General features: G+C 33.3%; 3 protein-coding genes across 12 annotated transcripts in view; 2 read left to right on the plus strand and 1 right to left on the minus strand.

The window, feature by feature from the left end:
* Positions 1 to 254: 254 nt before the first annotated feature.
* LOC110100116 (aspartokinase 2, chloroplastic) lies at positions 255 to 19,522 on the minus strand. 6 transcript variants are annotated; one of them, XM_020827533.2, is made up of 14 exons: positions 19,038 to 19,522; positions 18,315 to 18,873; positions 18,146 to 18,228; positions 18,016 to 18,056; positions 4,460 to 4,614; positions 3,062 to 3,211; positions 2,877 to 2,972; positions 2,525 to 2,641; positions 2,085 to 2,204; positions 1,907 to 1,999; positions 1,579 to 1,695; positions 1,134 to 1,250; positions 852 to 914; positions 255 to 764 (listed from the first exon to the last, which is right to left on the minus strand). In XM_020827533.2, exons 2-14 carry the CDS (start codon positions 18,711 to 18,713, stop codon positions 606 to 608), a joined length of 1,710 nt encoding a protein of 569 aa, XP_020683192.1. In that variant the 5' UTR covers positions 18,714 to 18,873; positions 19,038 to 19,522; the 3' UTR covers positions 255 to 605. The 6 variants fall into 6 exon arrangements, with proteins under 6 accessions (XP_020683192.1, XP_028552548.1, XP_020683189.1 ...); XM_028696715.1 differs by having other exon boundaries at positions 18,315 to 18,876; XM_020827530.2 differs by having other exon boundaries at positions 18,315 to 18,885.
* A 4,764-nt stretch (positions 19,523 to 24,286) lies between these two features.
* On the plus strand, positions 24,287 to 34,290 carry LOC110100120 (mitochondrial phosphate carrier protein 3, mitochondrial). The gene is made up of 6 exons (XM_020827538.2): positions 24,287 to 24,641; positions 24,881 to 25,242; positions 25,329 to 25,372; positions 33,421 to 33,635; positions 33,727 to 33,851; positions 33,945 to 34,290. Exons 1-6 carry the CDS (start codon positions 24,333 to 24,335, stop codon positions 34,018 to 34,020), a joined length of 1,131 nt encoding a protein of 376 aa, XP_020683197.1. The 5' UTR covers positions 24,287 to 24,332; the 3' UTR covers positions 34,021 to 34,290.
* A 27,839-nt stretch (positions 34,291 to 62,129) lies between these two features.
* Positions 62,130 to 71,630, plus strand: part of LOC110100111 (protein bicaudal C homolog 1-A) — a 31,414-nt gene continuing 21,913 nt past the window's right edge. For 2 of the 5 annotated variants that reach the window (XR_003701431.1, XR_003701433.1), the window contains exon 1: positions 62,130 to 62,988. Coding sequence is in view for 2 of the 5 variants with exons in the window: in XM_020827515.2 (XP_020683174.1) it covers positions 62,279 to 62,944 (666 nt within the window). In the remaining 3 variants the exon portion in view is untranslated. Of the gene's footprint in view, positions 62,989 to 65,645; positions 65,693 to 71,630 lie in introns of all 5 variants that reach the window. The other 3 variants (XM_020827515.2, XM_020827514.2, XR_003701432.1) reach the window with 2 other exon arrangements.

A 71,630-nucleotide genomic window follows, 5' to 3' on the forward strand; every position in this document is an offset into this window, starting at 1 on the left:
ACTTTTTGTCTGGGCCATAATCAATTCATCATTGTAGCAGAGAACTCTGTATACAAATATTTAAATTTTATGAACTCTGTATTGCATTCATCTAGTGCAAATTAGTTCATAAGCTAGTAAGTCAAATTAAGGATGACTTAAACTTTAGTTCATTAGCTCATTAAATTTAAGAACTGTGCCTGACAAAATCTTCGAACAAAGGAAACCAACTGGTAATTCTACTGAAATATTCGTTTAAAAAAATGCATCAAAGATCATTTGTAACGGTCGGCCTGGATTGACTGAATAGGAATACAAAGGGCCTTTTTAATAACTTCAAAAGCCAAGTCATTTCTACAAATTCTTTATCAAGTCACCAGTCAGAGCAACAAAGAATTCCCTCAAGCTCTGCACTGCTGCTTCAATTAGATGACTAATCACTTGTAAAACAAGTAAAATAACGCCCTGCTGTAAAAATCTACAGCAGTTAAAAACTAGCTCTCGGTTTACAAACTTCCAAAATCTCAAAAGCCCAACAAAAAAAAATTGTTAGTAATTGCAACGGCGATAAATAGAACTGGATGCACTAACCCAGAAGGAAAAATGGGGTGAATAATCATATGGGTTTAATAACCATTATCACTAAATAATGCGGATTTTGCCAAACCATTCTGGTGAAGATCTTCTTTGGCTTCAGATATGAAGCCATTTTCAAAGAATGCTGAGTGAAGAGCTTTCACACACTGCTTTGCTTCACTATCGTTAACAACCAAGGAGATATTAACCTATATATATAAAACAAAGTGTTTATGCTATCTGAGGATTTCAACGGTCAAGTTTTAAGAAAAATGGCAATAACAGTTCCAGCTTACCTTGGATGCCCCTTGAGAGATCATCTGGACATTGACTCCATTCATGCGAAGAACATTGAACACCTGCATTCGAAGCAATTATGATTTAGGAACAAAGTTAGGAAAAAGCAAGTGAAAAAGATAGAAACTAAGGTTTTGTTTAGGACGGCTTTCTTCCTGCTTCTTAAAGCTGTTTTTTTAGTACTAAAATTAAAAATTTTTTTACTAGAAAGCTGATTGAAGAAGCAGTAAGAAAGCCATCCCAAACGAAGCCTAAGTCTCACACTACGGAGCGAATTAAACCTTTTCAAGTATTAAAGAAGATCTTTGCACATTCCCTATTAGTGATATTATGGATCTGTGCTGAAGAAGATGAACAACAGCGATTTTCTCTAGCTCTTCCACAACGTGATCAAGTTCCTGTTCATATGATCGTCAGCTATGAGTCCAGAACAATGGACAGAGTATGTAAAGAATGGGAATGTTATTGCTTGAAAACATTATTTATAATAGAACCGTTAGTATTCTGGAAAAGCTATTTGTAAAAATGGATAAAAATAGAATCTTGATATGTGACCGTTATTCAGCTTTTTAATGATGACAAACAGCATTATAAGTTGAAAAGGCGATGCATCCGCATCATTAAATTTCACAATTTTAATTAGAGCTCAAAGAAAATAAACAAGCCAACATAAATAAAGCATTGAATATTAAAAAGGTTAAAAAAAACTTGAGTTCATAGGCTTGCCTGTTGAATCAATTCTCTGCTCCACAGTTTTGATGGATCTAACGTCAGAGAAACACTAACTTCGCTAGTGGCCACACTATCTACGGAAATACCAAGGTCTTCAAATATAGAAAAAACCTGTACTTGTTAAGCATGCAAAAGCTTGAGATTGTTATCAGCTAAAACATATGGGGATATGATGGATTAAGGTTTCGTTTGGGACGGCTTTCTTACTGCATTTTAAAGTAGTTTACTTGTACAAAATTTAAAATTTTTATAATACAAAACTGTTTTAAGAAGCATTAAGAAAGTCATCCCAAACGAAACCTAAAATGAAAATTTCTGTTACCTTTGCTAAGAAACCATACTGCCCAAGCATTCGAGTGCTAACTATATCCAACATGGTGATGTTTGATTTCAAGACAATGCTTGTTAGAACAGCCTAAAAGGAAGGAAATTAGTGAATAGACTAAAGCTAATATTCTCTGGAAAATACTTCCAAGTAATGAAAACTTAGGCTTACAGACCTCACTCATATCTCTTTCCTTAGTAATGAGGGTGCCAGGAGCTTTAGGGTTGTATGAATTCTTGACTCTAACTGGAATATCACTTTCTCTGGCAGGTCTCATAGATTGGGGATGGAGAACCTACATTGATGAGCAAAATATTGAATGAATCCTACTTAATGACGAAATAAATCAGATTTATTAATACTATGTTTCATGTTGAATGTGATAAATGAATTCTCCATAACACAAAAAAAAGGAGCCACCATAATTTTAAGCAGCACACTTTTCCATTTACGGGGCTATATAAATAGAGCGCGCAAAGGGGACATAAAGATGATGAAAACCTTATGTGAATTAAACATCTTTGTATATGTTTATTTGGTGCCTCTCAACGCGTTTGCATATTCGATATCAAAACTTCACAGAAGCCTATTAGCTGGTGCAAAAATTTATTATACCTGTGCACCAAAGTATGCAAGCTCAGCTGCCTCTTCAAAGGTCAAAAATGGAACAGGTCTTGCATTTGAGTATATATTTGGATCACACGTAAGAACACCATCTACATCCTTCCAAACCTGCATGCGGTAGAAACCATATCATATCTCCAATTAGACAGCAAGGAGAGAGTTTGTAAAGCATTCACAATTTTCAAAATAGACTGCATTTCATATTACTGTTACAAATATTAATAGCTAGAGTAGCTATTTGCACAAGAACAATTAAAAGTTCACTTGAATAGCAAAGCTATTTCAAGGATATTATTAAGTGCATAATAATTCAAACAAAAAAGGGGCCTAATTCAAAATTTACCTGAATCTCTCGTAAGCCAAGGGCTTTACCAATTGTTGTGGCAGTCAGATCACTGCCACCCCTTCCTAGGGTGGTAACAGCACAGGATTTCCAACCCTGCAATTGCAAAGTTCTAATGATAATGCAAGTGGCAAACATAAAATGGTAGCTATGCCAACTGAAAATTAAAGAGAAGGAAACAAAACCTTTCCGAGAAATCCAGTAACAATAGGAATTGCAGGATCACTAATCCAATCACCATGAAGCCTCTTTGCTATAGCAGGAAAAGTTGCTTCTAAGATGTCAGCATTTGTAAAGTCGTCTGTGGTTATGAAACCAATATCAAAAGCATCATACTGCAAAACAAAATCAGTTTTTGCATTGTCCTATAAGACATATTTACCATGATTAGTAGATAAGAAACTAAATAAATCAGAGTGAATATGGACAAAAAAGGACCCAAGAGTTATTATATTTTATCAAAGGTAATAGGCGCCCTCAAAGCAATGTGGCTTCCCAATGCCTGAGAAGTACCAGCCAAGATGCTCACCGAAGAAAAGTAACACACTTAGAAAAATTGGCCATTTCATTTAACAGAACAAATATTTCTCCATAATTAACAAAACAAATATTTATCCATAATTAACAAAGAAAGAAGTAGGCACATTTGATTAGTTAATAAAGCCTATGGTGGCTGGTTTACCTTCACCTTAATTTTTAAGGCATCGCCTCCTAAAGGGCACCACCCACTAAAAAGCGTTTGATTTATCCCAAACAGCTGGTTTTCCAACCTGCTGTACATGATAAACCAAGTGGTGCAGAAAAGGTATTAGTTTTGTGGTTCTCAGAGAAGCCGCGACATTATCATAAAGCTACTAAGGCTCTACATGGTTGGGCTTTTACCAGCATTGTGGCAAAAAAGATAGGTGCCCTAGTTTGGAGAAAATTTGCCAAACTGCTTTTCAAGCACTTCACTTTTAAAAAGCTGATTTAGGCTTCATTTGGAATGGCTTTCTTATTGCTTCTTAAAACAACTTTCTAGTGCAAAAAATTTAATTTCTATATTAAAAAGCCGCTTTAAGAAGCAGGGAAAAAGCCGTCCCAAACGAAGCCTTAAAATGAAGTCCTAAAACTAAATAAAGCAGATTTCCGGAAACAGCTTTGTAATATTGTTTCATAAAAAGTAGACATCCAACCAAACGAACCATAAAAGGAATGGGAAGCAACAGTGCATACTTCAATCTATCTAAGAGAAACAGATAATATAAACTATACCAAGCATCTTTCAGCAATCATTGCTTGCCATGTCTAATAGAATCATTGCACGCACATAAAGTTGAGGAATAATAGGTTTTGACCAGCCAGAAATGAACGTTAAATTCCAAGGCTAACATAAATAAGATCCTACTCAAAATATCTGTATGCAAACAGCATAAAATGACGTTCAAATAATATGGATATTCATGCAGAACATAATAACGCAAACGAAGCTTATATGTTAATGCATCAAAGCAACATAATTATTATTATTTTTCATGAGAACCAGCAAACAGATATCTATTTTAATTGAGAAAATGGAAAGATTCTATCAATAACAAGCTTACCTGCCTTGCTTTAACCCCAATTTGGGTCAGATATTCTGCAAAGATTCTTGTCGACATGCATTCACCAAATGAAACAAGATAGTCTCTTGTTCGAGGTGTCAACTCTTTCATCATGGCAATCCCTTTCAGCAGTTGCTCCAGTTCATCCAGCAAAACTATAAAGTATGAGAAAAAGGTTCAGTACTAGTTATGTAATTGGAAATGGCAGCAGGCAAATGTGCCCTCGTCAAGGGGATCAGAATGTGGTTAAAGAAAAAGAACATAAAACATATAATGAAGAGCTAAAAAAAGTAGAAAACAGTCAATTATTGATGCATATTTATCACGTAAGTGTATTCCCTGATTAAAAGAAAAACTAGAAAGGCAAGGAACAGCCTTATGAATCCATATATCTTCAAATAAGTGAACTCAAATGCAAAGTACTTCTGATGTAAAACTGTCTGTTAACCTGTAATGTCAAGATTCTACTGCCATCCTAATATAAAAGATGAAGACTAAATTTGGATTTTTTGCAGCAAGCCATCAAAATACTGTTCCAGTTCCACCTTATTTGAGGATCAGTGACCTCATTTTCCAGTCCTATTATGACTCGTTCTTTGCATTTATGATAAGTACTTCTAAGTAAGAAGAAGATAAGGGTTTTGATGCAGATGACAAGTAAAAAAGGGGAATAGTATATTAAGAGAGAGAGAAAGAGATCAGAGATAGTATAAACAGAAGAAAAATTAAGAAGAAGTGAAGAAGATATCTGACAGCTAGGGTCAAAAGAAACTTAGGATTTCAATTAATGAATAGCAATCATAAAATCCCTATTTCATGATCTCCTTGTATACAGATGATTTAATACAGCAAGTCCATTACTAATTAGAAATCATAAATAAAGTTTGAAAATTAAATCAGACTTAAATAATGTTATTTCTGGGATCGAGATGCAGTATTCTTCCGAAAAAAGTAACTGTTCTTCATTTAACAAGGAACAAAGATGATATGTAATTCAGAATGGTATTTATGCGGAAGAAATATTATAGCATCATCCAGTGGTGGTAAATCAAAAGCCTTTGCTAGTTTAGTCTAGAGTCCCATCACTTAGAAGCCCCACGAACAGGTCCAATCCCTTCATCAGTAATGCCAAGAGAAGCACTTAAACAACATTAACAACAACAACATCAAGCCTTTGTCCCACTACATGGGGCCGGCTACATGAATCCTTTTTCACCATCGTGTCCTGTTAAAAGACAATTTCACATTTAAATCTAATAAAGAAAGATCATTTCTAATATTTTATAACCAAGACTTTTTAGTTCTACCTCTATCTTTCTTAACATAAGTCAAATCTAATACCTCAACTTTTCTAACCAGGTCATCGGAAAGCCTCCATTTAATGTGACCAAACCATCTAAGGCGACTCTCTCTAATCTTATCCTCCACTAGAGCTACTCCAACCTTTTCACATATATGTTTATTTCGTATCCTATCTCTAAGGGTAAAGCCACTCATCCACCTAAGCAAGAGCAACACTTAAAGCTCCAGAAAAAAGAAAAAAAAAAAAAAAAAAAAAAAAAGAGGAAGAAGCACAAAAGTAGAGCTTGAGTATTATCCTCATGAGCCTAGAGCGCAAATATGGTGTTTTGATGTTCACAAACATAATTTAGTTGACCTATTCTTTTTTTAGTACAAGTGTCCTAGTACTAACAACGTAAGTACTGAAAGAGAATTCAAAATATCAGGTATATTTCAGAAAACACATGCAAGATCGAGGATTGTCCTTAAGTCAAAATTAACAATGCATGCCAATAGCCAGAGTAGGAGCAAGCTACCAGAAAATCAAGTTGAAAAAGCTACATGAGTTATAAATTATATTTTTCTTTCTATTGAGTCCTTTTTATTGTATTCAAATGAAGATATTAGAAGACAATGCAATACACATGCACATAATAGTTAAAACTGAAAGAAAAAAATTAACAAAAAAGTAAGGTTGTGAAAACCGGACCAGACAACGAATCGGACGAAGGAGAGGTTCATGGTTCGACCGGTTCAACCAGTCGAACCGGATGACGTAATAAATAATAATATTATTATAAAAAATAATAAAATTAACATAATAATGAAATATAATAACCATATACTTTAATATAAATTATTGTTAATTTATATTACATATTTAGATATAAACTATAAATATAAATTATATAAAAAAACTCACAATAAAAATTAATTGTTTATAATATATAATTAAATATAAATTTTAAATAGAAAAAAATCAAAAATTATTAACTAAAAAAGTTTAAAAAAATTTGGACCGGCCGGTTTTAGAAAACCGGGACCGGTTCCCGGTTGAACCGGCGGTTCAAACTGGTTCTGGCCGGTTTGATGCACACCTGGTTTTTAAGGGTGAACCAGACTGGCCTTCAGACCGGTTCACGGTTGAACCGGTCGGACCAGCCGGTCCGGTTTTCAAAACGTGGCAAAAAAGTATATTAATACAAATTGATCAGAAATAATAATATTGTACAATATGAATTGTATCGTACAAGCTTCCTTCATTTTATTATTTCGGATAAATCCAATTTGTATTAATTTTGGGATATTAAAAATTGAACAAATCATACTATACAGTAATTCGTATCATATGACTATAGTTATTTTAAATAATTAAATGATCAAATCAATTACCATAATTAGATTAATTTATTTTTTAAACTGATTGTAATGGATGATGTAGATCACACATTATGAAAGGTTTCCTAAATTAATCAATTTACGAAGTTGGAATTACGAGCTAAGGAGATACGACTCAAGTAGACTAATTATGTTATAACTCAACTCTGTTTCATGGAATTATGGTTTTGACCTGGTAGCACTTCATATATACCTATTTTTTCAACCCTAAATCATGTGTGATAGTGAAAATACAGTGGAAATCAATGAGAGAGAAAAAAATAAAAAAATAAAAAAATAAAAAAACAGTGGAAATCAATGAGAGATGTGCGAGAGAAAAACATTTTTGAAGAAATCTTTCCCCCTTAGATTTGAAAAACACTTTGTGAATTTTTCCTTTAGCTTGTGCACTTGTTCTATCTTCTTCTTTCCCCTGCATCATATATCCACCGGACAAGTTGTTTTGGCTGTTGCTAGAACTTTGGATATATGCTTGTAAGGGATTCGTAAAATCTCAAAGACGCATGTATTGAGTTTTTTTAGTTAGTTGGTGGTCTAGCGTGATGTAGCTATAAAACTTTTATAGTGAATACAACTTAATTTATGTCCGCTTAAGATGGTGGTGGAAGGATAATGTAGGTGGTGGTGAAAAAGATATTAAATATTTGGACATATTTACTATTGAAACTTTTAGGAAATCTATTATAACAACAACAACAATAACAACAAGCCTTCATCCCACTATGTGGGGTCCGCTACAAGAATCTTTTTCCTCCATTGTGTTCTATTAAGAGTCAAATTTTCATTTAAATCTAATAAAAAAATGTCATTTCTAATATCTTCTAACCATGCCTTTTTAAGCTTTCCTCTACCTTTCTTAACATAGGTCGGATCTAATATATCTACTCTCCTAACTGGGTCATCGGAAGGCTGACATTTTAAGTGACCAAACATCTTAAGATGACTATCTCTAATCTTATGTGCCAATGAAGCTACTCCAACCTTTTCACGTATATACACATATCACATTCTATCTCTAAGTGCAAAAGCCGCTCATTCACCTGAGCATCCTCATCTTTGTCGCACTTATTTTTATGCTTCTTTTTAATGACAACTATTTGAGCCATAAAGCACTGAAAATTGTCCTTAAGTTTGAGCAGCAATTTCTATCACAGAGCAGGCCCGATTCATTATGTCGCTTCTAGGCTATCAAATGTCATGTTTCTATTTTGATGAAAAAGGTGAGAAATTCCATATCAACAATTTGGGATGTCAAGGAATTAATGTTGGTATTTTTTTATAAATTTAAGATCAGTGGTTAATGAGCTATGATATTTTGAATATGAGTGCTCAAGTAAAAAATTACCTCTCTATATTGTGTTTTGGGAAGTGTATCTTAGAGTTATTGGGGAGTTGAGGTTTTGGGAGGTCATGAGTGATCTAAGAGATTGTTTGGAAAAATTGAAGAGGTTGGATGTACTTTTCAAGTTTAGGGAAGCTAGGATTTAGGTTATAAAAAAGAGATGAGAATTGTGTTAGAAAAGAGAAAGGGTGAAAAAAGATACATAAGAATTCACCAAAACTTTAGACAATCAATCACTAAGCTTCACCGATTAGAGTAGCCATCAAGCCTTTCCAATAAAATTTATACGAACAAAACATAATTTTTATTCAAGGAATCCAAAAGTACAAGACAATACATTTATAAGCCTTTTCATTTGCTAAGACAACTTTAAAAAGCCTTAGGAGTTAATAAAATACAATTAATTGATTGATGATATATCCTAGAAAAACATTAAGAGAAATAAAATTCAGTTTTCAAAATTCAAAAATATGAAATTCAAATTGGCTAAACAAGGCAAGCAAAGTGATATTGAAATCAAGTAATTTTTGAAGATTTGTACTTCTTTGACGAGTATGGCCAACCTACCTGTTCTAAGACCTTAAAATAAACGTTTGAATTACTATTTAATATTTTTTGAGAGATTATATGGCGTTCATATGTTTGCATGGAGAGTTGTGCATGATGAATGATCTAAATCTAAATACAGTATCTTTTGAAACCTTCTAATCAGCCTTTGTCTTGATGTTGCATCAATAACACCCAACCTCAAAGAACTTCGTTAAGTAGAGTTAAAGTTTAAATAATTATTAAAAAAACCTAGAGGCAAGCTTATCCAAGTCTTCTTTAGTCATCCAAGGATCATCAAAAGAATATTAATTTTTTTTTCATTTGATCAAGAATCTAGGTGATGTACTTAATAGTGAGAAGAATTCTTATGAAATAATGTTATTAATTTTCAAAAAATGTGGGGTATGAGGAACATGTAAATTTTCACTTGTTCCTCTGATAACAAAATTTTTTTACAAATTTTGATCCTTAAAAATTCCTCAATAAGGCAGTATATTATCATTATTAAAAATAACACTAATATACATGTCAAAAGGCAATTCAACGATGAGATAAGCATTTAAGCCAAATTCCTTAAAAATTTTGAATGGGCACAAGTCTGAGCATGAACTTATTATTTGATGGGATAATGCTCAAAGTGAATTTGAATTAAAGGCAATTACTTAGTTATACTTCTTAACAGGGCGTTTAGAACTTACTGCATTTGCATATTTATTACTATTTAATTAATTTGTTGCTTTATTTCTTCATTCAAATCACAAGACTTTTGTTGCTTTACTTGTTCATGCAAAGATGAATGCAGCATCTCAAAATAAATAATAGCGAATATCTACCATGTCAATTGATTTCTTTAAGTTACAAGCACAACTTTAAAGGTGTTTTCTAAGTAGTTAAGGAAATAGTGCTAATATATATAAACTGACAAATGGCTAGATGCAAATTCCAAGTACCAATATTCTTATCTACTAAATATCTTAAAACGTTGCCTAAGGATCTGTTCACAACTTTCATCTAACCATCTTTTTCAGGCTGAAATGTAGATGAAAATTTTAATTGTCCCCAATCATTTTCATAGTTTTTTTTTTTTTTTAATGAAACAAATCTAGCATCCCTATCTCAAATTATTGTTAATGGTAACTCATGAAGTATAATAATTTCTTTGAAGAAAAAATTGGCAATATAAGATGCAACTTTAGTTTTTGAACAGGGTAAGATGTATAATTTTGAAGAACCTATCAAACAATCATAAAAATACTATCAAGTTTATGAGGGATCCTAAACAATCTTAAAATGAAACCCATTGAGAGGTCATCCTATGATGGATAAGGAGACCAAAAAAGCAATATACTTGTTAGTTTTTCTTAGTTATTTTGGCAAGTTTGCAAGTGAGACAAGGAAAATAACACGTACAAGATCTCCTTTTAGAAAAACTATAAAAATTGATTCCACTAGCTTAATAGTTTAATCATTTTCAAAATGTATTATCATACCCTCAAAATGAAGCTCAATAATCAGAAAATCTCAAAGAGATGGGCGAGAATAGCAACTTCTCACTTGGAGAAGGAGAAAGAGGTACAGGGTTTCTCTATTAACCATCAAGAAGAAGGCATCTTTGTCCAATCATGGCCAAAGGTGGGTGAGAATAGTGAAATCTTGAGTAGAACTCTAACCATGGATGTAGGTGTTACTGCTGAACTAAAATAAAATTAGTTTGCATTTCTTACCCTTATAGTTTGTTCTACATTGCTGCTTTAATTATTTACATGTTTTGTTGATTCCCTGTGCAATATGATGAACATGAATACTACTTATTCAATCTCTCATGTGATGAAATGGTTGGAATATTCAGTTATTTTGTGCATGATAGTATAGTCATGTTGTGATATTAACTAGTATGAATTAAAATTGCTTCTAGGTTGTACCAACATTCTAAAAATACTATATTGTGTTTAAATCTCTTATCCTTGTGAAAAAGAAAAATAAAATAAAATTTTTGTTCGCTGTTTTTATTTTCATAAAGGGGTTGTTTCGTTAGAAATTAAATGGGTGTAAAGTATTTCAAATGCAGAGGTCTTGAAAATATTGGTGTTTGGTCGGATGAAAAAGGAATGCAAAGTAAAATAAAGTAAATGTAGTGCAAACCATTGTAGCTCATTCTTGAGGTAAACTAAACTCGCCCTGTTTTGGGTGAGAACTGTCTACATTGCAAGCAAGCTCGCTTGATCGCCGCCGCCAGCCCCCACCAACCGCTGGCCACCACCGCTAGCCACACGTCGACCACCATTGTTGCTGACGACACCAGCCGCTGGCCACCACTGCACCATTCGCCATCGGCCACCACCGCCAGCCACCACCATCATCATCTTTAAACTTTACATTACATTCATTTTACTTCAAACAAAAATAAAAACATTCACCTGCATTTATTTTGCACGCATCCAAACAACTCCAAGGTATTCCTTTTACATTGCATTCCTTTTTTTAGCCAACCAAGTAGTCCCAAATCAATATATATATATATATATTCTAGTTCAAAATTCAACTTGCTCAAGTTCTAAATTACAAACCAACCAATCCCCTTCCCCCCTACCTCCCTCCCTCTCTTTTCCCTAGATGCATCGTACGCTCCATACTAAATATGAGTAAAACATAGGAAAAAAATTATTCTATATAAGAGTCAGATGGACTCAAAAAGAGGGAACCTTGATTCATACAATCATAAGAACCTTCTAAAAAATTCCTAAATTATTTACAAGCCTCCCAATAACTCTAGAATGTTTCAAAAAATAAAGAAATTATAAGAGACAACACTAAGGCAAAAAAAAAAAGAGTAGAGAGCAAACAGGAGAAGGAGAATTCAGCTGTGAAAAATGGAAGGATTTCCTAACAAAATTCTTACTTCACATTGATAATGCTATTGCCATTTGACTTATTATTCTAGTATTTGATCATTAAAATATTATTTGCTTACTACAAATCCTTTTTCTTACTAACTTTTTTAAAATCATACTTGATTGCCTCAAACCTTCTTTTCCAAAGCCTACAAGATTTATTTAATGGAATATCTAACAAATTTTAGCTAGCTTTATGAGATCTAATTTGCTTAGGATTGTTAGATTATGATGCATAATCCCTTGACCATAGTTAGTGGTAATCCCGTGACACACAGTTGTGCACTACAAACACCCAAGGACATCCTCTAGTCCACTAAGAAGGCTTTAGACACCAATCAAATTCATAGAGGTTCCAGAAAACTGACTTTGGATCACACATAAATCCAAAAAGAGCACTTTTTCAGGTCAATAAAGTCATCTTTCTATGGAAGTCAATTGAATTATATGAATGTTGGGTTAAATTATTTCAAATCAAGCTAGAAGTATTAATGCCCTCATTTTTCAAAAAAATTATAAGCTATATAATATACAAACTCACAAAAAAGCTAAAAGCCATCACATTTATCCTATATATCCGGAGTCAAAGAAGAAGGTAGCAACAAGGAAGCTCTTCATAAGCACTCTCTGGAGAACTTGGTGATGCTTGTTTGGAAAGCAAAAATGTGGCAATTCTATTGAAGCTCTTTGCATCTCCTTCACTCCTTGTAGCCATATTGAGCTTGAGAAGTGGGGCTATTAATAAATGGAGGTAGTAGCTTGGGAAAGCCGACAAAGTGGTTACCATTATTGCTAAGCTCGAGGCTGTGGTTGACTATGTGGACTAGACGTGGAAAGATATATAGCAATAGACCCTTCAGGTTTCACATCTTTTTTTTTTTCTTTAAATCTTCATAAAGTTAGAAATATGAGGAATTATGTTTTGAATGCCGACAAGAAGAATTGATATATTGACATGATGCTTATTTAAATTTGGTGCTTGGTTTCACAATTATATGTAATAACTATATGTGATTAGTTGTGGTCATTTTTGGTCTTTTAGCCTTTCACTGCATATATAAAGTGCTTCACCCACAAATAAGGTGAAATGAACTTATCCGTTATGCACAACAACCAAACTAAACAAAATCATGAACTCCATAAGCTTTCTTTTATATAGCATACTAAGATTTTCCCTATTTGAGATTCCTAAGTTCCTTTATGAAGCTAATCACCTTTTGAAAGACTGAGACCAATGGATTTTCTATAATGAATAGGGTTGTTCAGAACTGGATATCATCTTTTCTCATCAAAATCCACTAACATACCCTAAGGAATGCATGATGATGTTTAGCAAATAATATTTGAATAGGAAGCAAGAACTATGTCAATCAATGAAGCAATCTACATGTATTACTCCATTAAAATATGATTATTGGGATGGAGATTAAAAAGTAATAATGTAAAATCAATTGCTGAAAAAAAAAAACTACCATATCACATAGTACACAATCAAGTATACATAACACTTTGAGCATTTTCTACCTCATAATAATTTCTTTGACATTCTCATGAGTGTGATTTAAGGTGAATAAATAAAAAAAGTAAATTCTTATTCCAAAAAGGATAGAAGTATCACTAAAATCTTCTTTCCTATTCTTAAGACAAACATTAAACCACAAATTTAAAGCACAAATTTACTGGTCTGCACCTTATTATTGATGCCAGTCTTTTGCAAAGAGTGTTTTCCTTTTGAATGGTCCACGAGGTCCTTCTACATAATGAAAAGACATCTGATAGATTTCCTAAAATTAGGAGGCGAACTGGAAGGGGAAATGAACTGACCAAATGGAAATAATATACCATTTTCATTTTGTACAATTTTTTATACAATTTCAATGCGGCCATCAATATAAGGTCCTTTATATTGAATGTGCTTATTAGGCCAGACATATACATCAAACCTTTAGCCAATACTAATATCAAGTAATAAGATCTTATCATTCATTAGATAATTGGTTTCACCAAGAATTAATAATGCATGTTCAGACTTATAAAAAGATATTAAAATGGACCTTTACCAGTTTCTTCAAGCAGTGTGTTAAGGATTATGAATATGAAATGAAGCTAGCAGCAGAAATCAAAGCAACCTCACGATGACCAGAGAGCCAGGAGGCAGAGTCACATTATTAGATTTCTTCTCACGTTTAATTATTGGTGGTTACAAATAAGATAAATAAAATAATGCTCATGATGAAAATTATCTGTCAGCTGAAATATGAAATCATTCATACTTCTGATTCTAGTCTGAATTTTTTTCTTTTACAGATATGTTTATTTTAGCTAGTTCTTTAAAGAGCTTCTTAAAAAATGTAACGATAACTGATGTGAATGATACAAAGGGGGAGAAGTGGCTCGGGACTTGGGGAGGCAACGGTCTAGCGTTGGCGGGCTAGAGGAGTTCGGCCAAGGTGGGGGAGCCAATGATGGAGTGCAAAAATTCTGAGTAATTTCATATTTTAGGTGGCTTAATGGGGGTGATTTAATTTGAATTTCAATTAAATCACAAAGATGGAAGGTGCGGCCAAGAGAGGGGAATTGGGGGCTGATTTTGTGGAGTTAATAGGGGGATTAGGAGAGAGAGAGGGGCCTAATGAAGGGGCCGGCCAAAGAGAGAGAAGAGGGAAGAGGAGTTTTAAGCAAGTGGGGACCACACAATTGATTTCAGATTTTATCAAAAATCTGAAATTAAAATTTCAGTTTTAAAATAGAAAGAGGTTTCCTAAATCAAACAATTAATTGGATTGAATTTGATTTTGAATTTCAAATTCAATTTCAATTATTTTGATTGCTTAAATTAAGGAAACACTTTAGGAAGCATTAAATGATCAATAAAGCCCAAACGTTTCAGAATTTTGAAATCTGAATAGGAGGGAAATAGAGGTGGCGGCGGCAACGAGGGAGGGCCGGTGGGCTGGAGTGGCCGGCGGCTGCTGGGTGGGGGTTGGACGTAAATGCCCTCGGGGCTACATAAAAGAAGCAATGCCCTCAGGGGCAAACTAGGAAAAATAAAAGAAATAATCTAAAATGCAAATACATCAAAAATATAGACTCTGGATCGTGGCCGTCGATCTGCGCCTCCGGCGGTGGTACACGTGTCGAAATCTGATGTCCCCGTCAATAACTTCAAAAGCTCTATCAGTTATTCTACCATTTGAAACAATCTCAATGGACTAGATGGACAGAACTTCTCATTTCAATATGATAAGTGGAAAGTTGAGGCTCCATTCTTTATCCACTGAACAAACAGTATGAAGCATTTAACCATATAATAGGAATTATAAAAAAGGGTAGAGGCATCAAGAAAAGCAAATGAATTGTAATTTAATCAACATGAATAAAGAGAACTGGAGTATTACAAGGACCAAAAATGACTCACTCTCTCATACATTCCTCAGGAATTTTCTAGAAACCATAAAAATTCAATCCAACCACCTTTTAACATCACATTTCTGTTGCAACTCGGGCTCCCGAGTTTATGATTTTGATGATAGCAAATATTATCGATTATCTCTTTATTTCTCCTAGTATTTGTAGTGCATATATATTTGTATGTTGACTAATATTTCAGGTACAACATACACGGTTCTTTGAAGATTAGGGCTCAAGATTTGGCAGAATAGATTATGTTAAAAGAGCTTGTATATTTCATTTATTTATTTTTAATTTCTTGAGTCAAGTCTTGTAAGGATGTATGTTAGCCTGGTGACCGTGCACACACACATAAGAGGAGAAAAAGTGACTTTAAATATTTTAATTTCTTTGTACATCCTATTGTGCAATCTGTTGTCAAAGAAATTAATTAAAACATTTAATTTTTCTAAAAATTTTTTTAAAAATTTGAAATATAACTAATCATATAGTGCGAACATCACATTGTACTAAACAATCTGTTATAATTAGAAACCCCGCGTTCATTAAATTAGGCAAAATTTTGAATTTGAAAAGTTATTCTATTCATAGTGAACGAACTTAATCATACTATACGATGTTTAAAATATTATTTAATTTAATCCTGTGATTAATCAATCAAATTAGATTAATTTTGATATTTTTATCGTACTGTACGAACTAGATCATATTATACAATCAACAGAGACGATTTTGGTCGTCCCATGATTCGCCCTGGATGAACTGCATTTCGGTTGAACTAATTGTATTGTACGATTGTTAGGCGTGTCAATATTTGACCCGACCCGAAAATCCGACCTAAAAATTTTGGGTTCATGTTAGGGATTTCGCCCTTTGTAAAATCGGGTCGGATTCAGGTTGACCCAAAAACCCGAAATCAACCCGATTTGACCTGTTTTCAATTAATTTATGAGGGTTTTAAAAGATTATCATGTAAAACCCAAAAATGCCGTCTAAGACCTCGCACGCTTTTCGAAGCATCGCGACGAGGTTTAAGTGAAAAATTCGAGGTTGTCGGTTTACGACAGGAATAATTTTATAAATTTGAGCGTAAAATTCCGATCAATTTGGTATATAGGACTTGTATCTAATTTCGTTTAAATTAAGAGATATAATTTTTAGAAGCTCATTAATGCCCAAACTACCCCTAAAATAAATCTTATCTTAATTTAATTTAGATTTAAATAAATCGAATTAAATAAAAAAATAAATAAAATATACCCAAAGCAGGTCGGGTTCGGGTTGACCCGAACTCCAAGCGGGTCGAATTCGAGTTCGGAAAACTAACACGTTTGCAAAAATGGGTCGGGTTCAGGTCAGGTCAAATAATGTCAGGTCAGTTTCGAGTTGGACCCGAACCTGACCCATGACCCGATTTTAACAGCCCTGTTATTGGTTATTTGTATTGATGATCGTACAATATTAATAAGCAAATTGAATGGTTCGTATTGATGATCGTACAGTACTAACATGTCAAATTATGCACATCATACTGGACAATCCTGCAATTGTACTGTACGCTATTTGATGGATGAATTAAATTTTTAGGGTTTTTTTAAGCCCTCTATTTAAGCTTTCTCATAAGACTTTGTAAAAAACTTTGGCATGCATTGAGTCTTCGTTTTCTTCTGGAGAAAAATAGAAGAGAGCCTTAAAAAGGAGAGAGAAAATGGTGGAGTTTAAGAGGGAGAAGATCCTTGTGAGGTTCAAGGGAGTGTGGAGGAGGATTTCACATGGTTTCTCTGGCAAGCTTGTACCTTAGTCCATCACAGTCAATGTTTGTCTTGAGGGAAGTTTTGGGAAGAAGAAGATCTCTTTGGCGTCAAGGACCTGGCTACTCCACCGCACCGGGGAAGGTGAAAGTAACTCAAGGTTATCTGCCTCACCATGAGGGTGAAAAGGAGTTCAGGTTTTCTGCCTGTGAAAGGAGTACGGTCCTCTGCCGCATCAGGTTGGTGAAAGAGAGTTTGTAAAGACTTCTCCGGCTTATTGTGGGGGTAAAAGGAGAGTCACTATAGTGGTAGTGCAATACCCGGAGTGGAGGAATCCGGGGAGTGGACGTAGGTCATGATTTGACTGAACAACTATAAATCAGATGTGCTCATTCTAATTTTTACTTTGTGCAGTTTATTTTTCCGCATTATATTTTTGGCTATAACTGATTGATATTATGTTGTATTGATTATACTATCCTCACAATCTTTGTAACTTTTGATAAGTATATTAGCTTCCACATCAAGTGATAGTATTACTTCCGTATTAGTGTGTCTTAGGGCTAGTTCATTGAGGTCTAACAACCTCCACGAACCTTCAATTTCCATAGCAAGGATAGACATGTCCCTACCTACCCAGCTTTATAAGCAATCTAAACATATAAGCTAGTAACTTTATTGACAAAATATGAAATGCAATGATGTTGAAAGTAATTTTCCAAATAAGTATTAGTATAGAAATATTGCCAAGTATATTTCCTTCTCAGGAGCGTATAACTTTTACAAGCAAGCAGGTAAACTTATTGACAAAACATGAAATGCAACGAAGAAATTTTCCAAAATAAGTATCAGTGTAGAAATCATGACAATTATTTTCCATCCCAGGAGCATTTAACTTTTACAAGCAAGGCAACGCAGAAGAGTGTAACTCACCAGATATTGTGGACCCATCAATTCCCAGTTCATTGATTGTCCTGAAAAAGAAAAGCAGTACAAGCACTGAAAATCATGGCAGCAACAAAAATAACAAGAAGGTCAATTATTCAATAAGAATTCAACATACTTAAGATGAAGCTGTTTTACAAACTTCAACTCAGAAATGTCCGATGCATTAGAAACACCACAAGTGACAGCTTTTTCCCCAGCCTAAATTACAAAGATTAGCACTGATTTGATTGGAACAAGCAACGGAAAATAGTGACATTCATACATGAGAACTACTAAGAATTTACCAGCAGAAGATTGTTAGTCGTCTTCCCCATGGCTGAGAGGACAATCACCGGACTTTCCTCCGGAAAAGTTAGAATAAGCTCAGCAACCTCCCGTATCCTATCAGCAGTGGAAACCGAAGACCCACCAAATTTCATCACTATACTCAGCCCGGAAGCACTGCCATCGGCGTGTTGCCTGACCGTCTCATCCTTCACCACAATGCCAGAGACCGATTTGGAACAGCTCACCCGTAAAGCCCTCCTCCTCAAATATGCACTTTCTGCTTGCGCACGCAGAAACCTCAAAGCCGTCCCTGAACCTAGCTTAGTTCGCGATCCCGACGAAAAAGCAGTGCTCGGAAAATCCCTAGGGAGACCGGCGCGATGGCCTTGGACGCCGAAACGGATCATGGACGCCATTTCCTTAAACCAGAATCTGGCTGTCGCAAACTAAATAGCAGCAGAATAAAATCAACAAACAAACGGGCAAAAAAGTTGCAGTTGTTCTGTTATACAAATGCCTCCCACCGCAAAACCGAGATCGGGACAACCTCAAAATACCAATTTTAGAACAAATCACCTGCTGATACACCTGAATGAGAGTCAATTCAGGGAAAAAACAAATCAACGGTAGGAATGCATGGAAAAGGGGAAAAACAACACGGAGGGAAATTTGCAAACAGGGGTGAAATGATGGGTTTTAAAGCATAAAATGAACGCGGCAAGCGATTCGTACGCAGTAACCTCCGAATATAAGTTCGATAGATAGATGGTATTGGTCCTCCTTCAGCTTCCTCCTCTTATATCCTACGGAGCGCAAATCAAAAGAGAAAGAGAGGAGTTTCAGGAGCAGGGAAGATGCAACCGCTACCGCTTCGTTTTCTACAAGTGCCCGATCCGACTTAGGAGAAAACGCGGCGGCTGATGCTTGAGCAAGCGGTCGGTTTTGTCTCGTTGCCTTCCGTCGGTGGGGTGGGACTGATCGACGAGTTCGTTTTGGTCCTTGGACTGCCGTTGAGCACCCAATGTGCCTTTTTGCACGTGCGCAAAGATCCGTAAAAAAAATAAAAAAAATTTATAGAGATTTGCTATCAATAAACTTCGGTGGAAGATCTTTTTTCTTTTTTGGGGGGAAAATTCCGTGAAAGATCTTGTTTCTCTGCTCCTTCGGGCATTTCTGCCCAGCCATTCGGAGCAAGCAGGCTGAGACGAACAATGAACGACAATTTAGGAAGTGGGCCTAAATTGGTTGAAAATTTTGTGTATATATTTATATATATATTAAATTTTAATATTTTAAATTCTAAAATTAAATATTAATTTTTTTTAAGATAATTTATAAATAAAATATTTGATTTTGTCCTAATAATTTTGATAATTTTTTATTTTTCTTAAATCAATCACTAAGTATGAATCCTTTAACAATTAACTTTACTTCAAAATAAAAATCTTTAAAAGATTTTTTTTTATTCCAATAATAAAAATTATATTATTTATTTAAAATTTATCATAAGAAAATTCAAATCACATATGTAAAATATATCTCATATCTAACATAATTTATACAATATATGGGGATGTCAACATGAGTTGGTTGGATTCTGATTCAAAATTAATCCAATTCGAATATGTTTGATTTTAACTCGATCCATTTATCATACAATTAAAATATTTGACTCCATATTGTAATTTCGTTTATTTTATAAATTTCACAATCACTGTTCATCTCTACGTTTTATTGTTCACCCCCTACGCTTTTACTGTTCATAGTCACAAAACTAGACGGTTCTCTGTGTCCGGACTCCATAATCCACATGTAATAATCTCTCCATGCAAAGTGGAATATAAAATAAAAAGAAATTATAGTATGGAGAAATATAAGGAGAGTTTTTAGCTATCTTATATTAGAAGAGAGTTTGAGAGTTCTCCTAGGCATGCAAGTCTATTGGGTCATCCAACAGCCCTCAAATTGATCGATTTTTATAAGCATATGACCATCCTATACTTTTTAACAATTATGATGATTTTTCCCAAATTTTGAGGCTAATTATGATGATTCCAACAACTGTAAGCAGATTCTAATGCTAACAATCAGTCTAATTAGTTAGAAAAAGAATTATGCTGAGTTCACCTTTTTTTATGAGAAGATGATCCACCGAGAGAGTGAATAAAGTGAATTAGTTAGAAAAAGAAGTCACCGAGATGTGAGAGCAACACATGTTTGAACTAGACTTGGCGAAAGCAAAAGCTTTTTTGTTTGTAGAGGCAAAAGACTATGTTCAAGTAACAACTACTAATTATGTTGTGACTGTCAAGGCCAATGAATAGGATGAATTGATCGTTGTTGAGTTAATTAAAAAGTTTAATGAAGTGCTACTCATGGTGCATGGCAGATAATTTGAGCATGTATTGACTGATCATTATTTTAAGGGAATCACTAATTGTGTTAAGAAATTATTAAAAAGACGTGATCTTCATCCAAGGTTCATTTATCCTTCCTACTTCTTTAGAGAGTTTCATGAACATCATGGTGAGGAAGGTAGTGAGGGCATTAGTGTGGTTGATATATTTGGTGCATCAGGCTCATGTAATTTCTTTTAACATAAAGAAAGAAATGTAAAGAAAATTTTCTTTTTCCCTTATTTATACTAGAGCGACAATGTCTGTAATAGCCCATACTCTTAACTATCGAGATATTATTTGCTTTAGCATGAGGGCCTTATGGTTTTTCCCTGTGGGTGTAACTTCCTATGAGGTTGCCCATCATAAGATTTATTTAAGATGAGCACATTTAACTGTAAAGTTTCTTAATAAAATTCTAACCATTACACCAAAAGACACATCGATGTGTGAGAGTTTAACTTCTTTTCACTTAAGGAGTTTTATAATCTCTCTCACTTAAGTAACTAATATCATCATTAATATCTCTATCCCATAATCAACCACCATGAAAATAGGATTCTAGAGGTGGCCCTTACAAATTCAAGTGGTGACTCCGCCCACATAACATGCACTTTGTTCAATATAGAGTTCAATAGGTGGCTCCCATGACATAGCACTTTATCTTATATGACACTTAGTTCCCATCTTTCTAGCTAGTGTATTGCTTTGATACCATATATAATAGTCCAAACTCTTAATTATCTAGATATTGTCTGCCTTGACCTAAAGGCCTCACGATTTTATCATGTAGAATAACTAACCAGTAGGTCACTCATCATAGTAGGATTTCTTTGACATGAACACGCTTAACTACATAGTTTCTTAATGAAATTTCAACCATTATACCAAAAAATATCTTGATATTTAAGAGTTTAGCTTATTTACTTAAGGAATTTCATAATGACAATGTAAAGACTCGCATGCTATTGATGCATACCATTGTTTATAAGACGAATGCACTTTATTGATGCACACCATCACATATAAGGTCAATACATATCTTTAATGCATGCCATCACTTATAAGGTTGATGTATGCCACTTATACCAAGGTTGACGCATGTTATCTTCATCACATCTCATCACTCACAACATTGATGCATGTCATCGCCAATAAAACATTTGTACACTATTAACACTAACATTAGTTTAGCATTTAACAATAAGATTTTATTGAAATTATTGTTTTATGGTCTCCTTTATTCAAAGGAGAACAACCAAACAGATTATAAATGACATTTTAAAGATAAATACAATGGCTCAAGGATCCTTTAACTTCCAATATTGAATACATCTTATATAGTTCATTTCTAATATACTATATCAACATCTCCCTTAATTATGGGAAATCATTTCAATTAGGTCAAATCCCATGATTTTTTTTCCTTTTTTGAGTTTTGAACGTAAAAGTATTAATGTCTCTTGTAACCTTCATTTATATGTATACATGTTAGATCTTTGAACATAGTTGTGATATTAAACTCTCTCATTTTATTATCACAAAGTTTCTTGCACACAAGAGTGACATCGTCTACACACAATAATTATAATCTTGTAAAACCTTGAAAGGTCATTTATGTTAACATCTCAAGCACAATTATGATGGAACAAACCCTTTACCATCTACATGATTATTAATTTAAGAGAGCCAACTTAAAATTTGTGGTAGGGGCCATTTGTGGTGGTTGGGGCGCGACGAACTTAATTACAATTTTAAAAAGATGGCATTCTAGGCATGATAACCTATTAGTCATCCAGTATTTCATCTATTATATGGAAAGCAATTCAAGACTACATGTAAACTTAACTATAACATCTATAGGATGTTCATGTTAACATCTTAGACATGGTCATGATCCAATAAGTCCTGTTTCCAATATATTTCTATGCATCCAAAGGAACCCTGATGATAAATATCTTTCTTTAATCTTCTTGTAGATATGACAAGTTTTATAAAAAAATTTAAAGTGAATCTTTAACCTTACATACAATCCTTAAATGGACTTTTTCCCATTCGACAAAGTCATAACCATGACCTCAAAATGGTAGCAGTAGTAGTCTAAAGCAAACTAATTTTCATCTTTTAATTAATGATGTACTTGACATTCACCTCTTCCCAATCAAGATACAATCCATTTGGGGGGATTCTATTTGATCAATTCCATAATGATTAGTGTCATTAAGTAACACTTTAATAAATAACAACAAATATCTTAAAAATCTTTGATGAATTTCTTTCAACCTACTTTACAAATGGTAACATCGGTAAGTAACTCTGTGACAAACAACCTTGCTTAAGATAAAAATTCTTTGTGGATTTATCTTAATATCTTATGCTACTAGTTAATGTTTAGGACAAATTGATTATGAACTCGTGACTATTGTCACTTGACTATTATTTCTCATCCACTGTTATCTAATCATCATTGCCCAATGATGGTTCCGTAACTACCATTGCCAAATTACAATCTTCAGATCATTATTGCATGATTATGATCTCCTTACCACTTTTACTTGAATATAGTCTTCTATACATTATCACTTGACAACTATCACTAGATTACATCGATGCCTGTTGACTTTGTTGCTTATTATCGCCAAGAGTGTTAGAGTGCAATATCGTCTATAAGGCTGATACATGATGTTGATGCACACCATATCCTCTAAGGTTGATGCACATCATAACTTAAAAGACTATTGTATGCTGAAGTCAACTTCAAGGCCAATGCATGCTAACTTCATCACATATCATCACTCATAATATCAATGTGTAATATTGCCAATAAGGCCTCTACATGATATCTACTTCAACTCTAATATAGAATTCAACATTAAGATTATACTAAACATATTTTTTATTTATAGTCTCATATGCTCGAAGGAGAAAAATCCCTTCTGAAAATAACTCCAATGCCTTAAGAATCCTCTAACTTCCACCATATATCATCCACAATTCATGTTGTCTACATAATATCAAAACTTGCCTCACTTATGAAGAATGACATCATTGCAACATACAACTTATATTTATGGAATCATTTCAATTGTGCCATTTTTCACGTAAAAACATAAGTGCTTATTGTAATATTCTTTTATCTATGTATAAGTTGGATATTTATAAAAAAAGTTAAATTGTCTCATTTATATAAGAAATATTCTGATATAACTTTTTTAAATGTGCCTATATAGAATTATAGCAATTAAATCTCATCAATTAATAATAATAATAATAATAATAATATTGTTATAATTTAAAAATTAAAATATTTTATAAATAAATATCCAGCCCGCTTTGCAGAGGGACTCGGCTGGACTTGCCCGAACCAGCTCGATTCCCCGTTACCCTAGGAAACATGGTTGCTTTATTTGCGCTTCTTGCTATTATGTTCATAACAGCAAAAATATCAGATTGCCACGTGTCCTTCATTTATTTGTTGTTCTAACATTTGTGCAAATAACATTCTTCCACGTCGGATATAATAGCCATCCCCCTTCGGCGGTCAAACAGCGGATCAGCAATCTATTATATTACATTTTGTCACGCTATTAAACCGAACACGATCCCCCCATCGCACAAAGGAGAAGGTTCGCAGTCATAATGGCTTTCTCTGATGGTTCCCGCCGCGAAGCCTTCGTGCCCTCCTTTCTCTACTCGCCGGCGATTAGATCCTCCGGCCTCGAATGGATACTCTCGCGGAGCCAAAGCTCTCCAGTGGCGAAAGCAGCCCCCTCGAGCCGACCGCCCTCTCCCGCCGCTTTCCTCGCCGAAGCTCCGAGCGAGCCCGCAAAGAAAATCGAGATGTACAGCCCGGCCTTTTACGCCGCATGTACCGCTGGAGGCATCCTCAGCTGCGGTCTCACCCACACGGCCGTCACCCCTCTCGATCTTGTTAAGTGCAACATGCAGGTCAGCAACTCAGCTTCCCCTGCCATTGTTAGGAATACCTGCGCCTTGATCTTGTGCTATAGGTGGCCTTGCAACGATTTGATATCCTATATACGTTGCTTATTCCTCGGATCTGGACTTTTTGGACTCCTCTCTCACTTCGCTCGTTGAATATTAATTTTTAATCTATATATTTGTTTGGATATGAAGGATATATGTTTTTTGTCTACTTCTCTTACCAAATTGTGCTTGATCGGTAGATTGATCCAGCGAAATATAAGAGCATCACCTCTGGATTTGGAGTTCTGCTAAAGGAGCAAGGGGCCAGGGGGTTTTTCAGAGGTTGGGTACCGACCTTAATCGGTTACAGCGCTCAGGGAGCTTGCAAATTTGGCTTTTACGAATACTTCAAGAAATATTATGCGGACATTGCTGGGCCTGAGTATGCAGCCAAATATAAGACGTTGATTTATCTTGCTGGTTCTGCATCCGCCGAATTCATTGCCGATATAGCTCTCTGCCCGTTTGAGGCGGTTAAAGTGCGGGTCCAGACGCAACCGGGGTTTGCCCGTGGCATGAGTGATGGGTTCCCGAAGTTTGTCAAATCTGAAGGTGCCTTGGGGTATGTTCCTATAGCAATTCACATTCATGTTTTGATTTTTTTCTTCTGCGTTCTGTTGAAATTTTACTTGTGTATGTGCTTAACAGACTTTACAAAGGGCTTGTTCCGCTGTGGGGTCGTCAGATTCCATGTAAGATTCAAACGCTCGTTATCCTTCTCCCTAAACCTTGAACTACTAATATATATTATTGGATTATTATCTCCTTATGAAATCATGTTATTTTTTCATTTTTGTTGGTCTTCTACTGTATTACGGATTCAGCTTTTTTGGTTTGGTTGTTTTTTTAGAGATTTTTGTGTTTTTTCATGGTATTTACTGTATTTTTTGAACTTTTTGCTCTATGAATTTTAACGCTGGTAAACAACCTGAAGTAAATATTGACCCAATTGAGGACCTTGTTATTAGGTCATTAGCACAGGGTCTTGTTCAACGTATTCATTATATGGTCAATCATAACTTATTATTTATTCATTATCATCATCCTTATTCTTCACTTGGGATAATTTTTTGATTGTTTTTTTTGTCGTAGGAAAATCAACCCACAAGAAGTAGTTTTTGTTTGGATTAAAAAAACTATAAAGCTTTTTCTCAGCCCTTTCTAAAATTTGCTTAAGGGTCCGCTTGGTTGCAAGCATTTGTTGTGTAAAGTATAGAATACTGGGGATTTAAATTTTGGGTGAATGCCAAATTCATTAAAAATGTAAATTCGGGTGAATTCCTTATACACCGTAAATATGAAATTTCACTGGCTGCCGCTGTTGTCTTCTACTACCTCCGATTGGTGAAGTATTTTAAATATTGGTTTTACTTTGTAAGCAATCAAGCATAACAGATTAAACTCTTAAATTACTTTTACAAGCAACTAAACATTGGTAAAGTTTTTCAAATACATGATTTTATTTTAAATTATATTTTGTTACATTGGATTTCCAAATACATACAACCAAATGGCTTCTAAGATTTTTTTTTTTTGGGAAAGATAATATAATATGAGAATGATAAAGTAGATTTTAAAAGTTTTGACATTATAAATAGAAAGCCAAAAGCCGCCCCAAACAAAAGCCTGTCCTAGCTATTCTGTTTCATTTATAAATTCTCCCCCCTTTCTTTCATTCATGTGTAGTGCTAATGAGGTTTTAACTTTTAATTCTATCTAGTCCAACATTTTTTTATTCAACTTTTGGCCACATTACATTTAGCTACTTCTTTTTGTCCACATTAGTTCATTCCATTGGCTTTATTGGTTAATGTTTTGCATTGCATTTTACATGCTTAATCGAACAATGTTGATTTTCATTGCTTTATATCTATTAAGCGTTACTCTGCACTCTTAATTATTTGTTGCTCTTTTCTTTTTAGTTTTACCATTCATTCATTTTAATATTCTCTTTATCACCACACTTAGCTGGGCTTCTAGGGGATTTTTTGTTGTCCAACACTTGGATCCATATTGCATATTTAGTTTTATTACGCTTTTATAGAATTTATCTTCAGTGTTCATGATGCTTTCTTAACAAATACTAATCTTGATGCATTTCTTGTTTGGAGAGCGCCACTTTGTTTCAACTCTACAAGTTATGTATTGCCTATGTTAAGTTATTTTATATATAGATTTATTGTACATAAATCTATCACAAATAGGTTTATTGCTGTTCCAGCCATGTGATCTAATAGTGTTTAAATTCACATCACTTTATTTGCTTATTAAGTTTTTTTTTTTTGTTGTTTCGTTCTGACTTTTAAGGCCCTTATAATTTAGAAAGTTTCTTGGTTCCAGCTTTCACTGAAGAATAGGTCTTATATTGTATAATTATTTCATTTTCTAATAACATATAATAATGTGCCTCATTTTGGATATCTTTTGGAAATATCTCCACAAGTACTTCAAGAGATATATTTTCAACTTTGTTTATAATTTTGCTATGATTGAAAAATCTTTGATCACTCAAAATTTTAATGCAATCAATGATGCAAGCGTATCTTTATTATGAAATGAATTTCATCCATAATACCCTCCAAATTAATTCTATTGTATTTATCATATACCTTTATATGATCAATGACTGACTTATGAGTATTCTCTTCATTGCTCTTTATATTTTCTCATTAATTTTCAAATAGAAATAATTTTCTTAGTAGGTTTTCCTTGCATATAGTTTAATTAATATTTTTAGTTATTTTATTTATCACAATTAAATTCATCATCATCAACATTAATGTTATCCCAACTATCCAAGATTGTCTATATGAATGCTCATTTGTTCCAATTGAGCGTTATAAAATATTTTAATTTTTTTTTTACTCAGAAAAAATTATCTAGTTTAATTTTCATTTAACCTTTTTTTTTTCTTCGTAAGACTTTGGCATTAATTTATATCCTTGTTTGGGTGCCTTTTATCCTATATTCTATATTATATCCAAATCGCTTAATTTATTTTTTTCAATACTAAATCATCAATGTTATTATTATCCTTATAATATAATCATTTTGCAATCCATCCTTATGGTTTTACTTGACATCTATCGTAACGTTTTCATATGCCATGCTCAATTTGGTTAATGTTGATTTTTGTAAGCACTTAACACTTGGATCCAAAGAATATAGTCAACTTAATTGTACTTCATATTATTTATTTTAGTCTCCTTGATATTCTTCTAGTGTATAAATGTATAATACTTAAGAGATATTTCTCATTTTAACCACCTTGTCTTAATCTTAAAAATTATATCTTCATTTATATCCTGATTCTTATGCATGATAGATCCATGATACTTGAATCTATTTCTGTTAGATAACACTTCTCTTCTAGTAACATTGATCGTTAATTTTTAACATTATAGTCACTAAAATCTTATGTCGTCTAAACTTTTAATTCTATTAATCCCATAAATTTTTATTTCCAAATATTTTTATAGTTAAATTCTCCTATAGTTATCATTATACCTCAACATCTCATGTGTCAGTTTTAAGTACTTCTTTAGTCATCTGGCATATTCTTAAATTTTAGGATCTTACTAAAAAGTATTCTGTCTAAATTATTTCAATATCTCTTATAATACTCCAGACTCCATAGATATCTCATGAAGTTCGAATTACTTTACTTGCATCTTTATCAAAATTTGTTCAACTTCACATTTTTGAATCAATCTATCATGTGCTTCATTATTTATTCATATTTGCTTTTGTAAAATAATCTTTTATTTAAAATCCTCATTTAATGGTTTCTTAAAATAATATTTTCATCTTTCATTAGTATCATCTTCTTTAATTAATATATTCTTACCTTTACTACCTATTATATCAGTTTTGATTAAAAGTCTTGATCTCTTTTCTAATTCCTTAATTTCTCTCTCTCTCTCTCTCTCTCTCTCTCTATATATATATATATATATATATACTTTAATCCAATAATTATCTTACTGTACAAATTATTATATATATATTTTGGCTTTCCTTACCATCTCTGCCAAATTTCTCTCATCTATGTATCAGATGTTCTCACTGGAATTGTGCGAGGCCTCAAGGCGAGCCTCATATTGTACAATTTTAAACAATGATCTACATCGTTAGGCTGTTTTGATGATGTGGCGGGCTGTTTTGGATAGGATTTGAATAGATAAATGCTTTTTTATTGGTTTTTATATGAGATAGAAATAAGTGGAGAAACTTTGTTGAGATACTATGAAAAGTTGGGGTTAAAATTTCCAAACCTAATTTGAGGTGACAAGTTAATTATTATGGTTGGACAGTGTTCGTTGAAAGACGAACTGGTGATAGGGAAATTTCCTTTATATAAAGTAGAGACTCTTGGAGGATGGTGGGGAGTTGAAATTCATGATGGGAAGTGTGAGGAAATGAAGGAAATTTAAGAAGAACGAAGAAAACCTTAAAGTTTGATATAGCTTAATGATGGAGTTAGCAGCGAAGTTAAGGTTATCAGAACTTTTTGGTTTCTTCAAATTTGATGCAGGGGCTTATTGTTGATATTAATTTAAGTTAAACAATGCTGCTCTTACAATTTGATGATCGCTTTAAAGAGAGTTTTGATTGCTATTGAACAATTTTGGAATGTGAATAGAAAAGAGAATAGGATGAAAAGGCCTAAGGAAGGGTGGTGAAAAAAGTTTCCAACTTGGAGAGTGAGAAACATAGGACTGTCCAAAATCTATTTAAAAAATTCTTGATTCAATTTATGCTTTACTAATTACTGCTTATATTGCCACTATTGATGACGTCTTTTATGTTTAATAACTAAAAACTTCATAACAAATATGATAATGATAAATGTATCCAAACATCATGAAGAGACAATGGTTCAAAAAAGAAAAAAAAGGTACAAGGTATGTATGTATGTATATAGCTGTTTACACTACTTTTCTGAACGTTACTCCATATAATGAAAGTAGAAATATGTAAAGCATGAGGGTTTATTTTAGTGTTTCCTAAGTTTATTTTATTCCCATGTATAACATTAAATTTGCCGGTCAACAAAATTATGATCAGAACTTCATATTTTTCAAGTTGGCATTATATACTTGAGTTGTAGATCACAATGGAATCTTTTACTTGTTTTTGATGATGTTAAGGAAGAATTTCTAGATTCCTTGAGTAGAAGGGGATGCTGACAAGAGTTCTCATACACCATTTGAAGGAGGTGTCATTAGAGTATATGTTGACTTGACCAGTGTTTTTATTATTTTCTTTTTTTTTATTATTTTTATTCTTCTCTTTTGTGGAGAACTGAGAGTTGTCTAGAGGGAAACGCGGGGGGGGCGAGGTGGTGACTGAAGTACTGTTGTCATTCTTTTTAATTGGAAGGGTTTCTTTAGTTGCCATGATAGGAGAGAAGGAAGGTCATGCATTGGGTTCATATTGAATGAGATAATTAAAGTTTTGGGACATATAGAGAATGTGGAAAGGTGGAAAAGCATCTTAAATGGTTTTATATGACATTAAAAAAATTTGGTAAAGTTTATTGAGATATTGAGAATAGTTAAGATTAAAAATTTCAAACCTAATTTGATTTGGCATGTAGTTAATTTTTATGATTGGATGGCTTTAACTGAAAGATGAGATGTTAATATGAAATTTCATTTAGGTGAAGCTTAGGCTTGCTGTTGGGATGGTAGGGAGTTGAAATTCATGTTCAGGAGTGTGAGAATGTGAAGGAAAATTCTGGAGTAAGAAAACCAGAAAATTTGATATACCTTATTACCTTGACAAAGGATTTTAGGTTTCTTCATACTTTGATGCATGGCTTATTTTTGATTTATATGAAGAAAAAAAATGCTCTTCTCTTTACAATTTGATGATCACTTTAAAGAGAGATTTGATTGCAAATGAACAATTTTAGAAGGTAGATAGAAAAGAGAATAGTACTGCTAAATAGGCATTCAAAAGGGAGGTGAAAAGCTAAGATGGCAAGGAGAAAGAGGGGACTGCCTAAAATCTCTAGGCAAAAAAATGTAATTCAATTATGCTTAAGATGATAATTACATGTTTTATGCCAATATTGATGATATTGTCTCTTATGCTTAGTAACTAATAACTTTATAGCTAATATGATAATGATAAATTTATCCGAACATAGTAAGGACATAATGGTTCTAAAGAAATAATAAAATTATGAAGGATCATGAAGTCATTACTGTTGGTAATCATATTTGGCAATGGATTTTATTGTGGGTGGCCCTAATTGATCTATTGATAGTTTGGTAACATGAAATTCTAGGGACTGTTTGCCGTTGCATGATTTATTCAAAGGCACTCAAGTTTCATTCATATAAATATGAAACCTTGATCCCTAGCTTTTAAATGAGGTCCACCCAGTAGACGTAGAATAATGGTACTTGGTTGATCCAAGTTTATTTTATTTATGCTTTATAAAATTTTGGGGAAGTTCATTTGATATTTTTTGCCTGTATTTTTGATGAAATTCTCCTATAAAACACTCCTAACTAGGTTGTATTTTTTTTGCTCCTCATGAATAGCATGGAATTTTTGTACTTGATAAAAAGGAATTTGATGCTGCCTTAATGCCATGATCCTAAATCAATGCAAGATTTAGATGATATCCAACTCCGATGATCTCAATTATTTGTTCTTTGCATCTTTCATTGATCATATTAAAGCTCGTATCTGCATCATCAATTATAAATGTGCAATCATACTCTTAGCTTTCTATCTTTAAATTATTCCCATGGTTTGGTTTTTGACACCATTTAACTAATTGCCAAATGTGTTATTTCCTAAATTCAATCGAAGAGTATTATGAAAAGACTCAATAAACCTTCTTCCCTTTGTAGTTATTAAATTTTTTTTTGACTTGTTAAATTCTTCTAGCCCGTCATTCTTCTTCTTTTTGTTTTTCTTTAATTAATGTTTGAGAGAGTAAAATATGAAGTAGCAAAATGTATTATGCTATACCTTTAGGTGGTGCTTTTTCCCATTTTACTTCTCTCAATTCATTGTAATATTATACTGTGAAAGGGTTTCTTTGATCTTTTGGATAATTTCCTTCGATTTCTCTCAGATTGTTTTTCTATTTCAAGTTTTCAACTTTCCTGTATTGCACACTCTCATTATTGCACATTTTTTTTAATTGAAATGTGATTATTGAGATTTCATATGTGCATATATTAACTTGTCCTCTATGCTTGAGTTTTCTACCTTCGAATATGGATTTGCTTTCTAATGAAGTGCGCTACAAGATAATGCTATGTTGTTTCTTCTTTGATTAATAATAATTAAAATTTAAAGACTATCTTTTGATTTTTTTGAATTGTTTGCATCGACTAGTGTGATGAATGTATGTTATGGTCTAGGATTTCCTAACATAAATCTGTGATGGTATGCTTTCATAAATCCTTAATTTAGAAAACTATTTGCTTCTTTAGATGAACTTGAAAATTGGAAGATTTTGAGACATGATAATTTTGTGATTATCTATAAAAAATAACATAATTTAAAGCATTAAAGCCATGTGTTTGATTGTAAATCAAGTCACAATCTAAAATCTACTTTTTTCCACTAAAATCGACAAATTCAAACACAGACGCAAATCAATAAATAGAAATTAGAGATTAAAAAAGAAAGAGTTATCATGAAATAGTGGAGTTAGGTCTCACGCTAAAGGAGATAACTTCTTTTAGTATTTACAATTCCCACTCACACTAGGAGAAAGCTAGAAAGAATTATACAAAATAAAAAAATTAGTTTGAATCAAAGTAGATGTGACCAGTTAAAGAATGAGGGATGGAAGCAATGTGAAGTGAGAGATAGTATGAGTATGAGGCATCAAAAAGCATTTTCGAGAAGCTACTAGCACTAATAATAAAAACCTGTCAAAATCTTATAAGAAATAGTGGGGTAGTGAGCTTGAAGAGAAGAACTATCAAGAAGCAACTAGCTCTAGCGAAGAGAATGGAGAATCAATGAGCAATGACTTAATCATTAGGTGACACAACAAGGAGTAAATGATCGTGTCTAGTTATTATGACACATGTTGAACCAAACTTTGAAATCTAAAGTTGGATTTCGCTCTGAGCAAGATCAGAGCGCTTAGAGCTACAACATGACAAGAAAAGCGGTGCAACACGTGTGTTTTGTGTCAATAATATTTTAACCCATTTTTTCTTCAACTGAATTATGAAATTGTGTTCTTGAACCATGTTCTGATATTTGTTTTGGTAATAAATTCTGGAACGCATTTAAGAACAGCTCGGGTTTTGGAATTGAAATGGCATACTGTTTTTACTAATGCGCTTTTCCAAACTGTTCTTGCTGGCTTACGCTTTCTTTTGTAATACTATCAGCTGATCTGCTTTTAAAAATCACTACGTGCATTAAAAAACTTTGCTTATTGATTATGCTTGCTGTTTAAAGACTTTCTGACCTGACTACACTCTTCAAACTTATTTTTTTCTGCGAGAGTGATTTTATATTTTATAGCTTAGCTCAGTAATGGTAAAATTATGAAAAGGAATCATATGTGCCCCTAATATTAATGAAAAGAAAATTATCTTTGAATTTTCTGCATTTTGGCTTTTTAAATTTTTTTTGCTGCATTTCATGAAATTCCATGCCCGATATCCCACATTTTTATTTCAGATGGTGGGATTAGAGGTAATTGCCTTGGAATATGCTAACTGATGTGGATTGTTGAATAAATTTTCAGACACAATGATGAAATTTGCTTCATTTGAGACCATAGTGGAGTTGCTATACAAGAATGTTATTCCCACTCCAAAGGATCAATGCAGCAAGCCCTTTCAGCTTGGTGTGAGCTTTGCAGGTGGCTACATTGCTGGGGTCTTCTGTGCTATCGTATCTCACCCAGCTGACAATCTCGTCTCTTTCCTCAACAATGCAAAGGGAGCTACAGTTGGTGATGTAAGTTTATCTATGATTCTTTTCTATCAAACTCTCTTTATTTCCCTGAACTCTTTAACTGATTGTTGATTCTCACTTTGATTTGTCTTAGGCTGTGAGTAAACTTGGATTGTGGGGCCTTTTCACCCGTGGACTTCCGCTTAGGATTGTCATGATCGGTACATTGACTGGTGCACAATGGGGAATCTACGATGCCTTCAAAGTTTTTGTCGGCCTGTATGGATTTGTTCAGCGAACGGCTATTAAATTTTCAATGTATTTTCTTTTATTTTATAGCCCGCTCTTATGCGTATTGTTTGTTATTTTCAGGCCAACAACCGGTGGAGTTGCTCCTGCTCCTGCTCCTGTTGCTACACCTGAACTCGCCAAGTTGAGCAGCAGCTGAGCTGCTAATTGGTTTGATTCTTTTGCGGTATTTCATTATGAGACTTCTATGGATGAGATGACAAAAGCCCTTTTTGATATTGGGGTTTATAACATATTAAACTTACCTTTTCGGGCTTAGTTCTTTCTGTATTATTGTTTTGAAGGGTGTTTTTGCTTTCATCCTTCTAATAAAGCGCAGAAACAATTCCATCTATATCAGCTGGAAGTATAAATGCCATATGCTGCCTCTGATATTATTTGCTTCATAACCGACCCCCTATGTTGTTTTTGCAGAAACACCTATAATTTGCTTTCTACCACTAATACTTGATTGTCTTTTTTTAAATTTCAAACCTCTGACCTGTCTAAAGTAATATCTTGCTGTTAGTGGCAATGCCGTTGTGAGCTTTGGCTCCCACTATAAGATTATGGATCCCATGCCTAATATACATGACTTTGGAATATGACTTTTATCATATTAATAAGATTTTTATACCCTTGTATGCCATTAATCCTGTAGCGCTCGAGCCTCAGTTCAAATCTATCAATATGGGATCAAAGGTCAAGCTCATGTTACATAGTTTTGGTACTTAAGCTCATTTAGTGAAATCTCAGAGTTTCTTACCCTGTAATTTCCCCTTTTTTTTCTTCTAACAATACTTTTAGTTAGATGTAATATAATTCAAGGATAATTTTAGATTCAATAATTTTCAGAGGTGCGATGAGTGTCGAGCATGTAACAAATTAGAAGAGTATTTCTCGAAGCAGATTTGTAGAATAGGGAGGACTTAGTGAATATGGAGAATCACTAGCAATTTATCACTAAATGATAACTTGTAAAGTTTGAAGAAAGAATAACTTGAATAATCCAAGGAGTGGTAGAACGAATGTCGAGTTTGACTCCTTGAGTATGATTGCTAACATGATCTTTTGATTATGTGGTAAGAAGAAGATGACTTGTTAAAGTTAGAGCATTTCCATCAACATCGATCATAGATGAAACCTTTTGTTCAATAATGATGATTCGACTTCCTCTTATTTTTGAGAAATGAAGAGGGTTGAGAAGATAAGGCCGTAGTTGATACATGTTTTTTGCAAAGAAATTACAAAAGTGAAGTCCTTCAACAAATGCTACAGTCATTCTAAAGAATGATTCGGATTTTGGTAAGGGTAAAGAGGTGATCTTCGAAGCTAAAGTTCTATCTTATAAAACGAATTTTGTTGAAAGCGTAGAACAACGAAATAATAATTTTGAGGTATCATCTTCTTATGGTACTAAACTAGAAGTTAATGGATTCTCTAAATCTGTTGATTTTAATGAGCATTATAGAGTTGGAGGAATTTCAGCTTCTTATGCGCAGATTGTTCTAAATTCAATTTCATGTATAAAAGATGATTGCAAGCCTGATTCCTTTGAAAAGGGAATAATTAATCATGATTCTTCGGATAAGGAGAATGTTTTGTTATCATTTACGAAGTCGGATTCGTTAAATGTTGGTGAGAAGGTTCCTGAAGATTTGAATGAAATTGATGCTAGTAAGGCAAATGGATAACATAATGCTTGGAGGAAAGCCCCGAACATCAAGATAGTTAATCCGGAAACAATTATTGAAATGTCAGAAGATGGTGTCTGTTAAATTGCATTTTGAGAATGTAAAATCAAATATTCATAAACTTCAAAATTCGGTAGTTATCAAGGTGTTTGGAAACATCATTCCTATTTCAATGAATAGTTTTGAATTGCGATAGCAGTGGAGTCAATTTGGTTCTTTTCACATTATGAATTTAGGAATGGAATGGTTGCTTTGTTCATTTCATTCAGCTAAAGTTAAAGATGTTGTTCTTAGCAGAGGACCTTGGTTTGTGGTTGGACATATAATTGGTAAGTAAAGTTGGAGTCTAGATTTTTCACCTCTATCCATAAAGAATTTATTTTCGCCTGTGGATCTGATTGCCTCATTTCTCGTTGTTCTGTTGGAATGAAACTAATCTTGCGAGAATAGCTTCTAAGGTTGAAACACTTATTTATTTGGATGGCAATATGTTTAACTGGGGTAGAAAAGAATTCACAAGAGTATGTGTTTGTATTAATCTTGAAGATTGACTTCCACGAGGAGTTTGGGTTGAACAAAATTCTGGATTTTTTTTTCAAAAAATACAATATGAGAAAATTTCTTCACTTTGCTATAATTGTGGTCGGATGGGACACAATCAACAAAATTGCAATAAATATGATAATTTTCAGAATGAGTCTTCTTTATCTAATGGAAAATTGGATAAAGTTGTTACTGCTGATCGTGTAACTGATGTGAATCAAGATATAAAAAAAGATGTTATAAAACCTGATTCAAATTCTGCTTTGTATGCTGATAACTATGGGCCGTGGATTCATGTTAATAATGGAAGGAAAAAAATTATTCATCCAATAGAGCTAAAGTTGTAGCTCAGTTTGACAAAAATTCAGTGAAGACCAAAGGGGTGTTGTATAAACCTGTTGCTGTAAATTCAGTTTCTCTTGAAGGTGATAAAATTAAGTCTGTTTCTAACATACTTCTGCTGTTTCTGAAGAATATCCAGTTGCTGATTCTTTCAAAAGTGATGATGTGATTTCAAAATCACATTCAATAGAAGATGGTAATCTGGTTGTTGAAAATGCTGATTGAGAAGATCTTAACAAGATGGAGACAAAAGAGTGAACTTCAACTTTAAAAGCTCCAGATGTTACTGACGTTTCAGTTAATGAACATATTTATGATATGGGTACTGTTGAATATTCTGCTGCTGATGTAGAATTAGAAAATTCTGAAGTTAAGAAAGTCCAAAATACTACAATTGAAGAGGTTTTGGATAAAAGTTCAATCAAGTGCGCCAATAGAAGATAACGCTGAAGATATTCCAAAGAAGTTGAAGGTATCAAACTCATCCTTCAAAACTATTAATGGTAATTCTATTTCTGTTATTGCTTCTTCAAGGATAATTTGAGTGGAATTGAATTTTTGCATGCTATTAATAATAAGAATCATTCGTCTTCAAAATCTGATCAACAGAAGAAACAAATTAAAAAAAGAATTAAGTTTGTATGGTCTTATTAAGGACAGTCTTAGAGGTAGAAGTGAAGAATATCATGAAGGTGCTGGGGCCTCTTCCTCATTGATTTCTTAAATGTCTTCGTTGCTTTTTTTAGAATTGTAGGGGAGCAAAGAAAAGAGAAGTTTCTCATTATTTGAGAAGTTTGGTTTTAGATAATGGTGTTTTCTTTATTGGTCTTATGGAAACTAAATTAGATTCCATGGATATTAATGAAATTAGAAGGATTATTGGTATGAATTGAGATTTTTTCATGTTAATGCTAGATGAACTTTTGGTGGTATTCTTGCATTGTGGAAAAAATAATATTTCTTCATTCACTATTTTAAATTCTTCTAATCAATGTATCATTGGTAATTTAAAAGCTCCTAATGGCATTATCTGGACGATAGCCATTGTTTAGGGAAATAAAGATTTGCATGAAAGAAGAAACTTGTGGAATATGTTAGAAGCCTATACAACTAATGATAATTCTTGCATTATTGGAGGAGATTTTGATTGTGTTCTCTTCAAAGTAGAAAAAAGGTGGCAAAAGATTCATGTTCTCCTAAGGGCCGCAAGAGATGAAGGATTTTTTATCTAGAAATGATTATCATGACATTGGTTTCATTGGGCCTAAATATACTTGGTGTAACAATAAAGAAAGTCTTACTCGTATTTGGGAGAGATTTGACAGAATGTCTAAATTTTAAAGTATTATCTCATATTCCTTTTGTGGTTATCAAGCATTTACCAAGAGTCGCTTCTGATCATTTTCCTCTTCTTATTAATCTTTTCAATTCGATGATCTATAATCAGAAATCTATCAGATTTGAGAATGTATGGTGTTCTTATGAAGCTTCTAGAGGTGTGGTTATGAATGCTTGGAGGAAAAAATATTTTGGAACTGCAGAAGAAAAGTAAGTAGGTCCCTTAAAAATTTGTTCTCATGGAGCAAAAATAATTTGAAAGAGCTTAGTAAATTAAAGTGTGATTTGCAAAATGAAATTATAGCATTACAAGGAGAGGAAAGCATAAATGGTATGAACTCGAACAAGTTGCTTGTGTTGAGGAAGAAAATTCAAAAGTTGAATTGTACTCTTACTAGACTTTCAATGTGGTGGAGACAACATTTTAAATTTCAATGGTTGGAAGGAGCTTCTATCTGTTGTTATGAAGATAAACAATAATAAATCTCTAGGAAATGATGGAGTTAATGCTTGTTTTTTTTTTAAATTCTTCTGGAATATTGTAAATATTGAATTGTGGAATGCTGTTGAGAATTTTTTTAATCCTTGAATTATGCCTGATAGTTGGAAAAAAACATTGGTTGTATTGATTCCTAAAGTTCCTAATGCATCATATGCGACTAAGTTAAAACCTATAAGCTTATGTCAAACTATCTATAAAATGGTGGTGGGTATGATCTTGAATAGATTGAAGGAGTGTCTTCCCAGGATTATTTTAGAACAAGGAGTGTTTGTACCAGGAAGAAATATTTTTGAAAACTGTCTTTTGGCTCATGAGATTGTAAATAAATTTAAATTCTCAAAAGCTTATCAGGGATATATGTTACTTAAACTTGATATGGAACAAGCATATGATAACATGTCTAGGAAAATTTTAAAGCAGATTTTATATGCTATGAGATTCCCGGAGAAGATTAGTAACTTAATTATCCAATATATAAGCTATTAGAAATCCTCTATTATATAAATGGAAGGAAGAGTAATTGGATAAATGCTGAATGTGGGTTCAGACAAGGATGCTCATTATCTCTTTATCTTTTTATTATTTGTTCTGAGCTACTATCTAAAGTAATACATGATAGAGGCGGTGATCTTGAGATATGAATTGCTCCAAATACTACAAAGGTTTCTCATATGTTATTTGCTGATGATGTTCTATTAGTGTCTGAAGCTTCTTGGAATAATGCAAAGCTCATTATTAAAATCTTGACGGATTACTGTGCTTGGACTGGACAAAAGATTGATGTTTAGAAATCTATGGTTTTGTATGGAAAATATGTTACTAGAAGAAGGAAAAGAAAGTTTAATAAAATTCTTTCTTACCGATAAATTGCTGAAATCACTAATCTTGGTGTGAAGATGGCCCCAAGAAGGTTAAAAGCTGCAAATTATCAGTTTGTATTGAATAAGGCAATGGAGAAGCTCAATATGTGGGGATCTCGTTCAATGTCTTTGGCTGGAAGGTTTTTGTTGATTAAAATTGTATATTTTTCTCTTCCTTCATTCATTATGACTCACTCTTTGGTGCATAGGAGTGTTATTTATGATGTTGATAGATTTTGTAGGAGTTTCTTATGGCATAAGGAACAAGGAAGATATGGTTTGCATTATATATCTTGGAATACTCTTTATACTTCAATTAATCAAGGTGGTCTTGGTATTCAATGGGCTGCTGATAGACAAGGTCCGTTAAGAGCTCGTATAACATGGAACTTCATTCAAAATCAAAATTCAACTCTTGGCAAAATTATTGTGGCAAAATATGATTGTGACTTTTGGAATAAAGATATTAGAAGAAGCTCATCTCATGCTTGGCATATTATAAAAGATGGTGCTGGTTTCTTAAAACTAATAATTAGATGGCAAGTGCAAATGGCAAAATAATTAATATTTCAAGTTACATATGGATTCTTGATAGATGTTTAAATAAATGGCCAACAATGTGCAACATTAGTGAGATTCGAAACAAATCGGTTTCATATCTTCTAGATGCAAATGTCAGATGGAACAAGGCGGTGTTAAAGAAGCATTAATGTGTTAAAGAAGCATTTTTCTGAAGATTTACTGTAGTTTATATCTGAAATTAATTTTTTTTTTTCAAGTGAATATCAACTAGAACTGATATATGGCAATTCGGGAAAATTTGTTGCTACATTGGCATATGAGGCATCTTCAATCCACACTACAGTTGGTATAAATATCAAATGGATTAGGAAGTTAAATCTTTCTCCTAAGGAAGTCCTATTTTGGTGGAGGCTGGTAAACAATGCATTACCTACTAATCTTTGGTTGAATCATAGAAAACTACAAGATTCTATTTTTTGTCCTAGAAATTACTTGGAAATTGAAGCTACTCATCCTATTTCAGTCTAATGTTTGACGTTAAATGAAATATTTGATATGCTGAAACAATGGGGTATTCATCTTCCTAAATTTCATAATTTAGATCATTGTTTGAATAATTTGGAGAAATTGGCATCATCATACTTGGGAATAGTAAGAGTTTATTTATCCTCGATTTATCATAATTGGAAAGCTAGGAATTATTCTAAGCATGGAGTCAATGTTCCTACTCCGGCAATGATAGTAGCTTATATTATTTCTTATTCAATTCAACCTCAATTAATTCTAATTTGCCAGAACTGGGATGCTAACCCGCATGTAATGCTGTTAAATAATTGATATCCCCCACCTACAATTTGGATTAAGTTGAATGTTGATGCTTTGTTGATGCGTTCTAGTTTGGCAAGTATATCGGGAGTATTGCGGGATCATAAAGCCGTTTCTTACTAGCTTATGGAAGGAAGTTAAAGCATTGGGACATTTCATTAGTGGAATTACTAGCTGGTTTTTATTTCAAGAATGCTATTCAAGACTGGATGAGGGATAAGCAAGGAATCATTATTGAAAGTAATAACAATAATGTTATCAAACTCTTGCAAAATTTTTTTATGAGGGCCAATAATCAGAAGAACAAGATACAAAGATTGGATTTTTCTTCTTTAGATGTTTTTCATAATGTAAATTTTCATTTTTTTTTCTAGAGAGAGTAATAGATTGGTTGATATTTGTTCTTATTATGCCCTCTTAGGAGATTTTTATTGGGATGCTTTTGTTTTTAGTGAACTTCCTTCAAGGTGATTAAAATTCCTCACCTAGATTCAAAAAGAGAAAAGAGACCCCATCTATCATTTTGCTTACATCGAATTCGTAGTTTCTTTGCTTGACTTGTGTGATTCTTTGAAGTGCAGATTGCTCTTCATCACTTTCAAGGAATCATCTCTTAGCTGGTAATCTTGTCATCTACTTGGAGTGATTACCTCATTCAACGAGTTCAAGTGAACATTTGTTATCCAATTTGCTAGCATATAGAGGCCTCTAAAAATTTACTTGTCTTATTGCAAATGAGGCAAGAATTGAGTGAGCATTTGAGGATTTCCATTTCTTTATTTTAGAATAAGATGCTAGATGCTAAGGATTTGGAGCTAGTTATGGCTCTAGTCGCTCTACTAAAGGTTTGCATGAGAAGCCTTTTGTTATGTACTCACTTTGAAGCAATCAAGAACTTTGGTCGAGTTACTTGAACTTGCTAATAATCTTGTGAATGTAGAAAAAGTACAAATTTGAGATAAACTCATCGACGACAACAACAACAACAACAACAACAACAACAACAACATCAAGCCTTTATCCCACTACGTGGGGTCGGCTACATGAATCCTTTTTCTCCATTGTGTTCTATTAAAAGACAAATTCTCATTTAAACCTAATAAAGAAAGGTCATTCCTAATATTTTCTAACCAAGTCTTTTTAGGTCTACCCCTACCTTTCTTAACATAAGTCAAATCTAATACCTCTACTCTCCTAACCGGGTCATCGAAAGGCCGTCGTTTTATGTGACCAAACCATCTTCTACAGTGAGACGAAAATAAAAGTTCAAACTAGAAGAAAATTTTTGACAATTTTTTAGTTTTGACCTACTTTTTTAATTTGTTTGACACCATCCGCTTGAGCTTATCCTTTTTTGTTTAGGCTTCTTTACTATGTGTAGGGCCTTAACAATAGGACCTTCATATGTTGATTATATGGATTTAGCTTTAGCTAGCCTTATGGAAGACAAAACCTACTCAAATAATCTTAACACCCTAAGATTTGAACCTATGTTGCACCGATACGGATACGGTGACACGGATACGACATGATACGGATACGGGACACGTCAATTCTTAAAAATATAGGATACGGGTACGACGCGGACACGACATTATAATTTATAAATCATACATAAAAATTAAGAAACCAATCAAAGCATAATATTTGAAATTACAAAAAAAATGACAACAACATCATTTGTAGCCTTGTAGCTTATAATATCAAAATATAAGTAAGCATTAAATGTCTTGTACAACAACAAAAGCATAAACATAAATTATCTAGCACATGAAGTTTCAACTATTCAATAGAAGGAATGATATAATTATCTTCTTCATTGGTTTGTCTTTGAACTTCTATATCATCTTCAATAAATATCATAGCTTCTAATTCAGGCTCATCAAGTGAACACTCAAAAAAAAAAAATATTTTCATATCATCAAGAGACTCAAATCCATCTCGGAAATGAGAGAATCTTGCTTGCAACCACGGAAATAAATACGACACGTCTTTTTTTTTTTTTCGGATTTCTTTTGTTTTTCAATGGACACGCGTATCATATACGTGTGTCCATTTGAAATTAAATAGTATTTTAATTGGATACGTCTTTGGCGTATTCGACACGCATCGGTGGAGTATCGGAGGCGTATCCGTGTATCGGTGTATCGGATACAGCACACCTTCATAAATAGGTGTATCGGTGCAACATAGATTTGAACTCAAGCAATCTTTGGATATTAAACAAAATTAAAATTAGAAAATAAAACCTAAAGCTTAATAGGTTGATGCCTACACATCCTAGCACATACTAGTTTGTTTGTTAGGAGAACATGCCCTAGTATTATGTTATCATTGATTGTGGTGATTTAAATGTTGATTATATCTACTAATGTGGTGATTAGATGATATTTTAGAAGTGATTATGTGTGGTTCAAATGTTGAATGTACCCACTAATGTGATATTTGTTTGTTTTGTGAGGAATGATTAGATGTCCTATGATTGGGAGTGACCTAAACTATTCATTACTTATAAATTTTTTATAGGTGATTAGGCCTATGCAAGGCAATAAAAATGGAGCTAAAATAATTAAATTTAAACTAAAAATAGCTTCTACAAGTGCTTATGAAATTGCTTAGCCCCTAAAAATGATGGTGTAAGCTATATGTTATGAAGCATTGAATTATTTGGATATATAAATTGTTAGGAAAAAAATATTTGATTTGCACATAATATTATGTGTCATTTTATTTTCAATTGTAGTTCAAATAAATAAAGTTGTGAAAGTCTATAAGATTTTTCATTTAAAAGAAAATGGATCAAAAGACTGAATCCTTTAAAGATGATCTCTTTTGGAAACATTTTAGAAGATGACCATCATTGAAGACATTAAAAATCTCATATGATGTCTTTTAGGAGTATAATCTGAGTTGTATAAGGAATTTATATGTTGCATATTTCTTTATGCAATATGTGTTGTGTCTAAGCGGCATTTTAATGCAATAAAAAATTTGGGTTTCCCAAATTTTTGATCACAAAAACAAACACTTCCTTTCACAAAAGAACTAAAAAGAAGACGAATTAAATAAAACAAACTTTACTTATATAAAATGAAAGACTTACAACTCTTAAAATTAAACGACTTACAAACAAAGACTCTTACAAACATGACTCAAACAAGACACCCTAAACTTGCTTTCAAAAAGAAGAAGTATACAGGTGGGGTGTAAACTTGTGGATATATGAAAGAGATTAGAAGCCGAGAAGAAGGGTGGAAAGTACTCGCAAGTCTTTCCTAGAGGAGAAGGAGAATGGAACAAGCTCGCAAGCTTTTCCACGAAGAAACCCGCAGGTTATAGCTTCCAAAAATAACATTTTTTCACTTTATAAAACAACCACAAACAACTCCTATTTATAGGTAAGAAAGGGAATACAAACAGCCACTAAAACCATTAATTAAAAGCTAATTAAATGAGATAAATGAAAAGCCAACAGCCACTTCATTGTTTTCCCCCCAAATCTACACAGGAAACAAAGCACCAAAGCCACGGAAAAGCCCCCAACAGCCACGGGAAAATAGCCTAGGCGGAACCCGAAGAGGCAGCCGCAAGAACCAAGGAGGCCCGCACGGAACCGAAGCACCAAGGCACGGGAAAGGCCACCCAGCACGGAAAACCAGCAGCCAACCGGGGAAACCAAGGAGCCCAAGCACGGAAAACCAAGAGCCAGCCACGGGAAACAAATAAACAAGGGGAAGGAGAAGAGACAAAAATTAATGAGCTACTAATAAATTAATAAGTGAACTAAAAACATAGCTCATAATGAGCTAACTCTTAGTTCAAAAATTAATGAGATAGCAAGCTCAAGAGAAGTCAAAACCAATTTTTTTTTGGGTTTGATTTGAACTCCCCCCCCCCTTCCCTTGTCTACGTCACATTTGTAATAACAGATTGTGTTTTCATTCTAACTTTTTTTATTGGATGGTTGTTTACCCTGATCATAATACTAAGTTAAGTGTGGCAGAGATGGGGATGCTCAGGTGGATGAGTGGCTTTACCCTTAGAGATAGGATACGAAATGAGCATATACGTGAAAAGGTTGGAGTAGCTCCAATAGAAGATAAGATTAGAGAGAGTCACCTTAGATGGTTTGGTCACATAAAACGATGTCCTTCCGATGACCCGGTTAGGAAAGTAGAGGTATTAGATTTGACTTATGTTAAGAAAGGTAGAGGTAGACCTAAAAAGACTTGATTAGAAAATATTAAAAATGATCTTTCTTTATTAGATTTAAACAAGAATTTGACTTTTAATAGGACACAATGGAGAAAAAGGATTCATGTAGCCGACCCCACATAGTGGGATAAAGGCTTGATGTTGTTGTTGTTGTTATATTGTTTACCCTGATCGTGCATAAGAAATGAATAATTTTCTTAGGCTTTCTTTATATATGTGATTACTTTGAATTGGGTATTGTTAGGCTCATAGAAAAAAAATTTATTTTATTAAAAAAAAAATTTAAATAATATAGGAAGATAAACTATAATAAAGAGTAAATGTCATGTTGTTGAATCCATAACATGTTGTTTCTAATCCTTTTTTAGACACCTCGATGTGTTTGAATAGATCACTCGAACTATGAGAATATAGTTCTATCTCAAGGAAGGCATGCTCTTTAGGCAAAATATAATTTTTTAAGCATGTTTTGTCAAAATTTCTTTTGCATATATATTTTGTATATAATCATAATAACATTGCATTTAAAAAAAATGAAAAATAAAATATTATTTGCATTTAGAATTAGGATATAAGTACCATTTATATGTTTGTGACCATTAGATATTAGTTCCAAATTGATTGATTTGCTGAGTCTTGGTCCCTTTTGGCGAGTGCCCAAGGCAAATGATGTGACTGCTCTAGGAGATTCCTCATACTAGAACTTGATGGATACCTATGAAATACCTACTTGGGCATACTAGGTTTACATTTAATTCTTCAATCCATATGTCCCTTTGATTGGCTAGTAATGAAAAGGACTAGTGGATTCATCATGAGCATTTATTGCTTTTTTACTAAACAATAAAAAAGGATAGTAAGTATAAATTACTATCCTAGCATTTCTATAGTTTCCAACATTGTGTAGATTCCTTATCATGATAGTGTTCGAGCCTACTCACTCCATCTACGTAATGGCTTGAGGGGTGCCATCTCTTTACTTGTGATCTTTTAATGATAATTAACTTTTTAAGAAGGCTAAAACAGACCCATTAACCTTATTATGTCTAGCTTTAAGTGAGTGAAGAGGACAGTTATTCTTAAATTTAAATATGAAGAAAATGATGAGAGGAAGATAGGTTCATCAATGAAGAAGACAATGGTGGTTAAAGCAAGCTTCTTTGTGGGCTCAAATACTAGGGGAGTTGGTGGCTCCCACACCTATGACAATATTGAAGGTGGATATTATTGTGGCTCCATTGGTACTAAGTAGCCTATATTAGTATCGCTGATAGTAGTTGTGTTGATTGTGGAGAGTCTTTTGAGAGTAGTTCTCACCTCAAGCTTCAATGACATGCCTTTAATCATTAAGTGAGCTATGCATCCTCATATTGTGTTATTGACAGAAGCAGAGGCCACCAAGGATATATGTAGACCCCATTGGAGTGGTGGCAATTGATATTGTGGTTGAGCCTGATAATTATAACAATGAATGTATGAAGAGTTATTTATAAATTCTTTAGAGAGTATTGTCGCTTGGCTTAGCTTCAACTTTAATCAGGAAGCCTAAGGTGTGCCTCTCCTTGAGCGAATTACTAAGACAACCACAAAGTGAGTTTGAGGTGATGTCATTAATCTGTTGGGTCGTTGGCTTGTTGATGAAGATGATGATCCTTCATGATAGATTGTTTTCTCTCCCTATAATTTATTTTGATAAGGATTTTTAAGTTATTGATCCCTCAATATTGACCATAGGAGAGAATCCTAAGGTAATGAGTACTATGGCGTGGCCTTCGCCACTAGTAGTGAAGGCTGAGCTTAAAGTGTTGGTCATTGAATCTATAAGGGTGATGGCACTGAGAAGATCCCAACATCGCCCTTGATTCAAGTACCTAACATAATTCCTCTTATAAAGGCTTTTTGAGGGCCTACCTTCTGCCTCTCCAAGAGCTCAATGAGTGATGGCATTCCATAGCAAGTGTTGTTCACTTCGGAGAGCTTGGTTGAATGAATACGTGTAGTGGAGATGGTCTTAAATGTGGAAGATATACTTGGCATCAGAGCATGGAGTTCACAGAAGGCAACCTACAATGACTTTGAGACACATCTATGAATGAAATGACGTTGCTTCAAACTGAGATGGAAGCGACCCACCACTTTATTAAGGCAAGTCTTTATATTGAAAGTGGCAATTCCTCTTGCAATACTTAATAAAGGTAGGAGTTATTTCTAAACATAGTATTAGATCTAGTATTTAAGATTTTTATTGAGGATTAGTAGGTTCATTCCCCTTTTTCATTTATTTATTATAAATAAATGTTGTGATTGTAAAATACATGTTAAGTAATGAGGTTTTGTTTGGTTGAATAACTGTGTCGTGGGCTATTATTGTATTTTTATGTTCCTTGTTCTGTCTATTTATCTCATTGTGATGTGATAGGTATGATGCAACCTTTCCTATTTTTGTGAGTACTTAGACTTTTTTGCTCTTTGACACAATGAGTTAGTTATTTCTTTTAATGAGGTGAGTGTTGAATTCAAAGATTACAACATGTTGATGGTTATGTTGAGCTATAAGGTGAAGTCTATATTAGGTGAGATGAGTGCCAGGCTTTCTGTGTTAGCATGACTTTCAAAGATACACTCTAATGGTGACTATACTTAAGGTCGAGTGAGAAGAGGTGTATCTGATCTTAAAGTAATGATAGAAATATCGATATAATATAGGAATTAATTATATATGCGGCTAATATCTCAAAAATTATCTCACTACCCATCTCTATAAATACCCCCTTGTCTCTTTATGAGTGATAACTTTTATTTTCAAAATTTTCTTTCTCCCCAATAAAGTATGAGAGATTCTCCATGGCAGCCCTTTGCAAGTGCGCTATAACATTTATAAATGTTGATTGTTTGTAGTTGTCCTAGAAAACTATGCGCTATGTCGATATGGAGTATATTGGCTACTACTATACTTATGCGAACCTACGAGTGCAGGTTCCATAAGTGGACTAACACTTAAAATGTTCTATTAGAAATAGTTGTGTATCTCCAACAATTAGTTTAAGCTAGGGTTACAACTTCTATTATATATGGAGTTTGCCAACCTCCCAAAATTTTGTACTCATCCATGCACAGATCATACCCAACATAGTGGCGAAGTCTTCACTTTCATTTCCTTACACCCACAAGTGATTTATTGTGAAGGTGGGGTCTTTTAGGAAGGTGTACATGTCTGTACAGTAGAATCTCAAGGAAGAGAGTGTTAATGGTTAGAGAAAGAGGTCTAGCTTTATCTTTTGGGAGTTGAGCTAGTCGAGAATGAGGCAGCCCATTAGGAGTTGAAGAAGAATGTCACCTTGAGGGAAATAGTATATTTGCTGAAGGAGCAGCTTGAAGCAAAATGTTTCAAGGTGTAAGCTTCAAAAGACACCTATGACACTATAATAAATGATTGATTATGGTTGATCAATGCACTCTATGGTCCCACAGAGATTGATGAAAGGTAAATTAAGTTTATGTCCCAAAGATTTCCCCTATATAAGGAAAATGACTCTAAAAAAGGTTTATTTTAATTTTGTGGGTAATGATTTCTCAAAGGAGCAAACTATTAAGGTTAATTACAACACAGGTATGTCTAAGAATACTCTTGATTAAGGAGTCAATGCTTGTGTTCATATTAGATAAGAGTGAAGTATGTCTATTAAAGTGAAATCCAAAATGAGTAAACAATAAAAAAATAAGGACTAACCTATCAAAGTTGGTAAGATGCCATCGTGCTTGCTTGATGCCATATAATTAATCTTTATGTCCCATCATTTCATTATTCTACCTTTTTTCCTATCTTGTGTCTCTTCTACTGCATTGAGGGGATTCTCAGAATTTGTCACTCCTTTGATGCTTTCTTTACCACATTGAGAAGATATTTGGGCTTTCTTGATTATACACAATGAAGTTTTAGGTTCCATTTTGACATCTCCTGTATCATATTAGGGAGATGCCTAGGCTTGTTCAATCATTTATATTGAGCTGTAAGCTTCACTCCTTGATGTCTCCTGCCATATTAAGGAAACATTTAATATTCCACTTGGATGTCTTTTATAACATATTGAGAAGATGTCTAGATCTTTCTCATATGTTCTATGATATTGAGGAGCTATTCAAATTTTCCACATCCGTATTATCTTCTGTATCATATTAAGAAGATATTTGAGCATTATAGATATCACACAATAGAGTTATAAGTCTCATATTGGGTACCATATCTTAGACATGGAGCAGATGCATCTCCTTTTTATCATTCAATGCTAGAGTATAGACAGCCTTGTCAGCCTTGGCAGGTACACCACCAAATGTTACTTTAGGTTTAATATGTAATAACCCATATGTTGACCCAGACAAAGATATATTTTTTGGAGTCAATATAACTCCAAATTACAAACTGTCTTCGCCATAGCATTGTTATTGTAGTATTTGATTACACAATTTTTTTTTCGTATTTTTTTGGCATTGGTGAAAATATTTAAGAAATTGGCACATGTTTGTACAAATGAGGATTTTTGGACCGTTAGGTGTTTGTTTTGCAAATCGATTTCAAGATATGTATTTTGATGTTTTAAATTATAGAATTTGTTTTGATATTTATTATCGATATATGATATTAAATAGTTATGGTTGTTATTTATTGAAAGAAAAAAAAAATGAATAATTCTTCCAAATTAGATCCTAGGGCATCACATAATATGAGTTGCTCTCTCATACAGAAGTAGAGTGTAATTTTCATTTGTCAACCTAGGATTAGGTCATCACCCTTAGTCCATGAGGTCCACTTAGATGAGGTAATTCATAGTCCTTAATAAGGATCCTTTGATCAACAACACTGGGCTTGTAGCTAAAGTCATGGAGATAAAAAAAAAGACTATATTTTCCTCTTTAAATCTCCAAAGTATGATTAAATGCTCAGAAGCAATTTCAAAGCTCAGATCTTCCACTACCTGTGGAACTTGATTTCCTCTAAAATGTTCAACTTTAATTTTGAAGATCAGGCAATCTTTTATAGCTGAGCTCATACAAGAAGAACAATGAGATGAGTGGGGCTAGTGATTAAAATGACTGTACCCTTTGTATATCTTTTTATTGAATTATAATGCATCTGTATATGTAATAGCTTTGAAGTGAACTGAAATGAAAGAATTTCTCTTAATTGCCTCTTAACTACTTTCCTTCTGCATTTATCTTTTATAAATGTGAAGTTTTATAATTGAAGTAATAACTTGAAAATCGAGCTCTACTTTAATTAAAAAAAGTTAATTGAGTTAAGAAGAGCTCGACAAACCTAAACTCTGTCAGAATTAACTTGGATCATTCTTACCATGTGAGTTTATTTGACTCTTCTTGATGGTGATTGATGATGACTTTTAATTTAGTTGATTCTTTGGGGAACTCCAATGGCTTCTTTGGGTGTGTTTAGATAATAATGTAGAATCCTAAGACAAAATAATTTTATTTCCTAGGTCTTCATCTCATAAGGGAAAATTGTATAAGATGGTAGTGAGGCCTGCAATGTTTTATGGTGCTGAATGTTGGCCATTAAAAGAGAAGCATAGTACTAAGTTAAGTGTGGCAGAGATGAGGATGCTCAGGTGGATGAGTGGCTTTACCCTTAGAGATAAGATACGAAATGAGCATATATATGAAAAGGTTGGAGTAGCTCCACTAGAAGATAAGATTAGAGAGAGTCGCCTTAGATGGTTTGGTCACGTAAAATGGCTTTCTTCCGATGGCCTGGTTAGGAGAGTAGATGTGTTAGATTTAACTTATGTTTAGAAAGGTAGATGTAGACCTAAAAAATTTGGTTAGAAAAAATTAGGAATGACTTTTTTTTATTAGATTTAAATGAGAAATTGACTTTAATATGACACAATGGAGAAAAAGGAATCATGTATCCGACCCCACGTAGTGGGATAAAGGCTTGTTGTTGTTGTTGTTGTTGTCGTCTTCATCTCATAAACATCCAATCTCTATAAACTTGTTGATCAATTAATGTGATTTACACAATGAATACTTGGCATTATATGGCGAGAAATCTAAATTATGGCTCATCCACTAATAAATAAAACTTTGAATGCTACCCTAGGTGGGTCATGCCTTACATCAAACTTGTCGAGCTCTAATCATGTAAACTCGTTGATTAGAAGGGACTCATGTGCTACTCATCGTGGATCTTATCACGAAGGGTGGAGTCTTCTTCTAAGGCTAATAACCCTTATATTCCTCACAATCACCTTGGATTGAACTCTACACATGCTAGACTTTCCAATCTTTATAGGGGAAAACATCGAGACTTGCTAGCTAGGTGGTAGTTACGCACTACTTGTGGGAAAATAAACTTCACTATTTAAAATTTTATTTTCATAATTTAATACTAAATTGATAATAACATACTGTATAAAAAGACAAATAATATTATACAACGGATTTGAAAATAAAATAAGATTTTGAAATTCTATTTTTATAGCCAAATATGCCATAATGAATATCATACTATTTCAAAAGATAAAAAATGATTTTCTGCAATGAAATTAAAAAATGTTCATATTCTTAGAGTTTTTCTCTACCTTAGGTGATTGAAATAGGTTTTATTTTATTCTAAATGCTCATATGTTCTCCAAACTATATATGTTGGGCTATATATTTTTGAAATTGAAGTTTATTATTCGAGTTGATATTTTATTAAAAATTTTCGGCTTTCATTTCTCAATCATAAGATTAAAAAAAAAGCTCGAGAGGCGAGGGATTATGAAGAAAATCATCCTCAAAACCTAAAATTAAGATAAACTCTATAGGTTAGTATTTTAAATCTAGTCTAATGAAATGTGGTGGTATAGTGAGACTTATATCTTTGACTCCATAAATAGTTTAGGAAGGTCTATCTCTTACAGACTTATAATCTTGCCTATAGTGGTATGCTAGCTAGACCAACCTAATCAATTTAAAATTATGATATCCATTCTTATAAAAATATAGGATAGGGTTTGTGGGAAAATAAGACCACCAAGCAAATTTCGAGAAAACTCCTACTTTTGTGCTCGAGTACTGCCTAGAGAATATAATACAATATCAAGAGATAAACATAACATTCCATAATGATTTTAAAAATAAAAAATAGGGTTTTTAAAATTTACTATTCTCATAGCCAAACTTAACAAATAGATTAACATATTGCCTTAGAAGCAAGCATGATATTCTACAATGATGTTCAAAATAAGAACATATCTTAAAATTTTTACTATTTTTATAATCAAATAATACAAGAGAATAAGATATTATATCAGGAGATGAACATTACCTTCTATAATGGTATTCAATAATGGAAATAAAGTTTTATAAAATAGTCTGCATCCTAAAAAGTTTTTTCTTACCTCAAGAAACTAAGATAAGATTTCTTTTTTTACTAGGATTATAAGTTCCCAATAAATGAATGCTTTCATGATTAATTACATCTCAAGAGAGAAGACTCTTAAGAATGCTCTCAATTTAAATAGTGGTTGAACATTTCTGGATTTCAAAGATTTAGAAGATTGAAATACGTCTAATGGGACTAGTTCAAGATTGAATGGTTCTTTCTAGGGATAAAAGGAAGTGAGGTACTGAACACTACGATTCTGAGAAGCTTAGAGTGATCGAGTTTATCCTATGTGGGCCTTTGTTATTATATAATGAGATGAAGTTTTATGTTTGAGCAAAAAATTTATTAGAAAGTTATGATTTTGTTTCTCGAAGGCGAGGACTTATAATTTAAAGTCTTCCTCAGACCTAGCTTTAAGCTGAACTACTACAATGTAGTAATTTGAAGATAATCTAAAGAGATAGAGGGATTTGTGAGATGAGACTTATATCTTCAAACCTTTGATAGAATTCAAAAGAAAACCTAATGGTACTAGTATTACATCTAGTTAGAGTAGAATGATAGCTATGAAAATGCTTATGGCATACTTAGAGAGGAGGGGAGGGGAATGAATTGTTCTTTTTTTAAAAAAAAAACCTTTTGCATAAGATCAAAATGTGATATGCAGAAGCATTTAAGAGAATAAAATATTCAAACCTAAACAAAAAATAAATAACATATTTTTTATTTTTATGATTTTCATAAAACAAATATATTTTTGTTTTTCTTCTTTTATTTCAAAACAAAAAATTACCAGAAATTTTATCACCCTAAAATATTTCACAATAATAACCAAAGATAAACTAGAGTGCAAAAAAGTAAATTGCAAGAAAATAAAGGGTAGGTAAACCCTTTATGTTAAAATCGACCAATATCTACTCCCCAAAGGTCCACCTTTTTGGGTATTCCGCTAAAGTGGCTCTCTTTTAGGTCACAGATAAGCAAATAAACCTTTCTCCCTTACCACGTGGAGAATGACCTTTACATACTCTGAAGAATCTCCCTTCCGGCCTGATAGAGACGCCATCCCTCTTTTAGTTTCTTACTCTAGCGTAGTTGTCAATCCCTCCTTTCGCCTCCAAGCCCAAAGAATATGCTGTCCGTCCTTTAGCTCCTTGCTCCAGTAGTGATACTAATCCCTACTTTCGCATCCCTACCCAAGAGAGATTATGATCCCTCCTTTCACCTCTTTTCTAGTTGGAAGGTGCTTATCCTTAACATCCCCGGCTAGCAAGTTTTTCACCCCCAAAGACTTTTCTTCCTAGAGCTCCTCTCCAAGAGCTCGACCAAGACATAATAGGAGGACCTAAGGTACATGCCAACCAGAGCAACTCTGTAAATTCCCTCACACCCCTAAACTCCCTCAAGGAAAACTCCCTCTCTCTCCCTTATTAAGTGAACATCCTCCGGAGCTCTCTTTTCAAATAAAATATCTTTGACTACTCAACCTCTGATCGTATAATTTGATTCGTAGATCATATAGTATGATTAATTTAATTCCATTGAAGATTGTCCTACATGATGCACAATCATCCAGTATGATTAATTATATTGAATCACATATCATCTATGATTAAATAAGGTTCATTTATTGAGCTCTATGGTGAATCAGACAATATGATATTTAAATCATACAATATGATTATTAATAATGATTAGATCAAGATTCAATTTGATAATTTTAATTAATGTATGTATAGTACAACTTGGTCATATATTATAATCACTTCACATTTTAAAATCTAAATTTGCTTAATTTAGGTAACATATGTTTAATAATGAGGTTTTATCAAAATAGTTGATCATCCTGTACGATTTCAGATCATACAGTATGATTATTTATAGCCAAATTCTAATTAATCTCATTTATTAAACATTTAAATTAATTTTTATTTGAAAAAAATTGTTCCGTACGATTAATAAAAAAAATTCAATTATTCAATTTTACTTCCCTTTTTGTGTGTGTGTGTGCACGGTTGTCTAGCCAACATATAACTAATATAGAAAATAACTCAAAAAATGAAAAGTACAGACTTTATCAAATATAGGCTGACTTATATACTAACACTACAATATTTTTAGTCTTGATCATCTCGAAGAATCGTTGGTACAACTAGTTGACCATATATATCGTAAAGCATGATTAGTAATAATTGATCACCTGAGTAATTAATTTGACAAATATTAGTCTCTAACTTTCAGATCCTAAGTGTATTATACAATATGATATGCATATAATAAAATTTTATCTTCAGTGAGTTTTAAGGTAGTGTGTGAAATGATCAGAGACAGTTTCATAAGTACAAGTATATGACAACTTAAAAAAAAAAAGATAACAAAAAGTAATAAATAAAAAAACCAATATTTAAGACATGATAATATGCAAATTAAAACACGACACAAATACAAACATACAACACAAACAATTATTTTAACATCCATGACCCCAAATTCCTAAGCACCTATATCAATAACACCGAGTCAAAATATCAACTAATTGATTTTTCACTGTCTATATGCTGTAATTCTACATCTCTCTTGGCCACGTGATCCCCAATGATGTGATATCTAATATCAATATATTTGGTGCAAGAATGTTGGATAGGACTTTTAATAATGAAGATCGCACTAGTGTTATCAAGCATGAAAGGGATGATTTTTATGAGTAGTCAAAAATCAAGAAGTTATTGCATCAACCAAAAGATTTGGGAAACACAACTTCCTACAACTACATATTCAACTTTTGCGGTGGACAAGATTATATTATCTTCCTTTTTATTGGACCACGAAACTCGAGAATGTCTTATGAATTGACATGTTCATGAGGTGATTTTCCTACATACTGCATTTCCAATAAAATCTGAATCTGAGTATCCAATGAGGTCAAAGGTTAAACTATTCCTAGGATACTAGATACCTAAAATTTGAGTGCTTATTAGATACCTTTAGATTCTTTAGACATCAATCATATGCGATTCCATAGGATTAGCTTGAAATCTAGCACATAGAAAAATACTAAATATAATATTAGACCTACTAACAGACAAGTAAAGTAAGGAACTTATAATCCCTCTAAATTTCTTCCGATCAATTTATTTATCATTCAAATCATCATCTAATTGTGTGGCCAATCTCATTGGTGTAATCATATTTTTACAACCTTCCATATCAAATTTCTTTAATGCACTTAATTTAACTTTAAAAGTTTCCATCATCTAATTTCTTAATATTAAAACAAAGAAAGTATATTAACTCCCCCATCATATTCATTTCAAATTCATTACTCATTATGGAAGAATTTTTTTTGCATAAATCATCAATTAAACAAAAAAAAAATAATATTATCCATATAAATTTAAATAATCAATATATCATCTCTAATTATTTTAATAAATAGGGTTGTATCTATAGTCTCCTTAATAAAGGGTTTTCTAAACAAAAATTTGCTAAGTTTATCATACCATGCCCTAGGTGCTTATTTAAGCCCCATTGAATGCTTTCTTAAGTTAATATATACAATTTGAAAATGTTGAGTTCTCAAAACCTGAGGGTTATTCTATATAGATATATTTTTTAACCACTCCATTTAAAAATGCACTTTTTTTACATCCATTTGATAGAAATTGCATCCCTTAAATCAAATGCTAATAATTCCATGATGGCTTCTAATCTAATTATTGAGGCAAAGGTCTCATCAAAATCTTTTAATTCTATTTGGTTATAACCCTTATATATCAATCTTGCTTTATTCCTAACAACAGATATGGAATCATTTAATTTATTTTTTAAAACCCATTTAGTTCTAAAAACACTCTGATTAGTGGGTCTACTTACTAATTTCCATATACTATTCTTAACAAATTGATTTAGTTCTTTTTTCATAGCTATAATCCAAAATTCATCTTTTATTGCCAAATCTACACCTATGGGTTCTGACATAGAGATGAATGATGTGTGGCTAACTTCTTTTCAAAGATCATGCGTAGTGCTTACTCCTATGGATGTGTCTCTTAAGATAAGTTCTCTAGGGTGATTAGATGAATATCTTTATTCCCTAAGCAATGGATCCTAAGTTTCTTCTCTATCATTTAATTTAACATTCTCAACTCTACATATTTCTTTTCTTCTCCATCAACAATGATTCTAGTTTCAGAAACTCTATTTGATTCATGAAATATAACATGAGTAGACTCCTCAACAACTAAGATTCTCTTATTAAATATTATGTATACTTTACATATAAAGAAATATAATAAAAATACTGCTTCATCTACCTTAGCATCAAATTTCCCCAAATGAATTTTTTCATTATTTAAGATGAAAAATTTACATCCAAGGACAAACAGATGAAACAAGCTTGGTTTTCTAACCTTAAGTAATTTATACAGTGTTTTTTATGCTTAGATTTTATATTTACTCGATTACGAATATAATAAGCAGTATTTACTACCTGTGCTATAAAAATACTTGGGTTGAGTTTACTCACTAAGAATTGACTTAACAACCTTTACCAATGTTCTATTCTTTTGTTTGGCTACTCCATTTTGTTTGGAGGTTCTAGGGGCTGAAAAATTATCCTTTATATTAGACTCTTGACAAACCAATTCAAAATTTTCATTCTCAAATTCACCTCTGTGGTCGCTATGGATTGTCAAAATTAGATATCTTTTTTTTTTCTTTGAATTTATATTAAGTTCTAAATTCTTCAAATGATTCACTTTTATTTCTCAAGAATTTAACCTAAGTTTATTTAGAATAATCATCAAGAATCACAAATTTAAATGATTTCCCACCTAGGTTTATTATTCTAGTAGGTCTAAATAAATCTATGTGAAATACTTTTAAAGGTCTAGTGGTTACTGCATCCTTAATGGAATGGAATGAAGATTTGGTTTGCTTCCCTTATTGACAGGCATCATAAAGATTTTTTTTTTTAATTATAACTTAGGAATGCCTCTAACAAATTATAATTGAGCGATTTTTCTAAGAGTTCTCATGCTTGCATGACTTAGTCTCCTATGCTACAACCATAATTCATCAATATTTGACTTTAAGCAACAAATGTCACTTGACTTATCAATGTTATTTAAATAAATCATGTAAATATGGTTAATTCTTAATCTTTCAAAAATAGTTTTTCCATTTAATATTAGTAAGCATTTTGTAAAAAAAAAGTTATATTGAATCATTTATCACATAACTAGTTGATACTTAAAAGATTGTGTTTTAAATATTCTACTAGCAAAATATTTTTAATAGAAAATTTGTTAACTTTACCTATATTAACTATATCCACTACCTTATGGTAGTATTATCTTCTAGTGTTACCTTTTCTCTACTCATGACTTTTAATGTGATGAATTATTTCATATCTCCATTAAGGTGTCATGAACATGTGTTGTCCAAGTATCACATGCTCTCACTGGACCTCTTATTAGAGCACGCCTACAAATTCAATCACAGTTTAATTTTCAAAACCCAAGTGGGGTTGGGTCATAGTTTATGTTGCAATGAATATATGATATGTTGTGTAAATGATGTATTGGGCCTACAGACTAAATGTGTTCTATAGTGCATTAAGTGTATGCAATATGTCTACCTATGCCACAAGACACCGGGAGGCTGCTGAAAATTTCAGTGATGAGGACTTGAATTGAACCAAATAACAGGGGACTTGGACTTTATTTGGACAATGATTTGAACATCAAAATAAACTGAATTCTAATTTGAATACATAAGCCAAGGACTTAAATCAAACTTGAGCATAAATAACTTGAACTTGGAAATAAAGAAAATGATGAACAAAGACTTATTAACTCGAACTCGAATGAACAAATTATAAGAAACCAAACTCATGATTGCATGGAACTTGAACCTGATCTGAACCATAAGGAACTTTACTTAAACCAAATGATGATACAAATTGAACCACATGAAGAGTGACCTGGCATTAAAAATGAGCTTGTGATTTGTGAAATAATAATCTTCAACTTAAATACAACTGAAAATGTATAAGGATGTGGATGGAAAAGAGATTTACAAACACTACTTACTTACAATTGACAGTGAATTTGTAAACAATATAATCAAATTTCATGACATAATCTGATGCTTTTAATGGATAACATGGCTCTCATGCAACAATAAATAATGACTTAACTTCAAGAAAAGTCTATCTAGAAATGATATTGCAAAATATGCAAAATATTTCACAGATATGTCCGCTATCCTACGAACATATCTAAGGAGAGAACAACAACACCCTGCAATCAATATCAAAGTGAAGATGCACATACAACATATCTTCCACAACCAGTGGCAGTATAACTGCAATGAATGTGTTAACTGACTAGAAAAAGCTCTTGATGAATATGATGATTCACTAAATGAATGGTAGAAGTAATATAGAACTTGTATTGTTCATGACAATTCAATTTACCCAAGTCTCAAGCGTGGCCAGTCCCTGAGCTAGGATGGCATCACCTGATGAGCCTAGTGAGAGTGAGAACAACAATTTTCATGGTGCCATCTTTTATTGTGGGCTAGGGTCTCCTTCATAGCAGAACTACTCCATCCTCAAAAGTAAGGTCTCCTTCACAGCTAGAACAACAATTTTCTTGGTGTAACTTTTTTTTTTGGGTCTAGGGTCTCCTCAAACTCACCACTACTCCACTCCTAACAGTAGGTTCTAGGGGACCCACAATCTTGGTCGAAAACACATTAACTGTCCTTTTTTATGTTAGGCTCCACCATCATTCTCTACACGGGAGGAGGATGATAGGCCTAGTAGATCCATTGATTGTTTTACGATCCATGGCAGCATATTTTTACATACTCATTGAAGGGTCACTCATCCTTTTATATGATTTTTCACTCTTAAAGAGGTGAATTACTATGTTCCTTACAATCTTTGCACCAAACATGACATGCTTGATGGGATCCATGCATCTTATCACACTTATAGCATACTATGGTACAACTAAATATTTAAAAGAGGGTCTCAAGCATGAGATTACTTATTATAGAAGTCGTATATGAGTGGAGTCACATCCCTATTATCTTAGGGAATCTATATAAAAACTGATGCTACAATAAAAATAGTGCAATAAATTTACATTTATTTTCATTTAACTACTTTGTATCTACATTAAATGCCATTATTAATTCACTTTCTCTTTTCACCACTCACCCTCTAAATCTTCATGTGAATCGAGGCACTAAATTTGTACGTATTCTCAAGTATTAAGCACATATCTGATATGTTCTAATAGGTGAACTTGCTCCTTACTGACCTCAGTAATGTAGCCTATCCTAGGGGTCATTAACCCCATGTTGGTGAGGTAGCCAAAAAGGATTCGCCTCCTCAGGGAAGGTTAAGGGGTCACACATATCACTTAGATTTGGACTCACTCTGAATATGCGCATAATCTCAAAGCCACTTATGACAAACTCTAACGTAGTTTCATCAATGAAACCCATCATCTAAGCTAGAGAGAAGGACCTTATCAATAGGATTTGTACTTTCCTCACCACACTCATCTAACTATAGAGTCTACTACCCTCGCAACTTGAGTATACTCGCCTCCCACATTAAAGCGGTTTACAAACTCCCTCCAAAAGGTCCCCAATGCCTTCCAAGGGCTCATTAGAAACAATCTTGTCATTAGCCCTCATTATCGAATTTACCTATACCCACTTGCCCATGGGTACTAGACATAAGAGAATTTCCCCGAGGTTGAAGAATTGAATTAAAAGATATAGCCATTTATAAGACCTAATTGGGCTTGACATATGTCTAGGGAAGTCTATATGAGGATCTATTTATTATTATACTTTAATTCTTTTTTTATTTAGCCTTTCCTGCAACCCTCAAATCCCTATAAATAAAGGGTGAAGAACTGAATTTTAGAAGATTTAGCACTTTCTAAAGAGTCTGTTTACATAGCGACGTGCCTTTTACAAAATGTTATTCTTTTGTTTCCATACTCACCACAGATTTTCAGGCCCATGCCTTCTCATTTTGCCAGCTAATGTGGTCGGGTGTCTCCCATAGACCTATTTGGATTCATCATATCAACTAAATAATTTTAATATTTATGATTGTCCAAATTTTAGGAAGGATAAAACTTCTATAATATACATGGTTGCATTCAAATTTAATGATCAAATTTTCTTAGTTAACACAATTACAATAAAATTTCTTCAAATTAAGATGTGTGGATGATACTAAGGGTCTGTTTGAGATACCTTTCTCGCTGCTTTGATTTTCAGAAAGCAATCAAAATTTCATTTAGGCTTTATTTAGGATGACTTTCTTACTACTTATTAAAGCAGCTTTCCAGTATAAAATTTAAATTTTTTATACTAAAAAGCTCTTTTAAGAAGCAATAAGAAATCCATCCCAAACGAAGCCTTAGTTATTATTTTTAGCTACTTTCTTACCGTTTCTTAGAAATTTCTATGGTGAAAAGCTATTTTTTGCAAGCAGAGTAGCTAAATTATTTTCACCATAGCAATTTCAAACCAACTTTACAAAACATTATAACTGTCCTAAATGAAAAGCTACGAAATTATGGAAAGTCACTACTAAGGTCGGATGTTATCTATTGATGTATTTGGATCCAACATATATACCAAATAAATTTAATTATTATGATTGCCCAAATTTTAGGAAGGACAAAATTTCTATAATATACCTGGTTGTACTAAAATTTAAGGACAAATTATCTTAATAAACATATATACAAAAAGAAAAAATCTTAAATCAAGAAGCATTGGTGGTATTAAGGGTTTGTTTGGAATAATTTTCTCGTTACTTTAATTTTTAGACAATAATAATATGTTTATTTACCTATTGCTTTCTTATTACTTTCTCACTATTTTTTTTTCCAGATTTTTTTTAATGGAAAGCTACTTTTTGCAACATAAGTAGCTAAATCTTTTTTCCTATAATAATTTAAAATCAACTTTATAAAATATTATAACCGTCTCAAACGAAAAGCTACAAAATTGGGAAAAGATGCTAGTAAGGTTGGGTGTCCCCATGGACCTATTTGGATCAAACATATATAATAAACAAATTTAATATTTATGGTTGCCCAAATTTTATGAAGGACAAAACTTCTATAATGTACATGGTTGTATTAGAATTTATGGATCAAATTTTCTTAATAAACATAATTCCAATTTCTCAAATCAAGAAGCACGAGTGGCACTAAGGGTCTGTTTGGGATAATTTTCTCGCCGTTTTGATTTTTAAAAAAACAATCACAATTTTATTTAGCTATTAGTTTCTTACTACTTTCTCATAATTTTTTAGAAATTTTTATGATGAAAAGCTATTTCTTGCAACTAGAGCAGATAGCTATTTTTCCCATAGTAATTTCAAACCAACTTTATAAAACATTGTAACCATCTCAAATAGATTATAAGATTTTAAGAGGGGGTGAAAAATTAATTTAAAATTTAGGAGATAATTTTTTTTAACAATATATACTATTACAAGAGAATTTAATGAGATTTTTTTTTAAAAATTATATATAATTATATAAAATTATTTGAATTATAAAAAAGAGCTAAAGTCATCATATGTGGACATTATAAATATATTCTTCCTTAAAAAATTGATCAACGATTTTCTCAAAACTAATTCACATTAGCAATTTTGGTTGAAGAAAAAAAATTCTTATCATAATTAAAAAAAAAAAATAAAAACAAAAATAATAAAATAAAATCGTGATAATAATCTAAAAAACTAAAAAAATTATGTCAAACAAAATCTAAATTGATTTCAACCATTTTATATTCTTTCTATAAATTTTCTCCTAAGTTTGGGATTTACAGTAACGTGCGACTTTTCCATGGGGCCCAAGCCATGAGAACCGATGCCTATATATATCGCGTCCTGTATTGAAAATTATTTTTTTTTGGAAAATATTTTTTCTAATGTCAAAGCCAGAGTCAACCTGATCCTTTCCAGGCCCAGGAACCGAAAAATATGGTGGATTCTATTTACAGCCTGTATCCAATATAGGATCACTCTATTACCGCCACATATCACCGCGCACCCCGCCTCACTTTTTCCTTCCCTCCGCCTAATTTTCTCTGCTGCTACACAATACTCACAAGTCAGTAAACTCGTCGGAGCTCTGATGGGCGACCTTCGGCTACTGAATCCACCTGAGAACGGCGACCCGGTAATCCCTCCACCGCCGGCATCTGAGATCCTCATTCCCAGTTCCGTCTCGAAGCGGCAGCGCCGCCCAAGTGTCCGCCTCGGTGAAATCGGAGACCAGCCTGCTCACGATCCCTCTCACCGCCGTTCCAAGTTCTCCAAACTTCTTGCCCCCTCTTCGGTCGGCGTAGCAGCCAAACCCTCAAACAAATCCCGAGTGACCGCCGTCACTACGAGGCGTGTCCGCACGAACTGGCCCTCGCGGCTCGATGACGGATTCGACGCTGCCATTGAATTGAAATCGAGCGGTGGGGAGGATTCTAGAGATGACGAGTTCGTCGAGGAGTCCGAGAGCCCCTCCAATAGGAACGACCGTCGGGCTTCTGCTAGGGTTAGGGTTTCCGACGGAGGGGACGAGCCCTCGGAAGAGGGTTTCAAGGTGTGGTCGGGCGGCGTCCGGCCGTGGCTTGAGGGGATAGGGCTTGGGCGGTACGCACCGGTTTACGAGATACACGAAGTGGACGATGAGGTGCTACCGCTGCTGACGCTGGAGGATCTCAAGGACATGGGGATTAATGCAGTCGGGTCCAGAAGGAAGATGTACTGTGCGATCCAGAAACTCAGAAAGAGCAGTGACTTGTGAAAAATGATTTCTTGAAGAAGAAAGTGAAGAGCTGCACCGCCTTGGTTTGTTTGATGCTCTCGAACTTTTAATGTTTGGTTTTGTACCTTTTTCTCACCAAGTGGTCTTCTCACATCTAAATGTAGTATGGACAAATGTATTAGTTTAAGATCAATATCAAATATAGTCGTGATGGTATGTGATTCTGGTAGTCTGTTTTGTCAAGCATCAAGCTATCAACTTCACTTTAAACCACGTTTCTGCAGCAATGGTTCAACCGTTCAAGATGTTTAATAATAGTTTGTATATTTATCTTTGTTATGTGGTCACTTGTATGATTCTCTTACAGAAGGGACTTGTTAATAAATTGCATGGGTGTAGTGAAATTATAATTTTGTTCACTTGTGTAATATGATAGATAATGCTAGAGAAGCTGGACCATTTGTTTAGTGGGATTTGGAGACCGCATTGCAATTGTAATCTTTGTATTCAAGATATCTATAAGCATAATTGACCGACATTTTAATAATTAGCGGTGCGTTGCCTTTTTAAGAAACTTCTTTGAGAGGGCATGAAGGAAGTGTGATAAGGTGTACGAAACCAATTAAAGGAGTCGCAGTTATCCGAGTTAAAGCAATAATTGATTGATTTAGTATGGAGTTCCAAAAAGGAAACAATAATGACTTTGAGGATTTGTTGCAAAAAAAAGTTACAGGTTATGTATTTCATAGGATAATGTGTTTATGATGTTATGCATCATTCTTGATTTTTTATGCCCGAGTCAAAGGCAAAACTTTTTATTATGTTTGAAAAATGGTGGCAAAATGAGGCATGTCTTGGGTCCCTAATTTAGGAATGCTTCCACCAAATCTACTAGAGGGAAGTTGGAACATGGAAGGGAGCACTGAAATGTTTTTTTTTAGCTTATAGGTGGATTTAATGGAGCTAAGCATTCTACATATCCACTTTCCAATGTAGGCATGAAAGGTGAGATGACAAAAGAAGATAGCAGCTGCTAAAAAAAACATTTTTTATACAAATTGATAAAGTTATTAGATGCCTTAACTAGTATGGCTGCAACGACACCCTTGATTATACTTGTGCAATCTTTTAAGGGATCAATTGGTGAGGCAATATTAGCTTCGGATGAAATGAAGTAAAGCAAGAAGAGCAACAAAATGGTTTTGCAATCAATCTTTTCCAATATAATAATTTGTAGAACGCCTTTACTAGAATCATACGAGCACTGAATATGACAGAGTTTACCTTTACTTTGATAATGAGTTAGTTTCTAATGGTGAAGGAGTTTGAGGTGGAAGAGCTTCATTAAATTTGTCACTTTAAATACTGCCACTAAGTTATTTGGATGATAGAGTATTCATGCGTATTTTTAAAACAAAAATTTACAATTGAGAATGTATAACATTTTCTTTTACTTTTTATGTCTAATTTTAGATGCGATACTATATGGTTTTTGTTGATATGATACTACTATACTAGATAGTTTTTGTTGATAAGAAGCTTAGTTTAGGAGGAAAGTAATTCTGAAGTAAGTGCTTTTAGTTGTGTTATGCACTGATTGGTGTATATCAAAGAGGATGCGTAAAGTCACCCTACTGAATAATAGTGTTTGATTGTGTGAGCCTTTGTAGGGAGGATATCATAGGGACATAAACTTCAAGAGGAAAACTGAGGCCTTATGTACATCCTATTGTGTTTCTTATTGGGTTATATGTTAAATGTAAACTTTAATTGAAGTTGCTTTGTACTTTAACCTTTTAAAGCACTGGAGACAACTAATGTATTGATATGATGCTTATCAATTTTTAAAGCTTGGCTTCTTTAAATATCCACAATTTAATATTATTATTTTTTCAAACTATTTAGTCTTTTGGCCTTGCAAAACACATATAAAGCGATTTGACCAAAATGTAAAATAACCTTTAGGTAGCTCATTTGCTCAATTGAGCATACCACTAAATAAAATAATAACTTAAGAAATTTTACTCGACTTATTTACCATATTCTCATGTGGATTTTCAAATAGTAACCATTGTACTGAATGAAGCTCTATTCATCTTAAATCTTGAGACATGAACACATGGATGTCACTACCTTCGTTCATTATGTTCTAAATAAGTGTTTGTATATGTATTTAGGCTTGTTCAGTACATATATTTCTATCTAAAATGTCATGTGAGGAGCTATTCCTTGTGAAATTGTGGTGTAAAGTTGCTTTTGGTTAAATTATTGATTCTTATTAGGGATTAAAATGAGGATAATTATTAATATTCTTATTTTTATCTCCATTTTTTAATTATATAAATCCAATATATTTGAAATTATAAAAATTTATTTTTTATTTATTGCTTTGTGTTTTAATAATATTGATTCATAATTATTATCCTAGACAACTAAAATTATATATTATATACTCAATTTTTATTCTACTCAATGTGTTTGATGAGGAAGTTCTAAAATTATTTCTGCCCTTTTTACATGCTCATATCTCATCCTCTTTCAATTATTTGCTCCCTCACTAAGTATATTATCAATTATAAGATGCAAAGCGTAATCTTTCCTTACTGAAACTATGAAAATAAACTTTCTTCCTCAATCTATAAGACCACATTTATGAATAAAATTTATATCTTTGCATTTCCTTTCTTTAGTTGCTTTCTTCCTCAACTACCTAACGTAACTTTCCACTTTTTTCATTCAGGGCTCGGGACTTGTTGTGGAGGAATGCAGTGGGCCTGTTGTGCAATAGTAAACTACTCCTCAAACTTAAGAGAAAATTTATAAGATGATTGCAAGACCTACAATACTTTATAGTGTAGGATGTTGGCCATTAAAAGGGAAGCATAACAAGTTATGTGTTTCATAGATGAGGATGCTCAGGTGGATGATTGACTGTACACTTAGAGATAGAATGCGAAATGAGTATATGTGAAAAGGTTGAAGTTGCTCTACTGGCAGAAAATATTAGAGAGTCTTCTTAGAAGGTTTGACCACATAAAATGTTGGCTTTCAGATAACCTTGTTAGGAAAGTAGATGTATTAAATTCGACCTAGTTTAAGGAAGGTAGATGTAGACCTAAAAAGACTTATAAAGCATTAAAAATGATACTTTTTATTAAATTTAAATGGGAATTTGACTCTTAAGATGACATAATTGAGAAAAATGATTCATGTAGCCGGCCCCCCCACATAATAGGATAATGGCTTGTTGTTGTTGTTGCACTTCCTTTTGCTGGATGCTGTCCCCACCCCTTTCCTGATTTTCATATGATCATGAGATCTTTTATTGTTAGTTTTATGTCCTTCCCTTTTTTTTGGTTGAAAATCTGGATCTGCTTAAAAGTAGGATTACAAAGATTACAACCCTAAAAGTTCTTCCATATTCCCACCCCTTAATTTCTGATGCATGCAAACTAACCTAGCCAATGCACCTTCCCCCATCATTCCCTCCTTTACCATTATTTCCTTTCTAATCTTGTTTCATAGAACGTCCATTCAGAACCAATCTTTTGAATATTCTTTTTCTTAGGTAATTCATGAACCACTCCATGTTTGAAACATCAATCTCTCCATCTCATCATATTGGTGAACTCTCATAATTTTATTCTCCAAAATGAAATCCCTCATTAATTTCATTTATGATGGGTTCATATTATGATAATAAATATTATAATAATCATTACAATTATGATAGAAATGAGAATTATTCATGTAAATATTATGGTCTTTATCATGAATAATTTGATGATCACAATTATTATTGATGTGAAATATCACACTCTTCATATTCTTATCATAATACCTGTTACATAATGCAAATAGTTCGAGGTTGGTAGAGACCTTTAGGGTATGTGATTCACAATGATCACACACTTATTGTAGACACACATGCAAATAAAAGATGATTTTGTGTTGAGAAATTTTTATCTTAGAATACACTGAATATTCAAGTTAATAAGCAAGATTATAAGCTTAGGAAAGAAGGCTAAGTTAAGTGTTTCCCCAGAGATTTTGAAAATTGAATTAGTTTCAAGAGTTCAAAGTTACTTTGACTTCTCAAGGAGGGGGTATTATAAAGATGATGATGGAAAGTAATTTAGTATATTTGGAAATATGAATTGTGGATGGGAGGAAACATTTCATTTTTGAGATCTATGTTGAGAAATGTCTTTAGTTAAGAATTATTTTGGTTGATCTATGGTTTAAGAATAGAGATACATTATCTTTGAGAGTGATGTTGGACTATTTTTCCCTTTATGGGGTAAGAAATGGATGAATAGAACTTTGATCTTTGATATTTGTGATGCATGAGGTTAGTATCTGACTGTTGGATTCCTTTAAGATTGGTGCTAGATGTGATTTTTAGTGGATTGTTTGATCTTAGTTGATGTATTAAGGTTATTGTTTGATTTTTTTTGGGTCCGTTATGCTTTTTGAGATGATTTGATTGTTGTGATTTAGAGTTAATGTTGTTTCACCCTTATTGCATAAAGATTATCGAAACATTCTTCTATATGCCCTAGTTTGGTCTACTAGGATTAGTTAGTACTTAGTAATTTTATTTGAACATATCAACTATTCCCTCATTTTATAGTCTCTTGTGAAGTACTCACGAATAATTCTTCTAAGCAAATCATTGTGCTAGTTAGTGTGCTTTATATTTAGTTTTTAATTATTGGGCTATTTTATATGTGGCATAACCTTCTAAATTTACAATCACTCTTAGGATGTTAATGTGGATATGCTTGCAACTTTTGAGCATCTTCATTGGATGCTTCTACATATATATTTGAAGGGTTTTGCTTTGATTTTTTTGTTTGTTTGTGGGAAGCTTTTTTTTGATGTTGTACTACAAACGGTTCTTTATTTTTTGTATAAATCCTTTTGTTTAGTTTGAGCTTTATGTTGAACCAATTGGGGCCATTTCTTGATGTGTTGGGTCTTGACCCATGCTCAACTAGCAAGTTGGTCGATTGCTTCATGGGATGATCTTATGAGGTGGATTAGCCATGCCTTAAGCTTGGATTGTTCAGCCTGTCTTATGGTTTATGCTCGATGTGCTATGCTGTTAGAAAGCACCACAAAAGTGACCTCTATGAGCTCATTCTCGCATGATTCAAGTTTGTTTTTTACTATATTGAATAGAGAAAAGATGAATTAAAAGGTTGGTGGTTGGTTTTATGCTTTCATGAGCTCTCTTATAAGCACTCACTATAGACAATGGAGTGGGTTGTCTCCATTTGAGTGCCATAACTTGCAAGTAGCCTGTGAAAATTGCATTTGCAGTAGCTATTGCTAGTTGTTCATCCAATTACTGCAAAGTTGGTGGCTAGTTTTTGCTAGGTTTGGGCCAACTGTGCAGCATTAGTTGGGTCTATGGCTGACAATCATTGTCTTGGCATGAATTTTATGGCATTTCTTTAATCTTTGATTGAAATGTACTATTTTTCTTCCTACTTCCTCCCTTGCTTCCAGTTTCATATCTTATCAGTGATTTTATCCCCTTATTACTTCTCACATGCAAAGGATTTATGTGGGAGTCAACAACAATCTTGTGTTTCTTCATTTAGGAATCTATATTTAGGGGCAAGTGTGCTCAGCCTTGAGTTTGAGATATTGTTTCGAATAATCAACCTTGCAGGTTGTTTATCTTCTGGGACGATATCATTTGCTTAGGGATTTGTTCGTTTGATTGAGAAGTCAATGTGGTTGGTAAACCCTTGCTATTTTTTAAGATCCAGTTGGTGGAAGGATTGTACTTTTTTCTAGCACCCGAGTTAATTGAGATTTATGAGTTTTGTGGAGTTTCTTTTGGGAAGCCACCTTTTAAGGTTGTTAGGTTTAATATTCTTTTGAAGGTAAGGTTTGGGACTTAAAATTTTAATAAATTTTGAATTATGTTAGCTTATGTTTACCTACAATCTATGATGCACAGACACGGACACGGCGACACGGATACGACACAACACGGACACATCAGTTATTGAATATATAGGACACGTTCACGGTATTATAATTTTTATATTTAAAAAATAGTGTATAAAAATTAAATAAGTATAATTTTAAAAATAATTTAAAAATAATAAGCCATTTAACTAGAATTTGAGCTTAAAATGATTAGTATAAGGATGTCGAGAGTCATACATTGATGCCGTTTATCAGTCACCGAGAGAGGAGATGAAAATACCTTCACTATCAAAAAGAAATGAAAATGAGAATATTGGATGATTGAGTTTTAAGTGCGAACTTTGATTTGGTGTTGTGGATAGGAAATAAGAAATTTAGTTTAAATCCCGTCAAATACAAGAAATTATATTTAAAAAAATTCATAAAATATTTAAGATACGCGTGTCGGACACGCATGTCCAATTTGTATTTAATATTTTTTAATCGGACACGTTTTCGGCGTGTCCGACACGTGTCGGAGGAGTGTCGGACGAGTGTCGTGTCGGATACGGTGTCGGACACTGCACGCCTCTTTGAGGAGAAGTGTCGGTGCATCATAGACTACAATGGTAGAGTGCCTTGTCAAAGGAACCAACAATAATTATTATTTTTTTTTTTCAGAAGGCAACACGTAAGAATTTTGTCTGTTTTTTTTTCTTTGAAAATAATGGATGGTGTCTTATGAAGAAATGGGTGAGGCTTCTTCAATATGCTAATTTAGAAGATGATGAGAATGATATGGTAGCTTGATTAGGGTACCAATATATGGAATACTTAAGTTTAGACTATTTGTTATTCATCTCTTCTTTGATTATGAGTTACTTTTGAAAGCAGACATCTCTTTTAATGTGAAAAAGCTCATCACTTGTTGGTGGCGAAGGAATGATCATTGGTTTTTCGACTTGGGTCACCTTTTTGCTCTAAGATTGAAATGGAAGGGCAAGTTGTTACTTAACCTATAGTTTATGTGGTTGGGAAGGAGTTTTTTTTCCTGATTGGAAAGAAGATAAGAAAATCATCTGATTGTGAGCATTTTCTCTCAGAGAAGTGTGTTTATGGAGATGAAGAAAACTTTCAAGATTGAGTGGAGATTTTCAAATTTTTTCTTGACGGTAGATGGATATTTGGTAGATGAAAAAAATCATCTGATTGTGAGCATTTTCTCTCAGAGAAGTGTGTTTGTGTAGATGCAGAAAACCTTTTAGATAGAGTGGAGATTTTCAAAATTTTTCTTGATGTTAGATGGATATTTGGTTTATTGTTGGTTTCAAAGGGTTCTTGTTACTGCTCTTTTTTGAGTGAAAGAAGAGTTCATGATAATTGTTATGGTGGCAAGGTTTGAAATTTTTTTGTGTTGTTTTATTTGTTATCAATTGTCTTTAGTGATATATGCCGATCTTATCATAGGTTTCTTGTTGGATGAATTGATCTTTGAGTTTGTTAAGTTGAAGAGTAATTGGAGGCAGATGAACAATATGCAAGAGTATTTGAAAGCAAAAACGGTCCTGTGCATAGATTTGACTAACATCGAGGTTAGCTGACACGGAGCAGGAGAGATTTTTTGTTGTGGAAGTTTAGATTGATTGATTTCATGAACTTAAAGAGTTCAATTTAAAGTTTTAGTGAGGTGGAAAAAAACTTAAGAAGGCTTTGGCTAATTACCCAAAGCACATGAGGAAGCTCGTCAATTGTCAGGGACAGGCCTTTCACAATTTAGAGCCAAAGAACCTCCATTATATAGTTTTTGAGCTGGAACTCAAATTATTTGAGATTGAGGCTTCGATGGATATCACTCTTCTTGCTTCTACTCATGCCATGGAAACATATTTATGATCAATGAAGTATGATCACAAACTTAGCGACAGAGAGGAACCTATTCAAGAAATAGTAATGAAGGAACAGGTGGACAATTACGCCATGTGAGCAAAAGAAGGCCCTCATTGTGGTATTTTATAAAAGAATACGATTTGGTTGTCACAAGATGAGAATTTGTATTGATGATTATGATATTGACTAAGTATTGAATTCAGAGTAGGCCATGGGAGTAAAGGAGGATGCTCACAAAGTGGTTAAGTTTACCTCCTCCGAAATATATAAGAAATGTGACCAGGTGTATTTTTAAGTCAGATGATAGTACTATCTTTTATGCTCGTCTTTCGCTTCCTATTATGATGTAATCTTGTGGTAGTTTTTACTCTTATATGATTATGATACGCCCTAGGGTTCCCAAATGCTCCTTCAAATAAAAGATTTCTCCTCCAAATCAAGGAAAAAATCAACACAAGAGGGATGAGATGAAGAACCAAAACCTTTGCATTCAAAATCCAATGGAAAACAAGATACAATTTGTCCACTTCGAGAAGGACAAGGTCTCCCACTACAAACCCTAGAAAAACAAGAGAAAGAAACTAAGGAGGCTAAGAGAAAACTCAAATCTTGCATAACCCTAGAAATCCCCCCTTAATCCCTACTTATAGCAAGCAAAAGACCAAACCAAACCCACTAGTGGGCTGCCCAAGCTGAACCGCCCAGCTCAGGCCTGACCCGAGCCAAACCGGTCCAGAAATGGACCGGTTCCGCTCAAGCCGAAGCCCCCGCTCCGCTCTGCGTCAAGCTCCGCGCCCGCGTCCCTCCGCGCGATCCTTCGGCGGATCGGCCGACGCGGCCCTCCTTCCCGGCCGCTTCCGAGCGCTCCGAGGTCGCCGACCCTCCCTCTGCCGGTCGGCGGCGGCCCGCATCA

The sequence above is a fragment of the Dendrobium catenatum genome, unplaced genomic scaffold (assembly GCF_001605985.2).
Source record: "Dendrobium catenatum unplaced genomic scaffold, ASM160598v2 fragScaff_scaffold_822, whole genome shotgun sequence".
Classification (NCBI taxonomy): Eukaryota; Viridiplantae; Streptophyta; class Magnoliopsida; order Asparagales; family Orchidaceae; genus Dendrobium; species Dendrobium catenatum.

What these genes read in the sequence shown, in the direction of transcription:
- LOC110100116 (XM_020827533.2), bottom strand. Translation starts at nt 18,713, where the DNA reads ATGGCGTCCATGATCCGTTTCGGCGTCCAAGGCCATCGCGCCGGTCTC. An exon ending in GTAAAACAGCTTCATCTTAA is followed by an intron (nt 18,057 to 18,145) that starts GTATGTTGAATT and finishes TTTCTTTTTCAG; the next exon opens with GACAATCAATGAACTGGGAA. An exon ending in AGGAAAGAGATATGAGTGAG is followed by an intron (nt 2,000 to 2,084) that starts GTCTGTAAGCCT and finishes CCTTCCTTTTAG; the next exon opens with GCTGTTCTAACAAGCATTGT.
- LOC110100120 (XM_020827538.2), top strand. Translation starts at nt 24,333, where the DNA reads ATGGCTTTCTCTGATGGTTCCCGCCGCGAAGCCTTCGTGCCCTCCTTT. An exon ending in GTGGGGTCGTCAGATTCCAT is followed by an intron (nt 25,373 to 33,420) that starts GTAAGATTCAAA and finishes ATAAATTTTCAG; the next exon opens with ACACAATGATGAAATTTGCT. An exon ending in AGGGAGCTACAGTTGGTGAT is followed by an intron (nt 33,636 to 33,726) that starts GTAAGTTTATCT and finishes GATTTGTCTTAG; the next exon opens with GCTGTGAGTAAACTTGGATT.